The sequence below is a fragment of the Heterodontus francisci genome, chromosome 22, assembly GCF_036365525.1.
Source record: "Heterodontus francisci isolate sHetFra1 chromosome 22, sHetFra1.hap1, whole genome shotgun sequence".
Classification (NCBI taxonomy): Eukaryota; Metazoa; Chordata; class Chondrichthyes; order Heterodontiformes; family Heterodontidae; genus Heterodontus; species Heterodontus francisci.
The window spans coordinates 33833983-33906071 of NC_090392.1; the positions used below are offsets into that span (position 1 = coordinate 33833983).

Here is a 72089-nt window from a genome sequence, read left to right on the forward strand (position 1 = left end):
CATAACTATTCACCGTCACGCAGAGCCATGAAGAGTATTTTGTGTCTCTTAAGGCCGGACACAGGCAATACTGTAACTGAAACTAAGGAAATGGCAGACATACAAAATAATCACTTTGTATGGGATTCTATAGCAGAGGAACAGGAAAAACTAACAACGGGACAATGAAACTGAGATGCAGTGCGGGTCTCGTCGATGTCAAATCGCACCTTTCATATTGAGTAGAGGAAGAAGAGACATGAACGGGATTTAAGCGCCAATAGGCTTCATATCCAGAACAAAGACATACACAAATACCATTAACACCTGCTTTCCAAATCGTTTCACTAAAATTATTTCATTTAAAAGCTGACTGCTGTCCAACTGAAAATGAGCACCATAGGATTTCTTTTTTTAGTTTTTAAGATACAGCACTGAAACAGGCCCTTCGGCCCACTGAGACTGTGCCAACCATCAACCACCCATTTTTACTAATCCTACACTAATTCCATATTCCTACCACATCCCCACATTTCCCTACCACATACCTACACTAGGAGCAATTTACAATGGCCAATTAACCTATCAACCTGCAAGTCTTTGGCATGTGGGAGGAAACCAGAGCACCTGGAGGAATCCCACACAGACACAAGGAGAACTTGCAAACTCCACACAGGCAGTACCCAGAATTGAACCCAGGTCGCTGGGACTGTGAGGCAGTGCTGCTAACCACTGCGCCACTGTGCCACCCCATACATACTGCCTTCTTGATCTTTGTTTAACCATCAGGTTTATCCACATAAACAACAAAGTGACTCCTGACAACGCAGCTGACGTCACCATAAACAATGGCGGTCCACCCATGCGAACCGCACGTCGCGGAGCTGCCGCGATATTAAATGTGGCGGCTCATTTAAATGGCCAGGGCAGACCACCCACCCCCGATGATGTGGAGGGGGCAGGTGGTCCGTCCCCGGCAAAGACATCAGGCGTTGACACCATTTTTAAAGGGCCTTGAGCCCTTCCATTTAATTGTAATATTTAAAGATATAGTGATTTTAAATTGTTTTGCAAAAATTAAATAAATGTTTCTAGCCCCTCTCCCAACCCACCAACAATCACAGAATTCATTCCTTTCTCTCTCCCCCCCAAAATACTTACCTTGTACACCTTCCCCCCACACCCCTGCAAAGTTCATAATCTGTGTACTTTACCCCTTCCCACCATCCCCCACACCAATCGGATGAGTTTGACCCCGCTATCCACCCCCACCCCCACACTGAAAAATTTACTTGCTCCCCCTTCCCCAACAGTGTTCTGCCTCGGATCCCTGAATGGGGATCTGAAGGTGCTGGAGTGCCGGCCACCGGCACCAATATCGCTATGGGACGGAAGGTGGAGGTGAGCAGGTAATTAATCCCTTCATTTAAATTTATGTAAATATATAAATTTTGCTCCCCCCCCCACCATGACCCCTGACTTCAGAGGAGGTGGGGGCGGGGGGGGGGGGGGGCTGTAAAATTCAGCCCTTGGTGTCATTGGGTCAGGGAATCTTTGTCAATGATTGTACACTGTGCATCGACACTGCAGCAGCTCCTGCACCTCTTTCAGTATTACTTTACTTAACTCAGTTTTCAAAAAGGGAATTGGATAATGACTTGAAAGGGGAAAGATGTTGAGCTATGGATAAAGAGCAGGGAAGTGGGCCAATTGGCAGGTCTTTGAAAAAGCTGGCATCGGCACAATGGGCTGAATGGCCTCATTATGTCCTGTGCCCTTCTTAGGTTCCATTGCTGGATCAATATCACTACAGCCTTGTGAAATCTCGCAATAGAATTGTATTTCCACTAAACAAATGCCTGAGATGGGGCACAGTTTAACAATTTGGGTAGATTCCTTTGCAGGACATCGGCATGGTATTTCTGTAGTGTCATAATGATCATGTTTGCCTAACATGTGAAAGATCCCCAGTTAGAAACTGGGTAGAAACATTTTTAAAACTTCCTGGTGTAATTATGAAGAAATATGGAATAATTCACATTGGTCGTTAAACCTTAACACAACACAATCTCTCAAAGATAAAAGCAAAATACTGCGGATGCTGGAAATCTGAAATAAAAACAAGAAATGCTGGAACCACTCAGCAGGTCTAACAGCATCTGTGAAAAGAGAAGCAGAGTTAACGTTTCGGGTCAGTGACCCTTCTTCAGAACTGACAAATATTAGAAAAGTCACAGGTTATAAACAAGTGAGGTGGAGGTGGGGCAAGAGATAACAAAGGAGGTCTAGATTGGACCAGGCCACATAGCTGACCAAAAGGTCACGGAGCAAAGGCAAACAATATGTTAATGGTGTGTTTCTCTCAAAGCCCTGTTACATTGACACATTCTGTGCACAGTCAGATTCTACACAATACCTTTCACTCACTCCTATTTCCAGCCCTGATGATGCAGAAAGCTCCTCAAAATCTGGATATTCCAGTTAATTCCTGTTGATTTGTGTGAGATTATAAAAGAAAACTGCAGCAATACCTTGGTAACTACAGCAGATCTAAATCTAATTTCAGACAGGAAAAAGAAACATCGAGGAACACTGAGGATGTATCAGACAGGACAAGGAATGCTCGGGATGTATCAAAGTAGGTAAGGAACAATCAGGGATATCAGAGATGGTAATGGATGTTGAGGAAGTATCAGAGAAGGTAAGGGACACTCTGGATGTATTAGATAGGATAAGGAATGCTGAGAATGAATCCGAGGGGGTAAGGAATGCTCAGGATATGTCAGACAGAGGACATTACGCTCAGAATATATCAGAGAATATAAAGGACACTTACGCACCCAAACTGCTGAGCTCAGTCTATTTGGTATAGAAGCTTCAAGTGTTATATCATTGAGGCATTTAAGATTTAATGGATTGTTTGGATTGATAGAGTGAAACTATCTGATTGTGGAGTTCTGAACAAGGAGGGATAATAAACTAGAAATAATAAAGTACTCGACACACACTGGAACAATACAGGAAAAATCAGGATAGGGATAAGGACACTCAGGTATGCACAGGATAAACTCACAGATAATGGCAGCGAAATGACCATAATATTGAACAATTAATTTACCTCCATATTTACCAAGGACACTAACAGGGTGGACATGACGTTAGAAGACAAGATCAGCAAAGAAATGAAGGCATTGAAGATAAAAAGGGAGAGTTGGTTGATAATCCAATAAACTAGAGAAGATAAAACCTCCGTGGTCAATGGTGCAAGGGAGGAGATGGTAGAGGCACGATATATATATATATATAGAGAGAGGGAGAGAGAGAGAGAGAGAGACTTGCATTTATATAGCACCCTCCATGACATCAGGACATCCTAAGGTGCTTTACAGCCAATTCAGTACTTTTGAATATAGTTACTGTTGTAAATTAAGAAACGTGGCAGCCAATTTGTGCACAGCAAGATCCCACAAACAACATGATAATGACCGGATAATCTGTTTTCTTTTTAAATGATGCTGATTAAGAGATAAATGACAAACTGTCACTTCTCACCATTTCTACTGGAGACAGACAATTAGACCGGTTTTACAAACCGGGCTGGACAGGTAGATCACAGATAGATTGTGAAATATTTCACTCTGATGACTCAGAATCGAGCAACTCCTTTTTCTGTTCAGTAAAGAGAGACCGGCAGGGGGCTCCCAGACACAGCTCAGGCTGGGACCGGCAGCTCTCCCCTGGTAGTGGCTGGATTAGGGAGTAGGGATCCTGAGCTGTGGTTGAGGTGGTTTGGCTGCTGCTGCTTCCACCTCTCACTCCGAGAGCCCCGGCGGTGATCTGTACCGATCCCACTCCCAGGGTTGGGTTTTATCTTCTCAGTGTGGACCTCATGGTGCAGCAGTAACGTGTCTCACTCCGGATAGAAACCACGTGTTAAAGTCACGTTGGAGGCCATAGAGTTTCCACAGGAACTGGTTCCTGGATTCAGTGCCAGACATCAGAAGTTGAGCACCAATCGCACCGATGGGAAAGGAAAGGATTTGGTGCCCAAAAGGATACCTGACTCAAAATATAGCAACAGTAAGATTTAAACCCACATCTCCGCCAAAGGTAGGACTTTAATCCAGTGCCTTAGACTGCTCAGCCATGCTACTGGAGCCTTGGCTGTGATGCTGTTGTTTGCTGATTAAAAGGTGCTTTTCTTCAGAATTCCTGTGAATCGCAGTTTTTGCATTGAAAGAAAGAAGTGAAACACATTTCCAAGAACAATTCATTCAAACAGCAGGCCGAGTGGTTGCATTGTTGAATTGGTCATCCTGGATAACTTAACTTTGACAAACCCATTTAAACATAAAGGTTGGTTAGCTTCATCAGTTACCAAATAGTGTTAATAACACCAAGGTTGTGGGTTCTCTCCCCAAACAGGCCAACTTTTCCCTTGAGGATGATGTGAGTGTTTACTATCAGGTTGAGGGAGATGGTGGTATAGTGGAACCATCTGTGAGGGTTTATGTGCTAAGATAACATGAGACTAGGGGCAAACAATGATGTAGTCTTAACCCAATTATTTATTAGCGAGAGGCAGCATGGTTTTGTGAAGGGGAGGTCGTGTCTCACTAATTTAATTGAGTTTTTTGAGGAAGTGACAAAGATGATTGATGAAGGAAGGGCAGTGGATGTTGTCTATATGGACTTCAGTAAAGTCTTTGACATGGTCCCTCATGGCAGACTGATACAAGAGGTGAAGTCACATGGAATCAGAGGTGAGCTGGCAAGATGGATACAGAACTGGCTCTGTCATAGAAGACAGAGGGTAGCAGTGGAAGGGTGCTTTTCTGAATGGAGGGATGTGACTAGTGGTGTTCCGCAGGAATCAGTGCTGGGACCTTTGCTGTTTGTAGTACATATAAATGATTTGGAGGAAAATGTAGCTGGTCTGATTAGTAAGTTTGCGGAGGACACAAAGGTTGGTGGAGTTGCGGATAGTGATGAGGATTGTCAGAGGATACAGCAGGATATAGATCGGTTGGAGACTTGGGCGGAGAAATGGCAGATGGAGTTTAATCCGGACAAATGTGAGGTAATGCATTTTGGAAGGTCCAATGCAGGTGGGAAGTATACAGTAAATGGCAGAAAAGAAGGCATACGGCATGCTTGCCTTCATCGGTTGGGGCTGCCAAATCTAGAGCCCCCTGGTTATCTAGAAGCTTACAGGGCAAGATAAAGCATAAAAAGTCAGCTTATGATGATCACAAAAGTTTTAATACTTTAGAAAGCCTAGAGGAGTATAGAAAGTGCAGAGGTGAATTAAAAAAGGAAATTAGAAAAGCCAAGAGAGGACATGAAAAATTATTTGAGGTAAAATCAAGGAAAACCCAAAGATGTTTTATCAGTTAAAAGTGGCAGAACCCTTAGGAGTATTGACAGGCAGAGAGATCTGGGCGTACAGGTCCATAGATCGCTGAACGTGGAAAAGAAGGTGGATAAGGTAGTCAAGAAGGCATACGGCATGCTTGCCTTCATTGGTCAGGGCATAGAGTATAAAAATTGGCAAGTCATGCTGCAGCTGTACAGAACTTTAGTTAGGCCACACTTCGAATATTGCGTGCAATTCTGGTCGCCACACTACCAGAAGGACGTGGGGGCTTTGGAGAGGGTACAGAAGAGGTTTACCAGGATGTTGCCTGGTCTGGAGGGCATTAGCTATGAGGAGAGGTTGGATAAACTCGGATTGTTTTCACTGGAACGACGGAGGTGGAGGGGCGGCCTGATAGAGGTTGACAAAGTTATGAGCAGCATGGACAGAGTGGATAGTTAGAAGCTTTTGCCTAGGGTGGAAGTCAGTTACTAGGGGACACAGGTTTAAGGTGAGAGGGGCAAAGTTTAGAGGGGATGTGCGAGGCAAGTTCTTTACACAGAGGGTGGTGAGTGCCTGGAACTTGCTGCCGGGGGAGGTGGTGGAAGCAGGTACGATAGCGACGTTTAAGAGACATCTTGACAAATACATGAATAGGATGGGAATAGAAGGATACGGACCCCGGAAGTGCAGAAGGTGTTAGTTTAGGCAGGCATCAAGATCGGCGCAGGCTTGGAGGGCCAAATGGCCTGTTCCTGTGCTGTACTGTTCTTTGTTTGTTTCATCATGTTAGCTGAATTAGATCATGGCCTAATATATCAAGACAGAGACCCCCTAAGAGGGATAAAAAGAGGAGAGTTTGGGACATCGTTAGCACCCTTAGAAGAAGATTGACTATGGTCAACAGAACACAGCAAGTGAAGAGGGAGAGAAGACCGTGCTCAGAAGCGGACTCAGAAGCAAGAACCACCAGTGCTGAGTTGCAGCTGTATACCTATCGCTGCCGTTAAGTATTAACTTTTTAATTCTTAGTTAACTTAATAAACTCTCTGACTTGATTAAAGGACATAAATCTGTACCTTGTAGGTCTATCTTGGTCAAGAATCCCAAGGCAAGACAGCTTGGTTATCTTCTGTCTCACCTCTATTCAGGTAACATTCACCACCTGAAATGTACATGATAATGCCACTGAACTAGTAATCCAGAGACCCAGGCTATCACCCTAGGGATGTGAGTTCAAATGACAGCTGGGGGAGTTCAAATTTATTTAATGAATGCAAATATGGAATTGAAAGTTTGTCTCAGTAATGGTGCCATGAAACTACTTGGTTCACTAATGTCCTTTTGGGAAGGAAATCTGCTGTCCTGCACTCAGCAGGATTGAGATTCTGTGATGTTCCCTTTTGTATTCGTTTATGAGATGTGGGCAACACTGGCCCATCAATAATCGCTCTTGAGAAAGTGGTGGTGAGCCACCTTCTTGAACTGCTGCAGTCGATGTGGTGTCGGTACACCCACACTGCTGTACGGGTGGGAGTTCCAGGCTTGTGACCCAGTGACAGTGAAAGAACGGTGATATAGTTCCAAATCAGGTTGGAGGGGAACTTGTAGGTGGTGGTGTTCCCAGGTGTCTGTTGCTGTTGTCCTTCAAGGCGGTAGAAGTCCCGATTTAGAAGGTGCTGTTGAAGGAGGCTTGGCCTTGTGGTTGATAATGAAAAGGAAAGCTGTAGACTGCAGGAAGGTATCAATGGACTAGTCAGATGAGCAGAACAGTGGTAAATGGAGTGCAATCTGAAGAGTGGTGAGGTAATGCATTGGGGGAAAGCTAACAAGGCAAGCAAATACACAAAAATGGGAGAAGAAGTTGGGAACAGAGGGACTTTGGAGTGCATGTCCACAGATCCCTGAAGATGGCTGGTATTCCAGTATGTCTTTAAGTAGCTATGTCCATAATCTGTATACATCATCAGATAGGATATGATGTCGTCTGTCATGAGACACACTAGTTGGAATGTGTTAGTTGACCAAGCAAGACACAATAGGAAGAGCTCTCCAGCAATATTTATATACTAAAGCAATCTTTGAATAAAAAACTCACAATATAGTTTACCAGTCCTACCTGAGTGATTGGTGAATTTATGTTTGAAACATAGAAGGAAACACAATATGGTGGTAGTGATTTGGTTTTTGAAGATTTTGAGCTTTTACAACACATCAGTACAGCATCAAATTCAGCTTGGAACTACACCAACATTCTGCAAGGGAAGGAGAAGATGCCAACAGAGCTCCAAGAGGTGAAGCACTATCAGCAGGCAGTACTTCATTGGGAACAGTGAGTAACTGTACTAAAGACCTCTGCATTGGTAGCAAAGGGGTGTGATCAGTTGATTTGGATCAGGCCAGTGCAGGTTGATTCAAAGGCAGTCTGAAGATGAAAATCTGATAAATGCCATTGCAGCCATTACAGCTATTTGGGGCATCATGGTGCTGTTTGCGCCAAAACACCGCTGTGTGGGTGGGCCTGAAAAAGCTTGCACATGACAGTAACAGCGCCACAGACCTGCAGTGTCATAGAGTTCAGAAACAGGTGGTGGCAAGTAAAAGTACTGCAGGCAGCCAGATGTACAGCACGTTGAAACCTTCCTGTGGAAGAAAACAGGAAAGCTTCTTCGTACTTAGGAAATCACGGAAAATCACAGGAATGTCAGCAAGATGTCAGTTAAATTCCCGTGTATGAACTGGAAAGCAGTGCATCTTCTTTCAAAATTCAAACTTTTCAACAAAGAGTAGAGCTGTGGTTCCTTCATTTGGTTGTATCAGATCCAAATAAATAAGCAATCAAAATTAAGAGCTATTGGAATCGAAGGGCTTCAAAGAAATCATAGAAAGCTTAGAAAGTTTAAGGCATGGAAATAGGCCACTTGGCCCATCGTGACTGTGCTGGCCGAAAAATGATCGACCTGTTCTAATCCCACCTTCCAGCATTTAGCCCGTAACCCTGCAGATTACGGCACTTGAGATGCATATCCAGACTTCTTTTGAATGAGCTGAGGGTCTCTGCCTCAACTACCCTTTCAGGCAGTGAGTTCCAGACCATCACCACCCACTGGGTGAAAAAGGTTTTCCTCATCTCCCCTCTAATTTTTCTACCAATCACTTTAAATCTATGTCCCCTCATCACTGACCCCTCGGCTAAGGTGAATAGATCCTTCACCTGCACTCTATCCAGGCCCCTCAAAATTTTGTACATTTCAATCACATCTCCTCTCAGCCTTCTCTGTTCCAAGGAGAACAACCCGAACCTATCCAATCTTTCCTCATAGCTGCATTTTTCCAGTCCCAGCAATATCCTCATAAATCTCCTCTGTACCCTCTCTAGTGCAATTATATCTTTTCTGTAATGAGGTGACCAGAACTGCACACAGTACTCAAGTTGTGGCTGAACCAATGAGTTATACAGTTCCAGCATAACCTCCCTGCTCTTATATTCTATGCCTCAGCTAATAAAGGAAAGGATTCCATATGCCTTCTTAACCACCTTATTGACCTGTCCTGCTACCTTCAGGGATCTGTGGACATTCACTCCAAGGTCCCTCACTTCCTCTACACTTCTCAGTATTTTCCCATTAATCGTGTATTCCTTTGCCTTTTTTGACCTCCCCAAATGCAGCACCTTCACACTTCTGCAAGTTGAATTCCATTTGCCACTTTTCTGCCCATCTGACCAGACCATCAATATCTTCCTGCAGCCTACAGCTATCGTCCTTGCTATCTACCACACAGCCAATCTTTGTGTCATCCGCAAACTTCTTGATCATGCCCCCTACATTTACATCCAAATCATTAATATACACCACAAAAAGCAGGGGACCCAGTACTGAGCCCTGCAGAACACCACTGGAAATAGCCCTCCACTTGCTAAAACAGCCATCAACAATTACCCTTTGATTCCTGTCACAGAGCCAATTTTGTATCCACCTTGTTGCATTTCCCTGGAGCCCAGGAAATTTTATTTTTTTAACCAGTCTGCCATGTGGGACCTTGCCAAAAACCTTGCTAAAATCCATGCAGACCACATCAACTGCACTACCCCCATCTATCTTCTTTGTTACTTCTTCAAAAAATTCGATCAAGTTGGTCAAGCAAGAACTTCCATTAACAAATTCATGTTGACCATCATTGATTAACCTGTGCCTTTCGAAGTGACGGTTTATCCTGTTTCTCAGAATAGATTCCAGTAATTTGTCCCACTACTGAGGTTAGATTGACTGGCCTGTAATTATTATTGGAGAAGTGTGAGGTGATGCATTTGGGGAGGTCAAACTATCCTTCACTCCCTTTTTAAACAGAGGTACAATGTTAGTAATTCTCCAATCTTTCAGCACCACGCCTGTATCCAGTGAGGACCGGAAAATGATGGTCAAACCGTCTGCTATTTCCTCTCTTGCCTCTTTTAACAGCCTAAGATACATTTCATCTTGCCCTGGTTATTTATCAACTTTCAAGGATGCTAATTCCATTGATACTTCCTCTCTTCCTTTGTTTATCAGATCCAATACTTCACACTCTTCCTCCTTAACTACAATATCTGCATCGTCCCTCTCTTTTGTGAAGACAGACGCAAAGTATTCATTAAGAACCATACCAACATCTTCCGCCCCTACTCATAAGTTACCTTTTTGGTCTTTTATGGGCCCTGCTCTTTCCTTAGTTATCCTCTTACTCTTAATGTATTGCACAAAGAACAAAGAAGAAAGAACAGTACAGCACAGGAACAGGCCATTCGGCCCTCCAAGCCTGCGCCGATCTTGATGCCTGCCTAAACTAACACCTTCTGCACTTCCGGGGCCCATATCCCTCCATTCCCTTCCTATTCATGTATTTGTCAAGATGCCTCTTAAACGTCGCTATCGTATCTGCTTCCACCACCTCCCTGGCAGCAAGTTCCAGGCACTCACCACCCTCTGTATAAAAAACTTGCCTCGCACATCCCCTCTTAACTTTGCCCCTCGCACCTTAAACCTATGTCCCCTAGTAACTGACTCTTCCACCCTGGGAAAAAGCTTCTGACTATCCACTCTGTCCATGCCGCTCATATCTTTGTAAACCTCTATCATATCGCCCCTCCACCTCCGTCGTTCCAGTGAAAACAATCTGAGTTTTTCCAACCTCTCCTCATAGCTAATGCCCTCCAGACCAGGCAACATCCTGGTAAACCTCCTCTGTACCCTCTCCAAAGCCTCCACGTCCTTCTGGTAGTGTGGCGATCAGAATTGCACGCAATATTCTAAGTGTGGCCTAACTAAGGTTCTGTACAGCTGCAGCATGACTTGTCAATTTTTATACTCTATGCCCCGACCGATGAAGGCAAGCATGCCGTATGCCTTCTTGACTACCTTATCCACCTGCGTTGCCACTTTCAGTGACCTGTGGACCTGTACGCCCAGATCTCTCTGCCTGTCAATACTCCTAAGGGTTCTGCCATTTACTGTATATCTCCCACCTGCATTAGACCTTCCAAAATGCATTACCTCACATTTGTCCGGATAAAACATCATTGGATTCACCTTGATTTTGCTTGCCAAGATTCTTTCATGCCCTCTCTTTGTTTTCCTAATTTCCTTTTTGATTTCACCCCTCCACTTTCTATACTCCTCTCGGCTTTCTGTAGTATTGCGTTCTCGCTGTCGGACATAAGCTTTCCTTTTCTGCCTTATCATACCCTGTAGCCTCCTTGACATCCATGGGGCTGTAGATTTGGCCGCCTCACCCTTTTTCTTTGTGGGAACATGTTTACCCTGAACCCCTTGAATCTCCCCTTTGAATGCCTCCCACTGTTCTGACACTGATTTACCTTCAAGTAACTGTTTCCAGTTCACTTTCACTGAACGACTCCTCAGTTTAGTAAAATTGCCCTTGCCCCAATTGAGAACTAATTCCTGTTCTATCTCGGTCCTTTTCCATAATTATGTTAAAACTGACTGAATTATGATCACTACCACCAAAATGCTCTCCCACTGCCACTCCTTCCACCTGCCCATCTTCATTTCCTAAAACTCAGTCTAAAGCTGTGCCCTCTCTTGTTGGACTTGCTACGTACTGGGCAAAAAAGTTCTCTTCAATGCACCTCAAGAATTCTGCTCACTCAATTCCTTTCACACTAAAACTACCCCAGTTAATATTGGAGTAATTAAAATCCCCTACTATTCTTGCCCTATTGTCCTTGCAGTTCTCAGAGATTTGCCTACATATCTGATCTTCTATCTCCCTCTGACTGTTTGGGGTCTATAGTACACTCCCAGCAGTGTGATTGCCCCTTTTTTTTTCCTTAGCTCAATCCATATGGCCTCATTTGATGAACCTTCCAACATATCATCCCTCCTCACAGCTGTAATAGTTTCATTGACCAAAATTGCCACTCCCCCTCCTTTCTTATTCCCCCTCCCTATCGTGTCTGAAAACTGTGTAACCAGGAACATTGAGCTGCCATTCCTGGCCCTCCTTAAGCCATGTTTCTGTAATAGCTGTGATGTCATACTGCCACATGTCTGTCTGTGCCCTCAGCTTATCTGCTTTATTTGCTATACTTGTATTGAAATAGATACCCTTGAGCACTGCCAAACTCTTTTTTTAATTGTCTAACCTTTGTTTCCCCTGTCTTCCAGATTCACCCATCAATTTTCTGCCTTCCATTTTCATTTCTGATTTTGTCCCAACTGAATTTACCCTCAAGTCCCCATCCTCCTGCCAAACTAGTTCAAACCCTCCCCAACGGCATTAGCAAAACCTCCCGCAAGGAACTCAGTCCGGCTCTGTTCAGGTGCAACCCGTGCAGCCTGTACAGGTCCCATCTCCCCCAGAGCCGGTCCCAATGTCCCTGGAATCTGAAGCCCTCCCTCCTCCAGCATCTTTCCAGCCACGCATTCATCTGTCTTTCCTTCTATTTCTATACTCACTTGTGCGTGGCACTGGGAGTAATCCGGAGATTACTACTTTTGAGGTCCTGCTTGCTCATTTCTTACCTAGCTCCCTAAATTCTGACTGCAAGACCACATCCCTCTTTCTACCTATGTCATTGGTTCTGATGTGGACCACGACTGCTGGCTGTTCACCCTCCCCCTTTAGTATGCTCTGCAGCACTCAGTGACATCCTTGACCCTGGCACCAAGGAGGCAACACACCATCCTGGATTCACGTCTGCAGCCACAGAAACACCTGTCTGTTCCCTTGACTATTGAATCACCTATCCAGTCTTCCCTGTACCCACCCTGTGCAGCTGAGCCACCTGTGGTGCCATGGACTTGGCTCTGGCTGCACTCCCCAGGTGAAGCATCACTATCCTCAGTATGCAGAATTGGATATCTATTGGAAAGTGAGATGCACTACCTGCCTGATTCTTTTTGACTACCTGGTGGTCACCCATTCCCTCTCTCCCTGCATACTCTTACGCTGTGACCACATCTATAACCGTGCTATCCACGTAGCTCTCATCCTCATGAATGTACCGCAGTGTCGCCAGCTGCCGCTCAAGTTCCAAACCCGGAGCTCAAGCTGCTGCAATTGACCACACTTCCTGCACAAATGATTCTCCAGGATAAGGGAAGTATCCTGGAGCTCCCACATAGCACAGGAGGTGCACCGTCGAGGTTGAAGCACCCCTGCCATTCCTTTATTTATTAATTGACCCTTTGTTACTGCTAAAAAAACATACCAATACTACAACACCTTGTAATTATTAATAAAACCTTCTTATTACTGATAAATCCTACTAAAAATCAATACAGTTCACTAGTTAAAATAAACCTTACTCAAAAAAATACTCACCAGCTACTCACTTGTTCCTTATTATTCTACTTAATTTTTTACTCTTTTTTAGTCTGCCTGTTGTTGAGACATTATAACCTTCATAGGCTGGATACCTCAGGCTTGTCGGAAAATGATCAGAAAGTCCCGAAGAAAATATGGACCACACTGGAAGACGAACTCCCTGTAAAACTCAGTTTCAGGATAGATCGATTGGAATTTATGTCATATCGGCAGCAACCAAAAGAGTCAATTGACCTATTTGTCAGTCACTGTCGGGACAAAGGCAGGGACTGTGACTTGACTGAAGCTGAGTTATCTGAAAGAATTGCAGAGCTGGTAATAGCATCAACACCCATTGAAGCTTTTCAAAATGAAGTCCGAGAAAAGCCAAAGGTCCTGACATTGAAACTTTATTAGAAGACAAGCATAAGTACGAAGCTATCCTTGCAGGCTGACAGAGTTCGCAAGCACTGGCGTATCTCCAAATATTGTCACAGCAGCAAAGACGGTGAAATCAAACAAGCCGTGTGGAAGATGTGGACGACTTCATCCACCAAGAAGCTGTCCAGCATACCAGCATCACTGTAAGGCGTGTGGTATCAAAGGGCATTGGGCACGCCAATGTAAGAAACCCAGTTCAGAAGCTGTGGCAAGAAGTCACCTCAAGCCACAACCAAATAGGAAACATATGCAGCACACTGGCAGCAACACAGAGCATGCTAGGCATTGAAGCGAGAGCATATACGAAGTCGCCAAGACAGCAGACAGCATGGAAAACGACGATGGCCAAGGTCTGACAAAGGACAGTGAGCAAGTGTTCCACAATGTAAACATTACAAGGGGTTGTTCTCCTTGGAACAGAGAAGGCTGAGGGGAAATCTGATTGAAATGTACAAAGTTTTGAGCGGCCTGGATAGAGTGGAGGTGAAGGGTCTAATCACCTTAGCAGAGAGGTCAGTGACGAGGGGGCATAGATTTAAAGTGATTGGTCGAAAAATTAGAGGGCAGATGAGGAAAAGCGTTTTCACCCAGAGGGTGTTGGGTGTCTGGAACTCACTGCCTGAAAGGGTAGTTGAGGCAGAAACCCTCAACTCATTCAAAAGGAGTCTGGATATGCAACTTAAGTGCCGTAATCTGCGGGGCTACGGATCAAATGCTGGAAGGTGGGATTAGAATGGATGTATTGTTTTTCGGCTGGCACAGACACGATAGGCCAAGTGGCCTCTTTCTGTGCCTTAAATTTTCTATGATTCCATGAAATGGGGCCTTTAATAACTGATGCTTCTCATCATAGTATAGAAGTCTTCCAGAAATATTTCTCTGTCTTGTTAAGAGGATTCCATAGCAGGCAGCTAGGACAGCATAGGCCTATTACCTCTGCCAAGGACATGACTCTTACACAGGCTCTGAAACAAGGCATTCCTAAAGCTAATAAGACAGAGCCTCGTACCCTCTCTAAACAAGTGTCTGACAGAAGTTTACAAACAATACTAAGCACGAGATAAGGTGAAAGTTGACTTTCATGGGCAGAATGATGGACAAGGAGGAGGTAACAATGCATGACACCTTGGGTACTTGTCCTGTACACATTGGTTAGCAGGATTCGAACTTGTGATTGACATAGGGTGAACAGCAGCTTCCAGAAACAAGGTATATCAATGGATGCTGGGAGGAGCAGAGACAACCGTTCCTTACCGCACAAGATAAAGAGCTTCCTAACACCTCAGCTAACTGGAGAAGGTGAAAATTCAAAGGGGGAGGGAGAGAGAGACAGAGACAGAAACAGAGAGAAGATTGCCTTTCCAGCTGCAGAGATCGGCTGCAAAATCATCTGTCATGGGTCATATACTTCTGTCTTTTTAGATTATGCATCATCATATTTAAACTGTTGCTTCTTCGTAAACTTAATAAACTACTTTAAAATTACTTGTGAGCTTTCGATCCTCTTCTTTAGCTATCTGTGACGCCCGAACCTAAGTCTTACATTACCAGGCCCATGGATACAATCACACCAGTGGAAGCAGTTTCAACCATTAATATTATGTGTTCCAGGAAGAATAGAAAGCACACATTGAGGGCCAAAATTAACACCAGGGTGAGCGCCAATATCCTTCCTCTAAGATCACTGAAGGATATGTACCTTCAACATTGGAAGGCAACGGTACAACCAAATACAGCTAAGTTAACTGTATACAATGGATTGTCGATTCATTACATCGGTATGATAACACTGAAATGCAGCTACAATCAATCAATGATTGTCACAGGTCTTTTATCTTATTGATATACCAGCTGTAACAGGTCTATCAGCATGCATATATCGTAAGATCATTGCTATTCATAGAATCAACAAGGTACCACTAGAGATACCAGATATCAAGAACAACCCCATTGAGTCAGTCCTCGAATTGAAATCTAAATACCCAGACCGGTTCAATACAATCAGCAGTTTTAAAGGGAATGCAGTCTTACACCTACGAGAGGATGCAATTCCCTCAATAGACCCTCCGAGAAAATTCAACATTCATATCCAAGGCAAATTAAAAATCGAACTGGACAAAATGGAGCAAGATGGTATTATCTATAAAGTACAACAGTATACAGCAGGATACGCTAGCTCTCTCTTTGGCCTCCTTGTCTCGAGAGACAATGGGTAAGCACCTAGAGGTGGTCAGTGGTTTGTGAAGTCTTTTCAGGACAGGACAAGAGACAACATCAGTCTGGCCTGACCTTTGTTTGTACGCTAGCTCTAGTATTTGGCATAATACACATCTGTTCGGAAAGAGATTCATTGTAGAAACAGACCAAAAACCCATTGAAATGATGTGGTGAAAACCATTGGCAAGTGCACCGCCTAGGGTGAAATGATTGTTCATTAAAATTCAAGGATACAATTACAATGTTCACTACAAGCCAGGCAACTTGATGGTTACTTCAGACACCTTGAGCAGGTTGCAGAATCCAACAAAAATGAGGATGTTTCATTGGATCTGCAAGTTGATTCACTAGCTACAGAAGTCAAAGATGTATTATAAGTCAATCTGATGAATTTTGGGCAACACAAATGTCAACAATTACAGGAAGAGAAATCCAAAACCCAGTATTCCAGGCACTATGGAAAACCATAATCGAAGGTTGGCCTGATGTACTACAAGAAGTCCTGGAAACCTTAAGACCATTTTGGGCCTACCGAGATCACAGAATCACAGAATAATACAGTGCAGAAGAGGTCCTTCGGCCCATCAAGTCTGTACCGATGAATTAGGAATATCCAGAGACGTTATATTCAAGGGTAGGCTGGTTCTAAAACCTGAGCCATTCCAACCAGACATTCTGATACAATTACACCAGGCTCACATGGGCATTGAGTGCACTAGATGTCTGGCGAAGGAAACCATATACTGACTGGTCAGAAATCAGCAGTGATATAGAGAAGATTGTGAGAATGTAAGAAGCATGTCAGGCACACCAGCCAAGCCAGCACAAGGAGCCATTGATACCTCACAAGATTCCATCACACCCGGGGACTAGAATTGCAACAGAACTATTTAGTGTTTATAGTGATGATTTTCTAATACTGACAAACTATTTTTTCCAAGATTCTGATATTTTGACAACTACACATTATGTCAAGTGCATCTGTTGCCAGTACACTGAGTGCTATTTTCAATTTGTTTGGGATGCCACAAGGTAAGTACCTACTGAGCTGTGACAGCTGAGTGATTAAGATGTTAGATTTGAAATCCAGTGGGGTTTCCCAGTGCAAGTTCAAACTCTGCTCACAGTGAGTTTAATTCTGCTTTCTTTAGTTGGCTGCCTGGGGAGACTCCTGACCTGCAAACTGATCAGAATAACTTTATATTTTATTCATTCATGGGATGTGGGCATCACTGGCTGGACCAGCAGTTATTTCCCATCCCTAATTGCCCTTGAGAAGGTGGTGGTGAGCTGCTTTCTTGAACCGCTGCAGTCCATGTGGGGTAGGTACACCTACTGTGCTGTTGGAAGGGAGTTCCAGGATTTTGACCCAGCAACAGTGAAAGAGCGGCGATATAGTTCCAAGTCAGGACGGTGTGTGACTTGGAGGGGAACTTGCAGTTGGTGGTGTTCCCATGCATTTGCTGCCCTTGTCCTTCTAGTTGGTAGAGGTCGCGGGTTTGGAAGGAGCCTTGGTGCGTTGCTGCTATGCATCTTGTAGATGGTACACACGGCTGCCACTGTGCATCGGCGGTGGAGGGAGTGAATGTTGAAGGTGGATGGTGTGCCAATCAAGTGGGCTTCTTTGTCCTGGATGGTGTTGAGCTTCTTGAGTGCTGTTGGAGCTGCACCAATCCAGACAAGTGGAGCATGTTCCATCACACTACTAACTTGTGCCTTGTAGATGGTGGCCAGGCTTTGAGGAGTCAGGAGGTGAGTTACTCGCCGCAGGATTCCTGGCCTCTGATCTGCTCTTGCAGCCACAGTTTTTATATGGCTACTCCAGTTCAGTTTCTGGTCTATGTTGATAGTGGGGGATTCAGCGATCGTAATGTCATTGAACGCCAAGGAGAGTTGGAGATGGTCATTGCCTGGCACTTGTGTGGCGCGAGTGTTAGTTGCCACTTATCAACCCAAGCAAACTGATCAGAATAACACCTGCTGTATTCTATTAAGACAATTCTAATTGGAAACATTAAAATTTATCAGCATCAATTCGACATTATGGACTTTCTAGAAACTAAACAAAATGTTAAAATTAGCGAGAAATAAACACTGAATAAGGACATTAAAATTGGAGCAACAGTCAGCCATGCACCACCATTCAAAAAAATTATGGATGATCTTTGACCTCAATGTCACCTTTCTGCAACTGTCCACACATCACTCGATTCCCTCAGAGTCCAAAAATCTATCCATCTCAACTTTTATTATATAATTCACCAGCCCCAGAGGGAGGATTTTTATTCCAGACAGCATTCGAGGAGAGGGTTACAAAGAGCAAAAGAGACAGAGACAACAATCAGATGGAGAGCATGGGAGACAGATAGAGAGAGGACACTGAAAGGAACAAATACACTTGGAACATAAACATTTCACACTTCCATATCTTACTTTCTGTCTGTCATTGTCAATGAAGAAAGAAAAGAAAGTAAGAAAGAAAGAATTATATTTAAACAATACTTTTCAAGACCTCAGGACCTCGCAAAGTGTTTTACAGCCAATGAAGATCTTTTGAAGTTTGATCACTGCTAATGACAGAGAGAGATAAAGAGTTCAACAAAAATGCAGATTCAGCAGATGCCAAAATACAATCTTAGGAATTATATCTCAATTTGGAATCTTTCTTTCCATATCTATAAAATTCTCATTATTTGTTTGACGCAGGTTCAGCAGATGGAAACTTGAAGTTGAGTGAATAAATTTTGCCTCAAATCATTCATAAAACAGGAACAAAACATCTCAAATTCTATCAGGTCACCTCCCAGCCTTCTCTTTGCTGGAGAAAAGAGCCTTGGCCTGTTTCGGTTTTCCTGGCTATTATAACCTCTCCATTCTGCTTGGTCTTTTTATTTATTAATTCATTCTCTCGATGTACTCATTCCCTTAACTACTCGACCACGACTTTTCAGTCTCCGTTTGTTTTAAATATTGCTCAGTTAAAATTTCAATCATCCTCTACTTGGTAACACCACGGTCACTTAGTCACTAAACAGTCTCCACTGAAGAAAATACAGAAAGAGACAATCTCCTCTTGTATCTTTTTACCCTGCTATATTCCTCTGTAACATTTAAATATGAATCTACACAATTAAAATAAATAAAGTTTGTGAATGTAAAAACCCAGTTGCCTCCTCGGGGAATTAAAGCACATTGAACCACAAAGACACTCGATCCCTCCATATCCCTTACTACAGTGACACAAGTATTGATATCTACCCACTGCCTCAGCTTGTTCTGAAGGTCAATGTGGAGAAGGATATTGACCAACAATAGCCCAAGGATGCAATGCATTCCTCTCCATTATCAATAACATCATTCCCATCTTCCACTTCTTAGATGCACCTCCTTCCAAATGTTGCAATCCTTTTTACTCAGGATTTGTTCCGGGATTTCATATTTACCTGCCTTGTACCCTCATCCTGAAATGCGATTTTCTTCAATGTCCAACACAAATTGAATTGCAAACCTGATGGACAAAGAAAGGGTAATTTGTCAGTGCCAGCAGAATGCTGAATGGTGAATTTGATTTAGCATTCTGAAATGTAGTTACGCATATTTACCAGTCAGTAAAATTCATCGAATTATAGAATCATAAAATACGACAGCACAGAAGGAGACCATTCAGCCCATCGAGTCTGTACCAGTGCTTTGAAAAGCAATCCAGTTAGTCCCACTCCCCTGCTCTTTCCCCACATCACTGCAGTTCTTTTCATCCTTCAAGAAATTATCTAATTCCCTTTTCAAGGTGACTATTTAATGTGCATTCAACACCCCATCAATCAGTGCCTTCCAAATCCCAACCTCCCATTGTGTAAAAAAATCTAAAAATTTGATACAAATGCAATATACTGTGGATGTTGGAAATCTGAAAATCAAAACAAAAAATGCTGGAAATATTCAGCAGGTCAGGCAGCACATGTGGAGAGAAACAGAGTTAACGTTTCAGGTCAAAGAGTTATCATCAGAAATTGGTGTCACCTTTTCTTCTGCCAATCATCTTCAATCTGTGCCCTCTGGTTATCGATCCACTGGAAACAGTTCCTCTTTAATTCCTCTATCTACAATTTCATGATTTTATGCACCTCCATTAAATCACCTCTCAGCCTACTCTGTACGAAGGAGAACAACCCCAGCTTCTCCAGTCAATCCACATTCTTGAATTCTTTTGAACATTCCAATGAAGATGCTAAAAGCCAAGACATTTGTTGTTTTCAGTATGGTTGATGTAATTGCTGTAATGCCATGAGCTAGGAGTTGTTTGCCAGTGATGCCCACAACCCACAAAACAAATTAAAAAATTAAAAATAACTTCTAAAAATCACCTTGTGCTAATTTAAAATAATGACTGTGATTTATTTCAGTGCAAAAGAGGTAGATTGAAAATGACAATAAAAAATACCAGTCCGTGCTGGCAGTGAGTCAAGTTTGAGCTTCTGATGAAGTTGATGCTACGACGTAACCACTGAGCTGAAGCTGACGCTGATCAAAGGAGGAAAAACCACTAAATATAAAGGATAAGATCAGAAATATCAGGCGCGGTGCAGGTTTGGTCAGTGTCAAATCCCTCCTTATTCAATAGAGGAAGAAGAGACATTCCGATGCCAGAAAGTTCCATAAATAGAATAAAGTCACAAGTACAGGTAACGTCGTCTTTCAAATCCCATCAATGCTAATTTGTTTCTATGTTTCTTTAAGAACTGACTGTTATGAATCTGAAAATGAGCATTATGGGATTGTGTTACCCACTGACTTACTTTCCATTGTTTGTCTGTCAGGTTTACAATTTAATTTGTTTTGGATATTGAAGAGAATCTCATTTCAAGATGACAGCACAATGCACCATGTTTAAAGCAAGCAACGTGTAAAATGGGGGATAGAGATTACTCATTACCTGTGCGCCGAAAGGCCTGTTTCTGTGCTGTAAAACTCTATAACATGTAGATCATTGAGAGAATGTGTATAATGAGAGAACAGGAATGCTCACACGCCATTTAAAGCTATCGACCATTGTTCTAAGTAAGTGTCCTGTCCATAATGATCAAGTGAAAAAGAACTTTATCTCTATTTATCCTACAAATTCATTTCCTAATGTGAGAAGAACCTCAATCAAAGCACACACTAACCTACTATATTCCAAGGAATACAAGCCTACTTTATTTAATCTTGCCTCACAATTTAACCACTAGAGCCTTGGTTACATTCTGGTGGATTTTCACTGTCCTGTTTCCAAGGCCAATGTGTATCATTTATATGGTGCCATGCCCAGAACTATACACAGTACTCCACATGTGGTCTAACCAGGGCATTGTGTAGCTGTAGCAAAACCTCCCCTTTATGTAACAGAATAGAATAGAAACATAGAATGGTTGCAGCACAGAAGGAGGTCATTCAGCCCTTTGTGTTTGTGTCAACTCTCTGCGAGAACAGCTAGTCCCACACACCCACCTTTTCCCCATAGCCCTGCAAATGTTTTCTCTTCAGGTAATTACCCATTTTTCGAATTCGTCCCTGGCCAGGCCAGCATTTGTTGCCCATCTTAATTGCTCTTGAGAACGTGGTGATGAGCTGCTTTCTTGAATTTCTGCAGTCCATGTGGTGTGGATACATCCACAGTGCTGTTAGAGGGGGAGATCCAGGATGATGACCCAGGGACAGTGAAGAAATGACAATATATGTGCAAGTCAGAATGTTGAGTGACTTGGAGGAAGACATGCAGGTGGTGATGTTCTCATGCATCTACTGCTCTTGTAATTCTAGGTGGAGGAGGTTGCGGGTTTGGAAGGTCCTGTCGAAGGAGGCGTGGTGAGTTGCTTGTCTATGGTAATTACTACTGTCACTGTGCACCAGTGGTGGAGGGAGTGAATGTTGAATGTGGTGAATGGGGTGCCAATCAAGCGGGCAGCTTTGTCCCGGATGTGTCGAACTTCCTGAGTGTTGTTGGTTCCGCACTCATCCAAGCAAGTGGACTTGTGCCTTGTCGATAGTGGACATGCTTTGGGGAGTCAGAGGGTGAGTTACTCGCTGCAGAATTCCCTGTCTCTGACCTGCTCTTGTAGCCACGGTGGCTAGTCCAGTTCAGTTTCTGGTCAATGGTAACCCCCAGGATGTTGATAGTGGGGGAATCAGTGATGGTAATGCCGATGAAAGTCAAGGGGAGATGGTTAGATTCTCCCTTGTTGAAGATGATTATTGCCTGGCACTTGAGTGGCGCGAATGTTACTTGCCACTTATAACGCAAGCCTGAATGTTGTCCAGGTCTTGCTGCATATGGACATGGGCTGCTTCGCTATCTGAGGCAGTACGAATGGTGCTGAACACTGTACAATCATCAGCGAACATCCCCACTTCTGACCTTACAATGGAGGGAAGGTCATTGATGAAACAGCTGAAGATTGTTAGGCCTAGGAAACTGCCCTGAGGAACTCCTGCAGCGATGCCCTGGGACTGAGATGTTTGGCCTCCAACAACCACCTTCCTTTGTGTTAGGTATGACTCCAGTCAGTGTAGAGTTTACCCCCTCCCCCTGATTCCCAGTGACTTCAATTTTGCTAGGACTCCTTGATGCCACATTCAATCAAATGCTGGCTAGCTTTTAAGGGTAGTCACACTCACCTCACCTCTAGAATTCAGCTCTATTTTCCATGTTTGGGCCAAGGCTGTAATCAGGTCAGGAGCTGAGTGGCCCTGGAAGAGCCCAAACTGAGCATCGATGAGCAGGCTGTTGCTCTGTAAGTGCCACTTTATAGAACTGTCAACAACACCTCCCATCACTTTGCTGATGATCAAGAGTCGACTGTTGGGGCAATAATCAGCCGGATTGGATTTCAAGATGGATACTGAACTGGCTCGGTCAAAGAAGACAGAGGGTAGCAGTGGAAGGGTGCTTTTCTGAATGGAGGGCTGTGACTAGTGGTGTTCCACAGGATCAGTGCTGGGACCTTTGCTGTTTGTAGTATATATAAATGATTTGGAGGAAAATGTAGCTGGTCTGATTAGTAAGTTTGCGGACGACACAAAGATTGGTGGAGTTGCGGATAGTGAGGAGAATTGTCAGAGGATACAGCAGGATATAGATCGGTTGGAGACTTGAGCGGAGAAATGGCAGATAGAGTTTAATCCGGACAAATGAGGTAATGGATTTTGGAAGGTCTATTGCAGGTGGGAGGTATACAGTAAATGGCAGAACCCTTAGGAGTATTGACAGGCAGAGAGATCTGGGCGTACAGGTCCACAGATCACTGAAAATGGCAACGCAGGTGGATAAGGTAGTCAAGATGGCATATGGCATGCTTGCCTTCATCGGTTGGGGCATAGAGTATAAAAATTGGCAAGTCATGCTGCAGCTGTACAGAACCTTAGTTAGGCCACACTTGGAATATTGCGTACAATTCTGGTCGCCATGCTACCAGAAGGATGTGGAGGCTTTGGAGAGGGTACAGAAGAGGTTTACCAGGATGTTGCCTGGTCTGGAGGGCATTAGCTATGAGGAGAGGTTGGAAAAACTCGGATTGTTTTCACTGGAATGACGGAGGTGGAGGGGCGACATGATAGAGGTTTACAAAGTTATGATTGGCATGGACAGAGTGGATAGTCAGAAGCTTTTTCCCAGGGTGGAAGAATCGGGGACATAGGTTTAAGGTGCAAGGGGCAAAGTTTAGAGGGGATGTGCGAGGCACGATTTTTACACAGAGGGTGGTGAGTGCCTGGAACTTGGTGCCGGGGGAGGTGGTGGAAGCAGGTACGATAGTGACGTTGGTGAGGCATCTTGACAAATACATGAATAGGATGGGAATAGAGGGATACGGACCCCGGAAGTGCAGAAGGTTTTAGTTTAGACAGGCATCAAGATCGGCACAGGCTTGGAGGGCCGAATGGCCTGTTCCTGTGCTGTACTGTTCTTTGTTCTTCTGCTTTTTGTGACTAGGACATACCAGGGCAATTTCCCACATTGCCGGGTAGATGCAGCTTGGCTCGGGGCATGGCTAGTTTTGGAACACAGGTCTTCAGTACGACAGCCAGGATTTTGTCAGGGCTCAAAGCCTTTTCAGTATCTGGTGCATTCAGCCATTTCCTGATATCACGTGGAGTGATTTAAATTGTCTGAGACTGACATTTGATGTTGGGGACCCATTCTCTCTTGAAACCACGACTGAATCTGCCCCAAGAAAGGTAGCCAAAGTTGTAATCTGTTGTACATCGATTTTCAGGTTTATTGAAGGTAAGTTAATTTTATCCTAGGAATGGTTTGGTTTTTGATAGTGGGATAGCCTCTTAAACAGGTGCACATTTTTTACCCGTCCAATCTGTTATCATCATTGGCATGGTGCCACATTCACACTGCCAGAAACACGTGGGCGACAATGACAGGCTCTTACACTTCACCTTGAATGATCCTCCTGCTTATCATCAGCAATAAAGTTTTCCCACTCCCTCCGCACAATGGGACCTGGTATCTATCTTTAATCAGAGTCCAACAACTTGAATCAACTTTCAAAGATCCCTGCATGAAGCTGGATCAATCTATGATAGGTCATTGTATCAGCCTACAGTAGGGCCCTGAATAAAATTATAACAGGTCACTGGATAAACATTCAATAGGTCACTGGAAAGATCTATCGGGATGCAGATGTTCTAGTTTTTTGTGAATATGGATGCGAGGCAGCCAAAGAAAGTCACAGAAATCTGTATATTAGTCAAAGTTACCTTTATAATGATATAACATTGCACACAGCATTAAAACTTGTTTACATAAGCAATATGTATGACCGTTAAACCAAAGGATCTCAGCATCAAGACAGCAGAGTAATCATCTCCCTCGTTGCTCTTGAAGTTTTTTTCCCTCTTGATCATGGACATCTTTCCCCTTGGTGAGGTTTCTTCAGACTCCTCCGACATCAGTAGCAGACCTGCCACATTGTCTTATTTAAAGTTCTTGCTGCATAACAAAACTTAGTGAAATGAATCTGTGTGATTATTGTTTCTGGTGTCGGTTTTTAAAAGCAGATACTGCTTTAAGTTCATTAGTTGTTGTCTCTATGTATGTACACGTACGTCTATTATTTCAGAATACTGAATATTTCAGCTGTGCTGAAGGAAGGCACTATGGAGGACTCGAGCAGTGAGGCAATATGGGCAGAACTCAGAAATAGGAAGGGTGCGGTAACAATGTTGGGGCTGTACTACAGGCCTCCCAACAGCGAGCGTGAGATAGAGGTACAAATATGTAAACAGATTATGGAAAGATGTAGGAGCAACAGGGTGGTGGTGATAGGAGATTTTAATTTTCCCAACATTGACTGGGATTCACTTAGTGTTAGAGGTCTAGATGGAGCAGAATTTGTAAGGAGCATCCAGGAGGGTTTTCCAGAGCAGTATGTAAATAGCCCAACTCAGGAAGGGGCCATACTGGACCTGGTGTTGGGGAATGAGCCCGGCCAGGTGGTTGAAGTTTCAGTAGGGGACTACTTTGGGAATAGTGATCACAATTCCGTAAGTTTTAGAATACTCATGGACAAAGACGAGAGTGGCCCTAAAGGGAGACTGCTAAATTGGGGGAAGGCCAACTATACCAAAATTCGGCAGGAGCTGGGGAATGTAGATTGGGAGCAGCTGTTTCAAGGTAAATCCACATTTGATATGTGGGAGGCTTTTGAAGAGAGGTTGATTAGTGTGCAGGAGAGACATGTTCCTGTGAAAATGAGGGATAGAAATAGCAAGATTAGAGAACCATGGACGACAGGTGAAATTGTGAGACTAGCTAAGAGGAAAAAGGAAGCATACATAAGGTCTAGGAGGCTGAAGAAAGATGAAGCTTTGAAATAATATTGGGAATGTAGGACCAATCTGAAATGAGGAATTAAGAGGGCTAAAAGGGGTAATTATAGACCGGTGAGCCTGACGTCAGTGGTAGGGAAGCTGCTGGAGAAGATACTGAGGGATAGGATCTATTCCCATTTGGAAGAAAATGGGCTTATCAGTGATAGGCAACATGGTTTTGTGCAGGGAAGGTCATGTCTTACCAACTTAATAGAATTCTTTGAGGAAGTGACAAAGTTGATTAATGAGGGAAGGGCTTTAGATGTCATATACATGGACTTCAGTAAGGCGTTTGATAAGGTTCCCCATGGTAGGCTAATGGAGAAAGTGAAGTCGCATGGGGTCCAGGGTGTACTAGCTAGATGGATAAAGAACTGGCTGGGCAACAGGAGACAGAGAGTAGCAGTGGAAGGGAGTTTCTCAAAATGGAGACGTGTGACCAGTGGTGTTCCACAGGGATCCGTGCTGGGACCACTGTTGTTTGTGATATACATAAATGATTTGGAGGAAAGTATAGGTGGTCTGATTAGCAAGTTTGCAGACGACACTAAGATTGGTGGAGTAGCAGATAGTGAAGGGGACTGTCAGAGAATACAGCAGAATATAGATAGATTGGAGAGTTGGGCAGAGAAATGGCAGATGGAGTTCAATCAGGGCAAATGCGAGGTGATGCATTTTGGAAGATCCAATTCAAGAGTGAACTATACAGTAAATGGAAAAGTCCTGGGGAAAATTGATGTACAGAGAGATTTGGGTGTTCAGGTCCATTGTTCCCTGAAGGTGGCAACGCAGGTCAATAGAGTGGTCAAGAAGGCATACGGCATGCTTTCCTTCATCGGACGGGGTATTGAGTACAAGGGTCGGCAGGTCATGTTACAGTTGTATAAGACTTTGGTTCGGCCACATTTGGAATACTGCGTGCAGTTCTGGTCGCCACATTACCAAAAGGATGTAGATGCTTTGGAGAGGGTGCAGAGGAGGTTCACCAGGATGTTGCCTGGTATGGAAGGCGCTAGCTATGAAGAGAGGTTGAGTAGATTAGGATTATTTTCATTAGAAAGACGGAGGTTGAGGGGGGACCTGATTGAGGTGTACAAAATCATGAGAGGTATAGACAGGGTGGATAGCAAGAAGCTTTTTCCCAGAGTGGGGGATTCAATTACTAGGGGTCACGAGTTCAAAGTGAGGGGGGAAAAGTTTAGGGGGGATATGCGTGGAAAGTTCTTTACGCAGAGGGTGGTGGGTGCCTGGAACTCGTTGCCAGCGGAGGTAGTAGACGTGGGCACGATAGCGTCTTTTAAGATGTATCTAGACAGATACATGAATGGGCAGGAAGCAAAGAGATACAGACCCTTAGAAAATAGGCAACATGTTTAGATAGAGGATCTGGATCGGCGCAGGCTTGGAGGGCCGAAGGGCCTGTTCCTGTGCTGTAATTTTCTTTGTTCTTTGTTCTACTTTTGAGCCCTCTTTTGGTGTTGAACTGATTTAAACTATGTGAATATCCCTTGGGCTCGGGACCCAGAAATATCACGCAAAACTTTGCACTTTTTGAGTTCACATATATTTAGGAAATCTTTCAGTTTGCATACCCACTTATCAGAAAAGTTTGGATCATTTTGTCTAATTACTCACCATTGCTAGGCATTAATGATGGACAGTTGTCTATTTGGTGTGTATCAGTCAATTTCCTTAGAGTTGAAAACAGGTGCAACGCTTCACCCAAAACCTGTCCTTCTAGCTCAGTGATTGGGGGTGCGGGCTGCCCCAGCTATTTAAGTGAGCCTCCGCACTTAATATCATGGCAGCTCTTTGGTGTGTGGCTTTGAGCTCACTGCCAAGATTGGCGGCGGGCTCTTAAAATTCGGTCCTAGACCTTGGGAAGATGGCACAACTTAGGTAAGATGAAGCATACTGTTTCAGCAAAATACAAACACCTTTTCTTGGAAGATTGACTGCACATGTTTAAGGGTATTGGAGAAAGTGAAAGAAAGATAGAGACCAGTTCGCCGCACAGTACAACAGGTCATCTGGTCAAGTTTTTTGCCGTGAATTCATTTGGAAAAGACTTTTTTGTCCCACACTCCATAGAGCGGCTTCACGTGCCTGTGGTCCGCTCCATATAGAGTGTGTTCCCCGCCCGAGTCCGACACACCCACATACAGTGGGTTCCCAGCCACAGGACCCCTTCCCAATAGAGCAAGCTCCTGCTGCCAGGGTCTTGCTCCCATAGAGTGGTTTATCCAGTGTCCCATCATGGGTTTAGCCAATGAACTATCATAGATTGATCCAGTGAGGTGTTGTCAGTTTCTTCATTGGATTATTGTAGGCTGATCTGGTGATCTATTGTAGGTTAATCCATTGACTCGTTGCAGATTTGTCCATTGATCAGTTGCATAAAGCAAGACTTTGAGACAGATTGGGCTCCGATTCAGTGATCCATTGCAGGTTTACCGCATATCTATTGATAAGAGCAACCCATGCTTTCAATAGTCTGGAACAGTGAGCTCAAAGGACAGGTTTTGGGTGAAGCGTTGCACATGGGTGGAGAATGTCAGTCTTTCTAAAATAAACATGCTGAACTGGGAAAGTAAAACCAATGCTATGAGGTAAAAACAACAGAAATAGTGCAGGCAAGCGAGAGCAAGTGGTATTTGAGTTTATGAAGACTAGGGGCAGGTTTTAACAAGCCCTCAACGTTGTGATCCATGGCTTGGGGGGGCCTGAAGATGGCCCCGAATGAGGCCCACCATGGACCTCGGCGCCAGCAGAGCCCGGCCAATCATGAATGTGACGCGCACCCCCCCCCCCCCCGCCTCAATCACTGCTGGGCGACGGGACCACAATTCAAATATGCAAATCAATAAAATTCATAAATTTAAATACACTTACCTGAGATCTTGAGGGCCCACTGCAATCCTCGGCGTGGAGTCTGGCAGTCCACGTGTTTAGATCCCCGTCCGGGGATACAAGGCACCACACTGGTGAGGAGGGAGAAGGAGGTATGTTTGTCAGTGCGGGAGTGGGGGGGGATGGGTTAAATAGACATAATGGGTGTAGGGAATGGTGGGAAGGGTTGAACCTTAAACTTTGTGCAGTTTGGGGGTAAAGGTCAGATGTAAGAGGTAAGTGTTTTGGTGGGAGAAGGACAAATAGCTACTGTAATTGCTATTGGGGGGGTGAGAAAAGGGGATAAGAAATTTATTTATTTAGTTTTGGGGGAATCTTTCTTTAAAAATTTAAATTATGCTGGCAAGGGGTCTGGCTGCCCTTTAAAAATGGCGCCAGCGCCTGAGCACAGGCAGCTGATGCCATTGACGGACAACCCGCCCCCTCCGCATGATTGGGGTGGGGGGGGTGCAGGCCGCCCCAGCTATTTAAATGAGCCGCCGTGCTTAATATCGCTGCGGCTCTTTGGCGTACACCTTTTTTGAGCTTACTGCCAAGATTGGCAGCGGGCTCTGAAAACACAACCCTAGGCCTTGGGAAGATGGTACTACTTTGGTGAGATGAAGCATAGTGTTCCAGCAAAATACAAATATCTTTTTTTGGAAGATTGACTATAAGGGGCTTCACATGATGTAAGGGTACTGGAGAAAGTGAAAGAAAGATGGACAGTTTTCTGGGCGGGTTCAACCCATACGGATTAAACAAAGGGAGCAGACTATAATTGAGTATTATGCTTTTAAAAGAAGCTTCATAGGATTGTGTGGCCTGTCAATATAGTAACACAGGCTCACCCCCTGAAAAGAGGTTGAACACATTAGGGATCTTTACTGCAGTCATGAGAGACAAGCACTGGAGTCGAGAGAAAGCGAAACCCAACTGAGTGTCGAAAGCCCGACTAAGTGCAGTCAATTGAAGCCAGCCACTTTGGGTGATTGTATGACTAGTTCTTTACATGTTTGAGCATTCTAATACTATATACTAGGAACATAGGACATAGGAAAATAGGAGCAGGAGTAGGCCATTCAGCCCTTCGAGCCTGCTCCACCATTATAGATTATGGCTGATGGTCTGCCTCAACGCCATATTCCCGCACTATCCCCATATCCCTTGATGTCATTTAGTAACTAGAAATCTATTGATCTTTGTCTTGAACTTACTCAGTGACTGAGCTTCCCCCACCTTCTGGGGCAGAGAATTCCAAAGATTCACCACCCTCTGAGTGAAGAAGTTCCTTCTCATCTCAGTCCTAAATGGCTTTCCTTTTATTCTGAGATTGTGTCCCCTGATTCTAGACCCCACAGCCAGGGGAAACATCCTTTCTGCATCTACCCTGTCTATCCCTGTAAGAATTATGTAAGTTTCTATGAGATCGCCTCTCATTCTTCTAAACTCCAGAGAATACAGGCCCAGTCTCCTCAATCTCTCCTCACAGGACAATCCCACCATCCCAGGAATCAGTCTGGTGAACCTCCACTGCACTGCCTCTATGGCAAGTATATCCTTCTTCAGGCAAGGGGACCAGAACTGCAAACAATATTCCAGGTGCGATCTCACCAATGCTCTATACAATAGAAGCAAGACTTCACTACTCCTGTACTCAAATCCTCTTGTGATAAAGGCTAACATACCATTTGCCTTCCTAATTGCTTGCTGCACCCGCATGCTAGCTTTCACTGACTTATTGACAAGGACACCTAGGTCCATTTGGACATCAACACTTTCCAATCTCTCACCATTTTAAAAATACACTGCACCTCCATTTCTCCTACCAAAGTGGATAACCTCACACTTATCCGCATTATATTACATCTGCCATGTTCTTGCCCACTTACTCAGCCTGTCCAAATCCCCTTGAAGCTGAAATTGACAGATTTCTAAATACCAATGACATAAAGGGATATGGGGATAATGTGGGGAAAAGGCATTGACGTGGATGATCAACCATGGTCGTATTGAATGGTGGAGTAGGCTCGATGGGCTGAATGGCCTACTCCTGCTCCTATGTGCAGCACAGTGGCGCAGTGGTTAGCACTGCAGCCTCACAGCTCCAACGACCCAGGTTCGGTTCTGGGTACTGCCTGTGCGGAGTTTGCAAGTTCTCCCTGTGACCACATGGGTTTCCGCCATGTGCTCCAGTTTCCTCCCACAGCCAAAGACTTGCAGGTTGATAGGTAAATTGGCCATTGTAAATTGCCCCTACTGTCGGTAGGTGGTAGGAGAATTGAGGGAAGGTGGGGATGTGATAGGGAATATGGGATTAATGTAGAATTAGTATAAATGGGTGGTTGATGGTCGGCACAGACTTGGTGGGCCAAAGAGCCTGTTTCGGTGCTGTATCTCTCTATGACTCTATAAACCAACTCTATGTTCCCCAATCCCATGCGCTTTAATTTTGCTTAGTAGCCTCCTATGTGGTACTTTATCAAAAGCCTTCTGAAAGTTCAAATACGCCATATCCACTGGCTCCCCCTTATCCACTCTGCTAATATCATCCTCAAAAAACTCTATCAAGTTTGTCAAACATGATTTCCCCTTCATAAATCCATGTTGACTCTGCCCAATCAGACCATTATGTCCAGTAATCACATCCTCTATAATAGATTCTAGTATTTTCCTTACCACCAACGTCAGGCTAACAGGTCTGTAGTTCCCCATTTTCTCTCTCTCATCCTACTTAAGCAGTGGGGTTACATTTGCAACCTTCCAATCTGCAGGCACCATTGCAGAATTTATAGAATTTTAAAAGAGCACCAATGCATCCACTATCCTGTAGCTATCTCTTAACACTCGAGGGTGAAGATCTTCGGGTCCTGGGGATTTGTCAACTTTCAGTCCCATTAATTTCTCCCATACCACTTTTTTACTAATCTAATTTCTTTCAGTTCCTCATTCTTACTGGACCCTTGGATCTCAATTATTTCAGGGAGATTTCTAGTATCTTCCTCCGTGAAGACAGACACAAAGCAATAATTTAGCTTCTCTGTTTTCCATCATAAATTCTCCTGTCTCTCCCTGTAACTGACGCACATTTGTCTTTGCCAATTTTTTCCTTTTTACATACCTGTAGAAGCTTTTATATTTCTTGCTAGTTCACATTCCTATTCTATTCTCTCTTTCTTTATCAACTTTAATTTCTTGGTCCTCTTTTGCTGGATTCTAAAATCCTCCCAATCCTCCGGCTTACGACTTTTTTTTGGTAGCTTTACAAGCCTCTCCCTTTGATCTTAAACTTCTTTTGTTAGCCACGGCTGACTCGCTTTCCCTATTGGGTTCTTTTGCCTTAAAGGAATGTATGTTTTTTTGAAAACCGTGCATTAATTCTTAAATACTAGCCATTGCCTGTCTACTGTGAAATCTTTCAACGTATTTTTCCAATCCACCACGGCCAACTTACTCCTTTATACCTTCATAACTGCCCTTGTTTAAATTTATGACCCTAGTTTCGGATTGAACTACATCTTTTTCAAACTTATGGAAAATTCTATCATACTATAGTCACTTTTCCCTAAAGGTTCTTTTACCACCAGATTATTAATTCGTCCTTTCACATTGCATAATACTAGATCCAAAATAGCCTGTTCCCTACTTACTTCATCAACATATTGCTCCAGAAAACCATCTCAGACACATTCCAGGAATTCTTCTTCCACAGTATTGGTGTTCATTAGATTTACCCAGTCTATACATGGTTACAACCAAGGTGGGAGGAGTGCACTGTTAATTCAGTCCCACTTCTCTGCAGGTCACAACCTATTCTTTAAATTTTTCTACTTGTTGAAACAGTCAGTCAATCAGATACACTATTTTCCCCAGAATAGAACCAGGTTTCTTTACTGAACAACAAAATTAAAAGTTTATTATAGAACAAGTAATTAACTAGTAACGAAGCAAAACAATATCACTTGGATCAAATTTTCAAAAATCCATCATTAGTTTTTAAAACGTCCCCTTTACCTTAGTCCTTTCACACTCACACACACATACATATTCCAGCTAACCAAAAAAAGTAAAAAAGGATGTTTAGATCAGAGCTCTATTACAGACAAAAAAAAACACACTCGGGCAGATCACTTGCCCACCCCTGAAAAAACAGCAGATAAGACACGCTGCATCAAACTGGCACACAGTCCAAACTCCGAGCACACGTAGACAGGATCTTTAGAAATCTTCCAGAATTAGCTCTCTTCAGTCGGCGTTGAAAAATAATTTAGCAGGCCTTCTTGAAATACAAGAAAAAAGATGAATTGGCATACTGAACTTCACAGAGTTTTTTAGGAATGACGAGAAAGCAAGCAGAGTTGTAGTCTTCTGTTCTTCCTTGGAAAGCACTCCTTTTTCTGTCTTTTTTGACACTTCAGCAGCACTTGACTTTTTAAAAACATTCAGCAAGAATCTGGTCTCTTCCTCCAGAAGGTTATATTGACTGGGACTGCCTTAGTGCTAAGGGATCAGATAGGGAAGAATTTGTTAAGTTCTAGGATAGTTTTCTGAAGCAGTATGTGGATGGCCCTACTAGAGAAGGGGCTACACTCGCCCTCCTCTGAGGAAATGAGGCTGGGCAGGTGGTTGATGTGTCACTGGGGGAGCACTTTGGGACCAATGACCATAACTCTATTAGCTTCAAGATACTTATGGAAAAGGATAGGACTGGTCCTCAAGTTGAAGTCCTAAATTGGGGGAAGGCTAATTTCGATGGCATCAGACAGGAACTCTCAAAAGTTGAATGGGAGAGGCTGTTTACAGGTAAAGGGACGTCTGGCAAGTGGGAGGCTTTTAAAAGTGAGATAGGAAGAGTTCAGGGCCGGCATGTTCCTGTTAGGTTGAAGGGCAAGGCTGGCAAGTTTAGGGAACCTTGGTTGACGAGGGATATTGAGAATCTGGTCAGGGCAAAAAGGAGGCATATGTCAGGTATAGGCAGCCGGGATCACGCGAGTCCCTCGAGGAGTATAAGGGATGTAGGAGTACACTTCAGAAGGAAATTAGGAGGGCAAAAAGGGGCCATGAGATTTCCCGGGCAGATAAGATAAAGGAGAATCCTAAAAGATTCTATAAGTATATTAAGAGTAAAAGGGTAGCTAGGGAGAGAGTAGGTCCCCTTAAGGATCAGTGTGGCAATCTATGTGTGGAGCCACAGGAAATGGGCGAGATCTTAAATGAATATTTCTTGTCCGTATTTACTGTGGAGGTGGTCATGGAAGCTAGTGAGTTCAAGGGAGGGAACAGGGATCTCCTGGAGCATATCAACATTACAAAGGAGGTGGTGTTGGAGGTTTTAAAGCGCATTAAGGTGGATAAATCCCCAGGGCCTGACCAGGTGTATTCTAGGATGCTATGGGAAGCAAGGGAGGAGATTGCTGGGGCCCTGGCAGAGATTTTTGTATCATCGTTAGCCACGGGTGAGGTACCGGTAGACTGGAGGATAGCTAATGTTGTGTCGTTTTTAAGAAGAGCAGCAGGGATAAGCCAGGGAACTACAGGCCGGTGAGCCTTACATCAGTGGTGGGAAAGTTATTGGAAGGGATTCTGAGAGACAGGATTTAAATGCATTTGGAAGGGCAAAGTCCGATTAGGGATAGTCAGCATGGCTTTGTGCGTAGGAAATCATGTATCACAAATTTGATTGAGTTTTTTGAGGAGGTGACCAAGAAGATTGACGAGGGCAGCGCGGTGGACGTTGTCTACATGGACTTTAGCAAGGCCTTTGACAAGTTCTCGCATGGTAGGCTGGTCCGGAAGGTTCGAACACATGGGATCCAAGGTGAGCTAGCCAATTGGATACAAAATTGGCTTGGTGATAGTAGGCAGAGGGTGGTAGTGGAGGGTTGTTTTTCAGATTGGAGGCCGGTGACCAGTGGTGTGCCGCAGGGATCGGATATGGGCCCTCTGTTGTTTGTCATATATATTAATGACTTGAATGTGAATGTAGGGGGTATGATTAGTAAGTTTGCAGATGACACCAAAATTGGTGGTATAGTGGACAGTGAAGAAGGTTGTCTAAGGTTACAACAGGATACAGATCAACTGGGAAAGTGGGCAAGGGATTGGCAAATGGAATTTAATGCAGACAAGTGTGAAGTGATGCATTTTGGGAAGGTAAACCAGGGCAGGATATATACAGTGAATGGCAGGGCCCTGGGGAGTGTTGTTGAGCAGAGAGACCTTGGGGTGCAAGTACATAGCTCCCTGAACGTGGCAACACAGGTAGACAGGGTGGTGAAGAAGGCGTATGGCATGCTTGCCTTCATCGGCCGAGGCATTGAGTACAAGAGTTGGGACGTCATGTTACAGTTGTACATAACGTTGGTTAGGCCACATTTGGAGTACTGTGTGCAGTTCTGGTAGCCACACTGCAGGAAAGATGTGATTAAGCTAGAGAGGGTGCAGAAAAGATTCACAGGATGTTGCCTGGTTTGGAGGGCTTGAGTTATAAAGAGACATGGATAGGCTGGGTCTGTTTTCCCTGGAGCGAAGGAGGCTGAGAGGGGACATGATAGAGGCATATAAAATTATGAGAGGTATAGATAGCCAGAGTCTGTTTCCCATGGTAGGGGTGACTAAAACTAGAGGGCATAGATTTAAGGTGAGAGGGAGGAGGTTTAAAGGGGATCAAAGGGGTAAATTTTTCACACAAAGGATAGTGGGTATCTGGAATGAGATGCCAGAGGAGGTGGTGGAGGCAGGAACAGTAGGGACATTTAAGAGGCATCTGGGCAGGTACTTGAATGAACAAGGCATAGAGGGATATGGAATTAATGCAGGCAGGTGGGATTAGTATAGATAGGCATTCTGGTTGGCATGGACGCGGTGGGCCGAAGGGCCTGTTTCTCTGCTGTACGACTCCATGACTCTATGGTATAACACACACGCACTGACTAACAACCAGAAAACTTGTCAGTTTTCTGCCCATCCAGATGTTCTGTTGCTACTGGGCTTGTCCAATCAAAAGAGTGCTGGTGGATTTCTGCCCCTGTTGCCAGGGCTTCTGCTCTAAGCCATGTGACAACCAGCACCACTGCTGTCAATCCGGCCTTCACTATCCTCTTGATTAAAACACATTTATTTAGTTTAATTATAAATTCCTTTAAAAAAATTATTTTTAACAAAACAGAGTCACTTTCATAACAACGTAGATTGAAGTCACCCATGATTATTTCATTGGCCTTGCTACATGCACTTCTCATTTCCTGATTTATACCATGCCCTACATTACCACTACTGTTTGGTGGCATATAAACCACTCCTACCAATAATTGTTGACCCTTGCTGTTTCTTAGCTCCACCCAAACAGATTCTACATCCTGTTCTTCCGATCAAAGATCCTCTCTCACTAATGCACTGATCCCATCCCTTATCATCGGCACTACTCCACTTCCTTTTCCATTTTGTCTGTCCTTCCTAAATGTCAAATATCCTTTAATATTCAGTTCCCAGTCTTGGTCACCCTGTATGCCAATTAAATCATACCCATTTACTTCTACTTGCACCATCAACTCATCTACCTTGTTGTGAATGCTGCCTGCATTCAAATAGAGTGCCTCTAATTCTGACTTTTTAACACTTTTCTGCATTTTGACCCGGGTTGGTTCTAGAAATTGTTTCTGCTGCTTTCCACTTTCATTCACAGCTTTTCTATTTCCCGTAACCAGTTTTGTTTTTCTCCTATCTGAATTCCCTTGCAGGTTCCCAACCCCCTGATAAGTTAATTTAAACCCTCCCCAACAGCTCTAGCAAATCTCACCACGAGGATATTGGTCCATCTTGTACAGGTCCCATCTGCCCCAGAACCAGTCCCAATGCCCCAGGAATCTAAAGCCCTCCCTCCCACACCATTTTTCCAGCCACGTGTTCATTTGCTCAATCTTCCTATTTCTATACTCACTAGCATGTGGTACTGGGAGTAATACTGAGATTACTGGTTTAGATGTCTTGCTTTTCAATCCCCTTCCTAGCTTCCTAAATGCTGCTTTCAGGACCTTATCCCTCTTTCTACCTATGTCATTGGTGCTAATGTCGACCACGACTTCTGGCTATTCACCCTCCCCCAAAAGAATGTCCTGCAGCCGCTCCAAGACATCCTTGACCCTGGCACCAGGGAGGCAACATACCATCCTGGAATCACAGAAACGCCGGTCTGTTCCCCTAACTATCGAATTGCCTTCCACTATTTCCCTTCCACTGTTCTTCTCCCCACCTGTGCAGCTGAGCAACTTGTGGTGCCACAAACTTGGCTCTTGCTACATTCCTCTGATGAACCATCGCCCTCACCAGTATCCAAAACGGAAAACTGGTCAGTGAGTGAGATAGACTCAGAGGACTTCTACACCACCTGCCTGGTCTTTCTAATCTGCGGAGGGACCACTTTGTTAAACATGCTATCCATGTAGTTTTCAGCTTTGCGGATGCACCACAGTGACTCCAACTTCTGCTCAAGTTCCAAAATGTGAAGCTCAAGTTTTTTCAGTTGGAGGCTTTTAGTAAATACAAGGAGAGCAAATCAACGGAAGCATTAGTGGAGTACAGAAAGTGTAGGATGGAGCTTAAGAAAGCAATTAGGAGAGCAAAGAGGGGATATGAGAAAGCTCTGGCTGGTAAAAGTAGGGAAAATCCCAAGATATTCTATAAGTATATCAATGGGAAGAGGATAACCAGGGAAAGAGTAGGACCCATTAGGGACCAAGGGGGAAATCTGTGGGTGGAGCCAGAGGACATTGGTAGGGTGTTGAACGAATACTTCACATCTGTCGTCACCCAAGAGAAAGAGGATGTGGATATGGAACTCAAAGAGAGAGACTGTGAGGTTCTTGAGCAAATTGTCATAGGGAGTGACAAGGTATTGGAGGTTTTGGAAGGCTTAAAAGTGGACAAATCTCGAGGTCCGGACAATTTGTGTCCCAGGATGCTGTGGGAGGTGAAGGTGGAGATTGCAGGGGCTCTGACCCAAATTTTTCATTCCACTCTGACCACAGAGGACTGGAGAACAGCTAATGTGGTCCCACTATTTAAGAAAGGTTGTAGAGATAAGCCATGGAACTACAGACCAGTGAGTCTCACGTCAGTGGTAGGGAAACTATTGGAGAAAATTCTGAAGGAGAGAATCTATCTCCACTTGGAGAAGAAAAATTTGATTAGGAATAGTCAGCATGGCTTTGTCAGAAGGAGGTCATGCCTAACAAATTTGATTGAATTTTTTGAGCATATGACCAGGTGTGTAGATGAGGGAAGTGCAGTTGATGTAGTTTACATGAATTTCAGCATAGCCTTTGACAAGGTCTCACATGGGAGACTGAGGGGTGACCCGATGGAGGTGTACAAGATTATGAGGGGCATGGACAGGGTGGATAGGGAGCAGCTGTTCCCCTTAGTTGAAGGGTCAGTTATGAGGGGACACAAGTTTAAGGTGAGGGGCAGGAGGTTTAAGGGGGATTTGAGGAAGAACATTTTTACCCAGAGGGTGGTGATGGTCTGGAATGCACTGCCTGGGGGGGTGGTAGAGGCGGGTTGCCTCACATCCTTTAAAAAGTACCTGAATGAGCACTTGGCATGTCATAACATTCAAGGCTATGGGCCAAGTGCTGGCAAATGGGATTAGGTAGACAGGTCAGGTGTCTTTAATGCATCGGTGCAGACTCGATGGGCCAAAGGGCCTCTTCTGCACTGTATTATTCTGTGATTCTGTGAGACACTTCCTGCACGTGATTGTCTAGACCATGTGAAGCATCCACGACTCCCTACAAGATGGGCATTCCACACAGCTGAGCTCTCCGGCCATGCCAGCAGCTTGCTTTCAGATTATTTACATTAAACTGGAGACTAGAAAGTAGAAAGTAAAATTACTCACCAATCAGCTCCTTTTGTGTGTATAGGGTAGGTACTTAAGAGTTCAAAAAGAAATACAAACTTTTACCTTTCTTCTACCTTTTTCTATAATCCAATTATTAACCCACCTTTCCTAAAAGTATTGAAGGTGTCAAGCTCTTTACAAACAGACACTTACACCAGATACTCACCAACCAATCAGTTTGCAACTTTGCTGTGACGTCACAGACTTTTTCAAACTCAGTGCGCACTGATTCCAAGGAGCTCCCATTCTGTCCCTCTCCGACTCCCAGGTAAGTGTGGGCCTCGAACCTCAGCTCCAATTTATAGTCTCCCACTCCGGGCTGTTTCCTCACAGGTCCGATGCCTCTCCGACTCCCAGTTAAAGCATTCATTTGCTGGGCACAAAGAAAGCAGTTTTGTTTTTTTATTATTTTCTTTTCTTTCTCAATCTGTTAAATCTATAATCATCTTCTGTAACCATTTTGATTTTCCAGTAATCATTTTAAATATGTGCCAGTTTTAAATCTCGAATTGTGCGTGGAAATAAACTAACCCCATTAAGCAGAACAAGCTTTTGATTGAGTCATCAATTTGTTCTCCTGAAATTCACGGGTCAAAACGCCCTGAGTGAGTGTTTAAAAAAATGAAAAGGCTGACAGGAGTTTATCTCGACAGTATGTCAGTGACCTCACTGATCAGTTCCCTGCACAGAGGCCAGTCTGATTGATAGGCCTGGCCTCCAGCAGACAGACAGCTGCTCCATGAAGATAAATCTACGCCAGGGAGTTGGGGTTGATTGGTGGGGTGGGGGGGAGGGGGGTCGAACAAAGGGGTGAATCGATCAGGCTATGGTCGAATGTGAGCTGGAGGAGGGGTATTGATTGGGAGATCGAACAGGGATGCATCTATCAGGGGAAAATGGGGGGGGGCAGTCAATCAGTAGGGGGTTGACTGGGAGGAGAAGAAGGGTGGGCTGCTTGGAGGAGGGGGTCCATCAGAGTTGTCGATCATGGGGGGAGACAGGGGCTTGATTGGGTAGGCTGTTGATCCCAGTGATGAGGTCGAGGGCCTAAGGTAAAGGAGGCCAGATTCGTCGTGGTGGGCGGGATTGCAGCCATGAAGGTGGGAAATCAGATGTCTCGGGGAGGGGGAATGTAGGCCTGGGGGAAATTGGAGGCCTGGGTTGGAGATTGGAGGCCTCGGGGTGGAGGAATGCAGGCCTGGGGGAAATTGGAGGCCTCGAGGCGGAGGGGAAGGGTGTGCAGGTACCTCAGGTTGTGGGAGATCAGACTTCGGACCCCAAAAATAGGGGGATCAAAAACCTCGTGGTAGGATTAGAGGCCTCATGGGCAAGGTCGTTGGGGGTAGCCCGATCTCTGAGGTTCCTCAGGCAGGTACCTGGAGGTGGCGATAAAGGCACTCACTCCTGAATTCACCTATGTCCTCATTGTGATGACGCTGCTGGGTTTCCTGACACTCGGGAAACATGGACGACAACAGTTAACATTGAAAACCTGAATGGCAATGAGGTTCACAGCCTCATTATCATGTTTAAAGTTACAACCCACATCCATACAATTTTGTTGCTGCTGATAACCCACACTGCCTCATGGATGCCTAGTTTGAGCTGCTAAGTCTGTTCTGATTCTATCCTGCCTAGCAGGGTAACAGTGCCATACAACACGCTAGAGAGTGTCTTCAATGCAAGGCCAGCACTTTGTCACCACAAGGACTGTGGAGTAGTCACTCCTACCAATTCTGACATGGCTATATGCATCAACGACAGGTAGATTGGTGAGGATGAGGTCCATTAGGTTTTCCCCATGCTTTGATTTTCCCACCACCCTGTCGCAGGCCCAGTCTGGCAGTTATGTACTTCAGTACTCGGCCTGCATGGTAATTCAATAATGGTACCATAGAGCAATTCTTTGCGATGGCTATGAAATCCCCCACTCAGAGTACAATTTGTGTCCTTACTACTCTCACTGCTTTTGTCCACATGTCGGAGTACTGATTCAGCTGAGGAGGGCAATAGGTACCTGATCATGTCCATGCCAGCCGAAAAACGATCCACCTATTCTAAACCCACCTTCCAGCATTTGGTCCGTAGCCCTGCAGATTACGGCACTTGAGGTGCATATCCAGACTACTTTTGAGTGAGCTGAGGGTCTCTGCCTCAACTACCCTTTCAGGCAGTAAGTTCCAGACCATCACCACCCTCTGGGTGTAAAAGGTTTTCCTCCTCTCCCCTCTAATTTTTCTACCAATCACTTTAAATCTATGCCCCCTCGTCACTGACCTCTCTGCTAAGGCGAATAGACCCTTCACCTCCACGCTATCCAGGCCCCTCAAAATTTTGTAATTTCAATCAGATCTCCCCTCAGCCTTCCCTGTTCCAAGGAAAACAATTCCAACCTATCCAATCTTTCCTCATAGCTGTATTTTCCAGTCCTGGCAACATCCTCATAAATCTCCTCTGTAGCCTCTCTAGTGCAATTATATCTTTTCTGTAATGAGGTGACCAGAACTGCACACAGTACTCAAGTTGTGGCCTAACCAATGAGTTATACAGTTCCAGCATAACCTCCCCGATGTTGTATTCTATACCTCGGCTAATAAAGGAAAGGATTCCATATGCCTTCTTAACCACCTTATTGACCAGTCCTGCTACCTTCAGGGATCTGTGGACATTCACCCCAAGGTCCCTTACTTCCTTTACACTTGTCAGTAATTTCCCATTAATCGTGTATTCCTTTGCTTTTATTGACCTCCCCAAATGCATCACTTCTCCAGGTTTTTTTTTAGAATATTACAGCGCAGTACAGGCCCTTCGGCCCTCGATGTTGCGCCGATCATCTGACCTACACTATTCCATTTACATCCATATGTCTATCCAATGACCACTTAAATGCCCTTAAAGTTGGCGAGTCTACTACTGTTGCAGGCAGGGCGTTCCACGCCCCTACTACTCTCTGCGTAAAGAAACTACCTCTGACATCTGTCCTATATCTTTCACCCCTCAACTTAAAGCTATGTCCCCTCGTGTTTGCCATCCTCATCCGAGGAAAAAGACTCTCACTATCCACCCTATCTAACCCTCTGATTATCTTGTATGTCTCTATTAAGTCACCTCTCCTCCTCCTTCTCTCTAACGAAAACAACCCCAAGTCCCTCAGCCTTTCCTCGTAAGACCTTCCTTCCATACCAGGCAACATCCTAGTAAATCTCCTCTGCACCCTTTCCAAAGCTTCGACATCCTTCCTATAATGCGGTGACCAGAACTGCACGCAATACTCCAGGTGCGGCCTCACCAGAGTTTTGTACAGCTGCATCATGACCCCGTGGCTCTGAAACTCGAATCCCCTACTAATAAAGGCTAACACACCATATGCCTTCTTAACAGCCCTATTAACCTGGGTAGCAACTTTCAGGGATTTATGTACCTGGATACCAAGATCTCTCTGCTCATCTACACTACCAAGAATCTTCCCATTAGCCCAGTACTCTGCATTGCTGTTACTCCTTCCAAAGTGAATCACCTCACACTTCTCCGCATTAAACTCCATTTGCCATCTCTCAGCCCAGCTCTGCAGCCTATCTATGTCCCTCTGTACCCTACAACACCCTTCGACACTATCCACAACTCCACCGACCTTCGTGTCATCCGCAAATTTACTAACCCACCCTTCTACACCCTCATCCAGGTCGTTTATAAAAATGACAAACAGCAGTGGCCCCAAAACAGAACCTTGCGGTACACCACTAGTAACTAAACTCCAGGATGAACATTTGCCATCAACCACCACCCTCTGTCTTCTTTCAGCTAGCCAATTTCTGATCCAAAGCTCTAAATCACCTTCAACCCCATACTTCCGTATTTTCTGCAATAGCCTACCGTGGGGAACCTTATCAAACGCCTTACTGAAATCCATATACACCACATCCACGGCTTTACCCTCATCCACCTGTTTGGTCACCTTCTCGAAAAACTCAATAAGGTTTGTGAGGCACGACCTACCTTTCACAAAACCGTGCTGACTATCGCAAATCAACTTATTCTTTTCAAGATGATTATAAATCCTGTCTCTTATAACCTTTTCCAACATTTTACCCACAACCGAAGTAAGGCTCACAGGTCTATAATTACCAGGGCTGTCTCTACTCCCCTTCTTGAACAAGGGGACAACATTTGCTATCCTCCAGTCCTCCGGCATTACTCCTGTCGACAATGACGACTTAAAGATCAACAACAACGGCTCTGCAATCTCCTCCCTAGCTTCCCAGAGAATCCTAGGATAAATCCCATCTGGCCCAGGGGACTTATCTATTTTCACTCTTTCCAAAATTGCTAACACCTCCTCCTTGTGAATCTCAATCCCATCTAGCCTAGTAGGCTGTATCTCAGTAATCTCCTCGGCAACATTTTCTTTCTCTACTGTAAATACTGACGAAAAATATTCATTTAACGCTTCCCCTATCTCCTCTGATTCCGCACACAACTTCCCACTACTATCCTTGATTGGCCCTGTTCTAACTCTTATCATTCGTTTATTCCTGATATACCTATAGAAAGCCTTAGGGTTTTCTTTGATCCTATCCGCCAATGACTTCTCGTGTCCTCTCCTTGCTCTTCTTAGCCCTCCCTTTAGATCCTTCCTGGCTAGCTTGTAACTCTCAAGCGCCCTAACTGAGCCTTCACGTCTCATCCTAACATAAGCCGCCCTCTTCCTCTTGACAAGCGCTTCAACTTCTTGAGTAAACCACGGCTCCCTTGCTCGACAACTTCCTCCCTGCCTGACAGGTACATACTTATCAAGGACACGCATTAGCTGCTCCTTGAATAAGCTCCACATTTCGTTTGTGCCCATCCCCTGCAGTTTCCTTCCCCATCCTACACATCCTAAATCTTGCCTAATCGCGTCATAATTTCCTTTCCCCCAGCTATAATTCTTGCCCTGCGGTATATACCTGTCCCTGCCCATCGCTAAGGTAAACCTAACCGAATTGTGATCACTATCGCCAAAGTGCTCACCTACATCTAAATCGAACACCTGGTCGGGTTCATTACCCAGTACCAAATCCAATGTGGCATCGCCCCTGGTTGGCCTGTCCACATACTGTGTCAGAAAACCCTCCTGCACACACTGGACAAAAACAGACCCATCTAAAGTACTCGAACTATTCGAGTTGAATTCCATTTGCCACTTTTCTGGCCATCTGACCAGACCATCAATATCTTCCTGCAGCCTACAGCTATCCTCCTCACTATCTAACACACGGTCAATTTTTATGTCGTCCGCAAACTTCTTGATCATGCCCCCTACATTTGCGTCCAAATCATTAATATACACCACAAAAAGCAGGGGACCCAGTACTGAGCCCTGCAGAACGCCACTGGAAACAGCCCTCCAGTCATTAAAACAGCCGTCAACAATTACCCTTTGTTTCCTGCCACTGAGCCAATTTTGTATCCACCTTGCTGCATTTCCCTGGATCCCATGGGATTTTATTTTTTTTAAACCAGCCTGCCATGTGGGACCTTGTCAAAAGCCTTGATATAATCCATGTAGACAACATCAACTGCACTACCCTCATCTATCTTCCTGGTTACTTCTTCAAAAAATTCGATCAAGTTGGTCAAACAAGATCTTCCCTTAACAAATCCATGCTAACTATCCTTGATTAACCTGTGCCTTTCTAAATGACAGTTTATCCTGTCTCTCAGAATAGATTCCAATAATTTGCCCACTACTGAGGTTAGATTGACTGGCCTGTAATTATTCAGTCTATCCTTCGCTCCCTTTTTAAACAGAGGTGCAACGTTAGCAATTCTCCAATCCACCGGCAGCACACCTGTATCCAGTAAGGACTGGAAAATGATGGTCAGACCCTCTGCTATTTCCTCTCTTCCTTCTTTTAACAGCCTTGGATACATTTCATCTGGCCTTGGTGATTTATCAACTTTCAAGGATGCTAATCCCATTAATACCTCCTCTCTCCCTATGTTTATCACATCCAATACTTCACACTCCTCCTCCTTAACTACAATATTTGCACTGTTCCCCTCTTTTGTGAAGAGAGACACAAAGTATTCATTAAGAACCATACCAACATCTTCTGCCCCCACCTTTTTGGTCTTTTATGGGCCCTACTCTCTCCTTAGTTATCCTCTTACTCTTAATATTTGATAAAAACATCTTTGGGGTCACCTTGATTTGGCTTGGCAATATTCTTTCATGCCCTATCTTTGCTTTCCGAATTTCCTTTTTGACGTCACCCCTCAACTTTCTATATTCATCTCGGCTTTCTGTAGTATTTTATTTTTTTTATTTAGAGATACAGCACTGAAACAGGCCCTTCGGCCCACCGAGTCTGTGCCGACCATCAACCACCCATTTATACTAATCCTACACTAATTCCATTTTCCTACCACATCCCCACCTGTCCCTATATTTCCCTACCACCTACCTATACGAGGGGCAATTTATAATGGCCAATTTACCTATCAACCTGCAAGTCTTTGGCATGTGGGAGGAAACCGGAGCACCCGGAGGAAACCCACGCTACACAGGGAGAACTTGCAAACTCCACACAGGCAGTACCCAGAATTGAACCCGAGTAGCTGGAGCTGTGAGGCTGCGGTGCTAATCACTGAGCCACTGTGCCACTGAGTTCTCGGTGTAAAAGCTGAAATAAAACAGCAAGTGCTGGAATTACGCAGCAGATCAGGCAGCATCTGTGGAGAGAGAAACAGAGTTAACATTTCAGGTCTGTGATCTTTCATCAGAACTGGAAAAGGTTAGAAAAGGATTAGGCTTTAAGCAAGTTAAGGGGAGGGGGACATGGGGAAGAGAACAAAGGGAAAGGTGTCCTGAGGTACTGCTCCCTTGTCCCAGCACAGGCATAGCAGTTCATGTAGTGCTGAGAGTATAGCAGGCTTGGCACTCTTGATTATTTCAGGGGGAATGCTGTCCTTCCCAGGGGCTTTTCCGCTGGCTAGAGAATCAATGGCATCACTGAGTTCCGATTTTGTTGGCTGTATATCCAGCTCATCCATGACTGGTAGAGGCTGGGCTGCATTGAGGGCAGTCTCAGTGACAACATTCTCCCTGGAGTACAGTTCTAGGTAGTGCTCAACCCAGTGGTCCATTTGTTTGCATTGGTCAGTGATTATGTACCCTGATTTAGATTTGTGGGGGGCGATCTTCTTGATGGTTGGCCCAAAAGCTCTCTTAATGCCATCATACATTCCTCTGATGTTTCCGGTGTCTGAGGCCAGCTGAATATGACTGCATAGGTGTTGCCAGTAGTCGTTTGCGCAGCGCCTGGCTGTTCTTTGTGCTGTGCTTCTGGCTGCTTTAAGTGCTACGGATGTTAACTCGCTGGGGGCTTTCTTGTAGCTCAACAGTGCAATGCGCTTAGCGGCTATGACAGGTTCCAGCTCTTCATTATGAGATTGAAACCAGTCTGCATTTCTCTCCGCACGTTTGCTGTAGGTGGTCAAAGCTGACTCATCGATGGCGTCCCTGATGTGGGCCCACTTAGTCTCAGCATCCCTGTGGCAGTGTTTTGAAGAGCTGTTACAAGTGAATTTAGAAATTTTTGCAACAGCTGTGGATGAGAAATTCTGCTCGTGTTGATGCGCGGGTGGCCCTTCTGCTTGGAATGATGCAACTTCTTTGGTCTGAGTCTAACCTTGCTGCACACCAGGGAGTGGTCGGTGTCGCAGTCCGCACTGTGGAAGCTGCGTGTGATTTGAACACTGTTTAAGGAGGCTCGCCTTGTGACGATGAGGTCTAGCTGGTGCCAACGATGCGATCTTGGGTGCCTTCATGAAACCTGGTGACAGGGTTGAGTGTGAAAGAACAAGTTGGTGACGCAGAGGTTATGATAGGTACACAACTCAAGCAGTCTCTGCCCGTTCTCATTCATCCATCCAACGCCATAGCGCCCAAGGCAGGAGGGCCATGAGTCATGGCCCCAACCCTGGCGTTAAAGTCCCCCAGCAGGAACAGGTGTTCGGTGTTGGGGATGCTGCTAATGATGTTATGGAGTTGCTCGTAGAACTGGTCTCTAGCTTCAAGTGGGGAGCGGAGTGTTGGAGCACAGATGCTGAGTAGGTGTACTGGACCAGAGGCGGTGAGCAGTCGGATGGACAGTATGCGTTCCGAGCCATTTGAAGGAGGCTCTATCATACTGAGCAAGGAGTTTCTGATGGCGAAGCCCACTCCATGCTGTGTTGGTTCTTCAGGATCCCTGCTCTGCCAGCAGAAGGTGTAGTCTTGCTCTGCTAGAGATCCACTCGCGGGGAGGCGCGTCTCCTGAAGTGCTGCAATGTCTACATTGAGTCTACTGAGCTCGTTGTTAATGATGGCAGTCTTCCGAGAATCGTTGATTTGTGTAAGGTCTTCTGACAGACCAGGACACAGAGTTCTGACGTTCCAGCTTGCAAAGTGAAGGGCTGGTACCTTCTTTCCTTTTTTCGTGTTGTTTGGTGCGGTGTATCAGTCCACCTTTCGGGCAATGACCCTGAGCTCCAAGCACCCATTGAAGCAGGTGGACTGTGGCAGGACAGAACCTTATTGACCGGGGGCTGCCCGGTTTGAGGCGGGCGGTAGCTGTCCAGTGAGGTGCGATGACCTCTCCCACCGACAAAGGCAACCCGTGGCGCCCAATCTCTACGCCAATTTAGCTGGACATATAACTCGTAACTGCTGCCTTCCGTGTTGTTTCAGTCGCTGTGAGGCAACTATGGAGTGATCTCTCCATGGTGCATGCCTGGGCGAATGTATGGAGGTTGAGAGTTGCGCAATCGTCAAAACCCCCCTCTCGGCCTTTCTGGTGGGGTCCAAAGGAGTGCAGAGCACGACGTATGGCACCGGTATGGCTGCAGGAACTGCCGGAAACATGCCAAAGGTGACACATGACCCCCTACGGGGTTCCGCTCCAGATTTTCTGTGCGGGTTTACTCCCTTAGCCTTGGTCTCTCCCGAGACGCCTACAAGGCAGTGGGGTTGTTAGGGCCCCTACACAGGTGTAGGATGATGCCGGTGGGAGGAGGGGGTGCGAGGGGGAGGGAAGGGGGTGCGAGGGGGAGCTGGGAAGGGAGCTGTAAGGCGGAAGGAGGGGTGCAGGGGGAAGATGGTGCGAGGAGGGGCTGGGAAAGGGTTGTGAGGGGGGAGGGGGGTGCGAGGGGGGAATGAGCTGAGAGAGTGGAGCTGGGAAGGGGGTTGGAAGGGGGGGGGGAAGGGGAAGTGGGGGGAAAGGGGGTGCAGGTAATAAGCCATTTCCTCAGTTCCCACCATCGACGCCTGGAAATCTCGTCCGCGTCCTTCGGGAGGTGAGCGACATCCTCGGGCGCCGGTACCAGCATTGCCGACAGTGCGCTGCAGATGCTCTCCAAGCCATCTCCCGCGGGCGCTTTGAAGTTGCGGCCGAGGAGCCGTTTGTGGCTTTTTGGGTGTTCAGGGCACCTTTTCGCAAGGCTTCCCTCGGGTCCTGCTGCTCCTTCTTCTCTTCAACGGACTTACCGCACGCTGTGGCCGCGGACACTCTGGATGGTGAAGACGGCAGGATCGGAGATCAAAGTATCACCAGCTGTACTTTGCAGTTTCCTCCGGACTGCGATCAATTTCATTGAGAAAACAAAGAGCAGGTGTGGCTGGGGGAGGGCAGTGGGCCCATGTAACATAAAATAGCTGTTAGCTTGTAGTTAGGGCTAAAATGAACTGATTAAAGAGCCAGGGGAGTTTAAACAGTTTAAGAGGGTAGATTGGAGGAGAAAACACTAAGAATGGGAGCAGATGGCCATGGATAGAGTTGAACAGCTCGGGAGCTTGCAGTCCAGGAGCCATCTTGCATGTTAATTAATTGTTTAATACCACTAGGGCAGTTAAAAGTCAATCATATTTCTGTGGGTTTGGAGTCACATATAGGCAAGATCAGTTAAGGACAGCAGACTTCCTTCCCGAAAGGAAATTAATGAACCATGTGGGGTTTTAGTACACTCCAGTAGTTTCATGGTCACCATTATATATATTAGCTTTTTCCGGATTTATTTAATTAATTGAGTTTAAATCCCCAAACTGCCGTTGTGGGATTTGAATTCACATCGCTGCATCATTAGTCCTGGCCTCTTGATTATTAGTTCAATAACATAACCACTATGCTACAGCACCCCACTATGATCCATCTCCTCCTATGAGGAGAGAGTGAATCGACTAGACCTATATTCCCTGGAGTTTAGAAGAATGAGAGGTGATCTAACTAAAACATAATAATGTCTTAAGGGACTTGGCAGGGTAGATTTATTTATTTATTTTTATTTAGAGATACAGCACTGAAACAGGTCCTTCGGCCCACCGAGTCTGCGCCGACCAACAACCACCCATTTATACTAACCCTACAGTAATCCCATATTCCCTACCACCTACCTACCTACACTCGGGGCAATTTACAATGGCCAATTTACCTATCACCTGCAAGTCTTTGGCTGTAGGAGGAAACCGGAGCACTCGGCGAAAACCCACGCGGTCACGGGGCGAACTTGCAAACTCCGCACACAGGCAGTACCCAGAATCGAACCCGGGTCCCTGGAGCTGTGAGGCTGCGGTGCTAACCACTGCACCGCCCCACCAATGCTGAGAAAATGTTTCCCCTGGCTGAGGAATCTAGAACACCAGGTCACAATCACAGGATAAGGGACCGGTCATTTAGGACTGAGATGAGGAGAAATTTCTTCACTCAAAGGGTCGTGAATCTTTGGACTTGCTTAACCCCGGGAGCTGTGGATGCTCAGCCATGGAGTATATTTAAGACAGAGATTGATACATTTTTGGGTACTAAGGCAATTAAAGGATATGGGGATAGTGCGGGAAGGTGGAGTTGAGGTACAAAATCAGCCATGATCTTGGTGAATGGCAGAGCAAGCTCGAAGGGCCAAATGGCCTCCTCCAGCTCCTATTTCTTATGTTCATTAAACCTCAGTCTGATCCCTCTCAAGCTGCTGAGTGAGTGAATTAAATCTTTCTTGACAAATTACCAAGATACCAGACTACAAGTCATGCCCTAAACATCATTTATTGATTACAAATCACAACTTAGTTAAATATGGGCACACAGACACTTTATAGACATGTATAAACACACATAAATGTAATCAGTTATCCAACAGTTGAGCACGAATAGGAAGAGTATTTCATAAAACAAGTAACAAAGGTTAAACAGGTTATTCAGTGATTCACTGTAACTCAGCACTAATGGATACTGAGTATTAATTACAGCAGGGACTGGAGTCTGAGGTTATAAATTGGAGAATTTACTTTAAGAGTAATTCCTTAAATATCTGACATATTAACTTTGAACAGCCTATCAAACAACTGAAGTCTGCTGGTGCTTACAAACATTCAGAGCTTAAATGACCACATTCTCGAGCTAAAGAACGGATTTTCGCCTATCACTATAGAGCTGCAATATTGGACTGTGATCTGTTTCCTGTTCATCTTTAGTTCAATACATTTACTGAGTGGATTTAAATATAAAGCAAGGTTTGCAGACATGATGGTCTATTCACACATGAATGCGAGATGCTGTGGGGCACATGCTCAGTCCAAGAAGGGAAACTGACATCAATAATAAACCCCACTGCCAGAATGAATATGGTTCAGTCCTGGATGTGATTAACAGCAGCAATAACAGCAGAATCCAATCCCTGTAATCACCTGGAAACTTGGTGTCTCAGCATGTTGGATGACTGAGCGAATCCCTTCCCACACTCGGAACAGGTGAACGGCTTCTCCCCAGTATGATTGCGCTGGTACGGAAACAGATCATTTCTGCTTTTAAAGCTCTTCTCAGTCAGAATGTTGTGGTATACCTTTAAGGAATGTGTTTAAAACTGATGTATATACTCAAATAATCATCAAGCAGAAGCTAGGAGCAGTCAGAGATCAAACGTGTTGCTTAACCTTCCAAATATTGTTAAACATAGTTTCATATCTTCAAATAAAGAAGCCACTTATTTTAGTTACCAATCCTCCTCGTGTGGTTGGTGTGTTTGTGTTAAAAGAAAAACACAACAGAACACTTAAAAGGGCTCTCATCTGTGTGAACAAATTGGTGCATAGTGAGATGGGATAAACAAATAAATCCTTTAACACACTTGAAGAAGGTGAATGGCCTCTCCCCAGTGTGAGTACGCTGGTGTACAGTGAGGTCTGATAATTGTCTGAACCCGGTCCTGCAGTGAACACGTTGATGGGACATCAGTTCCTGGGAACTTTTATAGCGGCACAGTGGTATACAGTTGGGAGGGAATTGCCCTGGGAGTCCTCAACATCGGCTCTGGACCCCATGAAGTCTCATGGCATCAGGTCAAACATGGGCAAGGAAACCTCCTGCTGATCACCACCTTCCCTCAGCTGATGAATCAGTAGTCCTCCATGTTGAACACCACTTGCAGGAAGCAGTGAGGGTGGCAAGGGCACAGAATGTACTCTGGGTTGGGGACTTCAATGTCCATCACCAAGAATGGCTCTGTAGCACGACTACTGACCGAGCTGGCCGAATCCTAAAGGACACAGCTGCTAGACTGGGTCTGCGGCAGGTGGTGAGGGAACCAACGGAGGGAAAAACATACTTGACCTCGTCCTCACCTATCTGCCTGCCGCAGATGCATCTGTCCATGACAGTATTGGTAGGAGTGACCACTGTACACTCCCTGTGGAGACAAAGTCCTGCCATCATATTGAGGATACCCTCCATCGCGTTGTGTGGCACTATCACCGTGCTAAATGGGATAGATTTTGAACAGATCTAGCAATGCAAAACTGGGCATCCATGAGGCGCTGTGGGCCATCAGCAGCAGAATTGTACTCAACCACAATCTGTAACCTCATGGCACGGCATATCTCCCACTCTACCATTATCACGCTGGGGGACAATGAAGAGTGCAGGAGGGTATGCCAGGGGCTACAGCAGGCATACTTCAAAATGAGGTATCAACCTGGTGAAGCTAAAACACAGGACTACTTGCGTGCCAAACTGCGTAAGCAGCATGCGACAGACAGAGCTAAGTGATCCCATAACCAACGGATCAGATCTAAGCTCTGCAGTCCTGCCACATCCAGCCAAGAATGGTGGTGGATAATTAAACAACTAACTGCAGGAGGTGACTCCTCAGATATCCCCATCATCAATGATGGGGGAGCCCAGCACATCAGTACGAAAGATAAGGCTGAGGCATTTGCAACAATTTTCAGCCAGAAGTGCCGAGTTGATGATCCATCTTGGCCTCCTCCTGAAGTCCCCAGCATCACAGATGCCAGACTTCAGCCAATTCGATTCACTCCGCGTGGTATCAAGAAACGACTGAAGGCACTGGATACTGCAAAGTCTATGGGCCCTGACTATATTCCGGCAACAGTACTGAAGACCTGTGCTCCAAAACCTGCCGCGTCCCTAGCCAAGCTGTTCCACTATAGCTACAACACTGACATCTACCCAACAATGTGGAAAATTGCCCAGGTATGTCCTGTACACAAAAAGCAGGACAAGTCTAACCCGGCCAATTACCGTCCCATCAGTCTACTCTCGATCATCAGTAAGGTGATGGAAGGTGTCATCGACAGTGCTATCAAGCGGCACTTGCTTACCAATAACCTGCTTAGTGACACTCAGTTTGGGTTCCCCCAGGGCCACTCAGCTCCTGACCTCATCACAGCCTTGGTTCAAACATGGACAAAAGAGCTGAACTCAAGAGGTGAGGCGAGAGTGACTGCCCTTGACATCAAGGCAGCATTTGACCAAGTATGGCATCAAGGAGCCCTAGCAAAACTGAAGTCAATGAGTATCAGGGAGAAAAATCTCTGCTGGTTGGAGTCATACCTAGCACAAAAGAAGATGGTTGAGGTTGTTGGAAGTCAATCATCTTCAGCTGCTTCATCAATGACCTTCCCTCAATCATAAGGTCAGAAGTGGGGATGTTCGCTGATGATTGCACAATGTTCAGCACCATTCGCGACTCCTCAGATACTGAAGAAGTCTGTTTAGAAATGCAGCAAGGTCTGGACAATATCCAGGCTTGGGCTGATAAGTGGCAAGTAACTTTCATGCCACACAAGTGCCAGGCAATGACCATCTCCAACAAGAGAGAATCTAACCATCTCCCCTTGACATTCGATGGCATTACAATCGCTGAATCCCCCACTATCAACATCCTAGGGGTTACCATCAACCAGAAACTGCAGTAGCCATATAAATACCATGGCTACAAGAGCAGGTCAGAGGCTAGGAATCCTGTGGTGAGTAACTTATCACCTGACTCCCCAAAGCCTATCCACCATCTATAAGGCACAAGTCAGGAGTGTGGTGTAATATTCTCCACTTGCCTGGATGGGTGCAGATCCAACAACACTCAAGAAGCTCGACACCATCCAGGACAAAGCAGCCCGCTTGATTGACACACCATCCACAAACATTCACTGCCTCCACCATGAACAGTGGCAGCAGTGTGTACCATCTGCAAGATGCACTGCAGCAATGCACCAAGGCCCCCTAAACAGCACCTTCCAAACCGGGGACCTCTACCAACTAGGACAAGGGCAGCAAATGCATGGTAACACCACCACCTGCAAGTTCCTCTCCAAGTCATACACCATCCTGACTTGGAACTATACTGCCATTCCTTCACCGTCGCTGAGTCAAAATCCTGGAACTCCCTTTCGAACAGCACAGTGGGTGTACCTACCCCACATGGACTGTAGAGGTTCAAGAAGGCAGCTCACCACCACCTTCTCAAGGGCAGTTAGGGATGGGCAATAAATGCTGGCCTAGCCAGCGACGCCCACATCCCATGAATGAATAAAAAAAAATACACACACAGGTTTTAAACAAAACCTTTAAAAAGGTTTCTCGTCAGTGTGCACCCGCCGGTGTCTCAGCAAGGTGGATGACTGAGTGAATCCTTTCCCACATACAGAGCAGGTGAATGGCCTCTCCCCAGTGTGAACTCGCCGATGTGTGAGCAAGTTGGATGACTGAGTGAATCCCTTCCCACACTCAAAGCAGGTGAACGGCCTCTTCCCATTGTGAGTACGCTGGTGTACAGTGAGGTCAGATAATCGTTTGAACCCAGTCTCGCAGTGAGAGCACCTGAACGGTCTCTCATCAGTGTGAACACGTTGATGGGACTTCAGTCCTTGGGAACTTTTATAGCAATTCCCACAGTCCTGGCATTTAAAAGGTCTTTCATCAGTGTGAACCTGCTGGTGTGACAGTAGGTGTGATGAACAAGTAAATCCCTTCCCACACTCAGAGCAGGTGAACATCCACTCCCCAGTGTGAACTCGCTGGTGTTTCCTCAGGGCGGATGAATCAACAAATCTCTTCTCACACATGGAGCAGGTGAACGGCCTCTCCCCAGTGTGGATGCGCTGGTGTACAGTGAGGTTGCCCGAGTGCCTGAATCCAGTCCCGCAGTGAGGGCACCTGAATGGCCTCTCGTCAGTGTGAACACGTTGATGGGACATCAGTTCAGCGGAACTTTTATAGCAATTTCCACAGTCTGGACATTTAAATGGTCTCTCATCAGTGTGAACTCGCTGGTGTCTCAGCAGGGCGGATGAATCAGTGAATCCCTTCCCACACATGGAGCAGGTAAACGGTCTCTCCCCAGTGTGTACTCGCTGGTGTTTCAGCAGGGCGGATGAATCATCAAATTTCTTCTCGCACATGGAGCAGGTGAATGGCCTCTCCCCGGTATGAATTCGTCGATGTCTCAGCAGCTTGGATGAACAAGTGAATCCCTTACCACACACGGAGCAAGTGAATGGCCTCTCCCCAGTGTGAACTCGCTGATGTTTCAGCAGGTTGGATGATCCTCTAAACCTCTTCCCACAGTGACAGCAGCTGAACGGTGTGGAACCGGTGTGAATGCGCTGGTGCTCCCTCAATGCACGTGGGCTTTTAAAGCTCTTTTCACAGTCAGAACATTTAAACTTTCTCTCATCAGTGTGAACTCGCTGGTGTCTCCGCAGGGAAGAGAAATGAGAGCATCCCTGACCACACATGGAGCAGGTGAATGGCCTCTCCCCAATGTGAATGCGCTGATGTGCCAGCAGAGCTGATGACTGAGTGAATCCCTTCCCACACACGCTGCAGGTGAACGGCCTCTCCCCAGTGTGAATGCGCCGATGAATTTCCAGCTCAGACGGGTAATTGAATTCCTTCTCACAGTCCCCACATTTCCATGCTTTCTCCCCAGTGTGACTGTGCTTGTGTCTCGACAGGCCAGATGACTGGTTGAAGCCTCGTCCACACAAAGAACACATGAACAGTTTCGCCCCTCTGTTAATATGGCTTTTTCCTTCCATGATTAAAGGCTGATGATATTCAGATCCTGATAGATCAGTTGACTTCATCAGATCTTGACATGATGTTTAGTATGACTGTTCCATCTGGAAATCCTCCCCTTCTAATGCCCTGTAAAATGAATTTGAAACAGGAAATAGGGAGTGCGATAGAAACCACAAGAACACAAATGCAGGTTGTGAAATGGAGATGAATGAATCTGGTAATCTTTGGGACTGGCACTCGGAAAAAGTAACTATGAAAACTGCTGGATTGACATAAAAACCCAACTGGTTCACTAATGTCCTTCAGAGAAGGGGACCTGTCACTCAGTCTGGACTTACACAAGACTCTGCCTCTAAGGAAGGCTGAGGGGGGGCAAAGTGGATGGACTTCATACTGTAACTCAACTAGAATTTTGACAGAATCTCCCAGACTGTCAACCTCCACCACCTAGAAGGACAAGGGCAGCGGATGCATGTTAAAACCATTAGCTCCAAGACACACATCACCTGACTTGGACACCGCCTGCCATTCCTTCATTGTCAGCGAGTCAATATCCTATAACCCCTTACATTGCGGGAATGCATTCACCACACAGTCTGCAGCAGGTCAAGGCAGTGGCTGCCATCACCATCTCGAGGAGAAACTGGTGATTGACAATATGTGCTGCGTCTTGCCTGCAATGTCCACATTCCAAGAATCCTCTTTTTTTTTAAACCTGCAATAAAACAAAAACAAAATCCTGCGGATGGTGGAAATCTGAACTAAAAAAAGAAAATGCTGGAAATGCTCAGATTAACAGAAACAGAGTTAACCTTCTGCTGAAGGTTTAGGAACATAGGAAATATGAGCAGGAATAGGCCATTCGGCCCTTCGAGCCTGCTCCGCCATTCAACTAGATCATGCCTGATCTTCTGCCTCAATGCCATTTTCCCGCACTATTCCCCATATCCATTGAGATCTTTAATACCTAGAAATCAACTGATCTCTGTCTTGAACATACTCAATGACTGAGCCTCCACAGCCCTCTGGGGTAGAGAATTCCAAAGATTCACCAAGCTCTGAGTGAAGAAAGGTGTGGAACCTGATTCTATCAGTAATTTTAAAAGGGAGTTGACAGGTATTTGAGAATGAGGAACTTACAGAATTACAAACAAGTGGGGTGTGGGACTAAGCGTGACAGCTCTTTCAAAGGGTTGAATGACCTCCTCCTGTATTGTAAGTTTCTATGATTCTAGGAATTGGCCATTTAGCCCCTCGAGCCTGTTCCACCGTGCAATGAGATCATGGCTGATCTGTGACCTAACGCTATATACCCGCCTTTACCTCATATCCCTTAATACATTTGGTTAACAAAGATCTATCAATGTCAGATTTAAAATTAATATTGATCTCACATCAACTGCTGTTTGTGGAAGAGAGTTTCAAACTTCTACCACACTTTGTATGTAGAAATGTTTCCTAACTTCACTCCTGAAAGGTCTGGCTCTAGGTTTTGCAATATGACCCCTTGTCCTAGACTCCGCAACCAGTGGAAATAGTTTCTCTCTATCTACCCTTTCAGTTCCAATTAATATCTTGAAAATTTTGATCAAATCAACCTTTAATCTTCTAAATTCAAGTGAATGCAACCCTCATGGTGAGGTGATGTATTTTGGCAGAAGAGATAGGAAGAGGCAATATATCCTTAATGGCACAGTTCTAAAGAGTGTGCAGGAACAGGGGGACCTGGGGATTCACGTGCATAGATCTTTGAAGGTGACAGGACATATTAAGAGTGTAGTTAGCAAAGCATATGGGATCTTGGGCTTCAAAGATAACGGTATATAGTACAAAAGCAGGGAAGTTACACTGAACTTTTATAAATTGCTCATTCGGCCACAACTAGTATATTGTGTCCAGTTCTGGTCATTACACTTTAGGAAGAATGTGAGGGTCTTTGTGATGGTAGAGGAGATTTACCAGAATGGCCCCTGGTATGAGAGTATTTAGCTCCAAGTTAGATTGGAGAAGCTGGGGTTGTTCCCCTTGGAGGAAAGGAAGTTGCAGGGAGAACTGATAGAGATGCATAAGATTATGACAGATTTAGATAAGGTAGACAAAGAAAAGCTGTTCCCATGATAGTACAAGGACAAGGGGACACAGATTTAAGGTTTTGGGTAAGACATACGGGGGGGAGAATGTGAGGAAGAACTTTTTTTATGACAGGTACTGGAACTCGCTGCCAAGGGTGATGGAAGCGGAGACAATGAATGATAAGCACTTGAGGGAAAGAAACGAGCAGGGCTAAGAGGACAGAGTGTGGGAATGGGACAGACTGGATTGCAATAGAGAACTGGCATGGACTCGAGGCCAAACGGCCTCCTTCTGTGCCATAATGAATCTAAGACTCTTTTGTGTAATCTCTGCTTGTAATTTAACCCTTGGAGCCCAAGTATCATTCAGGTAAATCTGTGCTGCACTCCCTCCAAAGCCAATATATATCCTTCCCAAGGTGTGGTGCCCTGAATTGAGCAGAGGACTCCAGGTGTGATCTAACCAGGGTTTCTTGTACCTCAGTGCTTTTCCAGTCACACTGACATCTGAAATCTTTTCCCCACAGACAGAGCAGACAAACCTTTTTCCTTCCACATTCAAAGCCCGATATTCAGGATCCGTTGAATTGGATGACTCTGTCAAATCTTGATGTGATGCTAGGTCCCTCTCTGCAAGGCCTCCTCTTCTAAGCCCCTGTAAAAGGAGTTTACAAAAGCCATCACTGTCAGTCCAAGATAAAAATTTGCTCCTCCTGCTTCCTGGCCCAGGATGGCTACTCACGTGCCCTACTGCACATTGCCCCCTAGAAAGATGGCAGCAAGTCAAGGGACCACCTTGTGGGACTGCTCCTGGGCATGGCAAACTGACCATCAAACAGGTCCAGGCAGAGGGCAGTCCAGGGGGGTTTCCAGCCAGTCTGCTATGTCTGTGCCTGGGGGTCCCAGGTCCAGTCGCATGCTTGAGGCCTTTCACGACCACTGGGCACCAGAGGGAGTGCAGTATATATTCACCATGAGGAATGACATCTTAGTTTGATTTAGGTAAGTCTCCTTTATAGTTTCTTTACCACATATAGCCAAATGATATGAATTAGCTGCCTTATTTACTCATTCTGACCCCCCCATGGGAGCCCAACAACCATCCTGTATCTCCACTGGAACCTGGAATGGGACATGGAGGAAGAATGAGGAGAGGCAATATAGTCCAACACTCACAGCAACCTACAATCCACCTACATTACCAGGATAGGGAGACAGAGTTTAGAAACACTCACCAACACAACTCCAGTAAAACATCCCAGGTGGAAAAGGGGGAGCAGTGTTTGTACCTGCCCTGATATCCCCCTCCCCAGGCCTGTCAGTCAAACCCCCCACTCCTCCCACTCCACAGCTCAGCCCAGCAGCTTCCTGCACCTTGAGCCAGCCCTGCCCAGGTGTGGCCCAGTCCAAGGGCAGTCTTTGTGGAAGCAGGGAGTGCAGGAAGGTGGACCTCCTGCCCTGTGCTTAGGCCCAAATGGCTCCCCCCTCCCCCAGGCCTCTTTATAACTATGACAAATTTCCCTCAAAGCTTTGCCCTTTGATGTTACAGTTTATTAACCTTAGTTCCTCCAAATGAGCTGGAAAGCTGGCGGCCATTAACCCGAGCCTGTCACCAGGAGAAGCCACGCGGGACCGGTAGCTTCTTATTGTGGGTATTGAAGCCTACAGCGGGTTTTTCTGAAGTCTCGCCGCCGGCTCCATCGCTCCCGCCGCCGATTACTGGCTGCAGTTTCGGAAAACAAGCTGCTTAACCGCCATCTCTCCTACTGCGCATGCGCCAAACCCTGGTACTGCGACTGCGCACTGGTTTCTGTTAACAGAACATTCTCAACTGTCACATTGACGCATGCTCGAGGAACAGCATCTGGTTGACGGATGAGGCACACTACAGCCTGCTGGACTGAACATTGAGTTCAATAATTTCAGAGCATAACAGCCCCCCATTTTACTTTCATTTTTAGTTATTTTTTCTTTTTTACATTTTTTACAATCTTTTTTTTGCATTTATTTCATTTAGTCTTAGTTTGTTCAGTTTGCTTACTCACTGTTTTTTCTCATGTTTGTACTTGCTGCTGTTCAATCTTCAGTTCTTTAACACCTTATCTGTACTAATGCTTTGTCTTTCAACACACCATTAACATATTGTTTGCCTTTGCTCCATGACCTTTTGGTCAGCTATGTGGCCTGGTCCAATCTACACCTTCTCCTTTGTTATCTCTTGCTCCACCCCCGGCTCACTTGCTTTTCTAATTTCTAATATTTGTCAGTTCCGAAGAAGGGTCACTGACCCGAAACCTTAACTCTGCTTCTCTTTCCACAGATGCTGCCAGACCTGCTGAGTGGTTCCAGCATTTCTTGTTTTTATTAGCGCCATCTTTATTACTGGCAGCTGCTTGTGATGTCACAGATGGTGACGTTTCAGTCGCTGAGGCGGCATTTGCGCATGTGCCGGTACTGCGCCACCTAACGGTGACATTGAGCAAACGCGGCCTGAATTGAAAATGGTTCCAAAAGAAGCTGAAGAATCTTGAGGGGAAATTTGTGCAGACTGAGGATTGTTAAGATCTGGAACGGATTGTCTGAATGGATGGTGCAAACAGACTCCATAGGAACTTTCAGAAGGCCAAGGTCATGGCCTTGAAGAGGACTAATTTCCAGGGTGATGGGGAAAAGCTGGATTGTGGGATTGAACTGACAGTTCTTTCACAGAGCGGCCCAGGCTGGGCGGGTGGACAGGCCTCCTTCTGTGCTGTAAAATTCACTGATTCCATCATGTTCATATAGACATCAACTGGGAGATACAACACAACTCAGGGCTCAAAGACAATGAATCCCCAGAATATGTTCAGGGCAATTCTCTAATGCTCCGTACTGATAATTTAATTAAAGAGAAAAGTATTTACTGAGGTCTGACGACTGAGTGGTTAAAGTGTTGGATTTGAAATCCAGTGGGTGTTTCCCTGTGTAGGTTCTAACTCAGCTCACACTGAATTTGATTCTAGTTTCTTCAGTTGGCTGTACCTTGTCAATTCCATGAGTAGTAATGAGCTTAAGGTTTCTACAAGCTGATAGGCCTGTTATAGCTGGATCTTGTGTATCAATGAGATAAAAGACCTGTGATGACCATGCCAATTGTTTGTAGCTGAATGTCAGTGTTATTGTACCGATGCAGTGAATTGCTGATCCATTATATGCAGTTAACTTAGCTCTACCATTGCCTTCCAATGTTAAAGGTACAAATCCTTCAGAAACCTTAGAGGAAGGATATCAGTGCTCGCCCTGATGTTAATTGTGGCCCTCAATATGTGCTTTGCATTCTTCCTAGGACGCACAATATCAATGGATGAAAATGCTTCCAGTGGTGTGATTGCATCTATGGACCTGGTAATATTTACAATGTGGAATGCTTGCTCGCTCTCCTTTGTAAGAACTTGGCCATCATCATTTTCCATGCTGTCTGCTGTGTTGGTGACTATATACAGTCATTTCCATGCCGAGCATGCTACATTTTCTTTTTTCAGAGTGAGGAGAGCTGAGAGCTTCCAAAGAGCACAGCTGACTGGGAGAAGACTCGGAGGGCGGAGTTCCGGACCGGTAAGTATAAAAAACTTACCTCTGGTAAAAAAACTGAAAGTGACGTCACAGGAAAGCTGTGACCTGATGGCTGGTAGGGAATTTTTTTACTGAATTTGAAAATAAAACATTGATAAAAATTGATTAAAACCCTAACTAACTAATTAATAAGTAGAGTCACTGAACCAAAGGGAGGAGATTACTGTATTTAGTTAGCATTTAATATTTATAGTAGGAATCTAGCACTAGGGACCATATAATTAGTTATAACAATTTAGTAAGGATTCAATAAGTATTTATTTTAAATTAATTTATTAATTAGTGCTAGAAATGTCAGTTAGAGGGGTGAAGTGCTTCACCTGTGAGATGTGGGAGGTCTGTGATGCTTCCAGCGTTCCGGACAACTACATCTGCAGGAAGTGTACCCAGTTGCAGCTCCTCACAGACCGCATGGATCGGTTGGAGCGGCAACTGGATGCACTTAGGAGCATGCAGGTGGCAGAAAACGTCATAGACAGGAGTTTTAGAGAAGTGGTTACACCCAAGGTGTAGGCAGATAGATGGGTAACCGCTAGAAGGGGCAGGCAGTCAGTGCAGGAATCCCCTGTGGCTATCCCCCTCTCTCACAAGTATACCGTTTTGGATACTGTTGGGGGGGGGGTGGCCTATCGGGAAAACAGCAGCAGCCAGAGCAGTGGCACCACGGCTGGCACTGTTGTTCAACAGGGAGGGACAAAGCGCAGAAGAGCAATAGTTATCGGGGACTCTATAGTCAGGGACACAGATAGGCGCTTCTGTGGACGTGAAAGAGACTCCAGGATGGTATGTTGCCTCCCTGGTGCCAGGGTCAAGGATGTCTCTGAACGGACAGGGGGCATTTTGAAGGGGGAAGGTGAACAGCCAGAGGTTGTGGTACACATCGGTACCAACGACATAGGCAGGAAGAGTGATGAGGTCCTGCAGGGGAAGTTTAGGGAGTTAGGTTGAAAGTTAAAAGACAGGACCTCGAGGGTTGTAATCTTGGTATTACTCCCTGTGCCACGTGCCAGTGAGGTTCGAAATAGGAAGATAGTGCAGCTAAACACATGGCTGAACAGCTGGTGTAGAAGGGAGGGTTTCAGATTTTTTTTAATCATTTTATTTTATTTAGAGATACAGCACTGAAACAGGCCCTTCGGCCCACCGAGTCTGTGCCGACCATCAACCACCCATTTATACTAATCCTATATTAATCCCATATTCCTACCACATCCCCACCTTCCCTCAATTCCCCTACCACCTACCTATACTAGGGGCAATTTATAATGGCCAATTTACCTAGCAACCTGCAAGTTTTTGGTTGTGGGAGGAAACAGGAGCACCCGGCGAAAACCCACGCAGTCACAGGGAGAACTTGCAAACTCTGCACAGGCAGTACCCAGAATTGAACCCGGGTCGCTGGAGTTGTGAGGCTGCGGTGCTAACCACTGTGCCACTGTGCTGCTGGACCATTGGGATCTCTTCAGGGACAGATGGGACCTGTATAAGAAGGATGGGTTGCATCTAAACTGGAGGGGCACAAATATCTGGCTGCAAGGTTTGCTAGCGTCACTCGGGAGGGTTTAAACTAGTGTGGCAGGGGGGTGGGAACCAGAGCAGGAGGACAGCAAGTGAAATAAATGAGGGGGAACTAGTAAATAAGGCCAGTAAAACTAAGAGGAAGAGCAGGCAGGGAGATGTTGCGGAGCACAGCGGGACTGGTGGTCTGAAGTGCATTTGTTTCAATGCGAGAAGTATAACAGGTAAGGCAGATGAACTTAGAGCTTGGATTAGTACTCGGAACTATGATGTTGTTGCTATTACAGAGACTTGGTTGAGGGAAGGACAGGATCGGCAGCTAAATGTTCCAGGATTTAGAAACTTCAGGCGGGATAGAGGGGGAAGTAAAAGGGGTGGGGGAGTTGCATTACTGGTTAAGGAGAATATCACAGCTGTACTGCGGGAGGACACCTCGGAGGGGTCGTGCAGTGAGGCAATATGGGTGGAGCTCAGGAATAGGAAGGGTGCAGTCACGATGTTGGGGGTTTTCTACTGGCCTCCCAACAGCCAGCGGGAGGTAGAGGAGCAGATATGCAGACAGATTTTGGAAACATGGAAAGGTAACAGGGTTGTAGTGGTGGGTGATTTTAACTTCCCCTATATTGACTGGAACTCACTTAGTGCTAGGGGCTTGGATGGGGCAGAATTTCTAAGGAGCGTCCAGGAGGGCTTCTTGAAACAATATGTAGAAAGTCCAACTAGGGATGGGGCCGTACTGGACCTGGTATTGGGGAATGAGCCCGGCCAGGTGATCGAAGTTTCAGTGGGGGTGCATTTCGGGAACAGTGACCATAATTCCATAAGTTTTAAGGTACTTGTGGACAAGGATAAGAGTAGTCCTCGGGTGAAGGTGCTAAATTGGGGGAAGGCTAATTATAACAATATTAGGCAGGAACTGAAGAATTTAGATTGGGGGCGGCTCTTTGAAGGTAAATCAACATCTGACATGTGGGAGTCTTTCAAACGTCAGTTGATTAGAATCCAGGACCAGCATGTTCTTGTGAGGAAGAAGAATAAGTTTGGCAAGTTTCGGGAACCTTGGATAATGCGGGATATTGTGAGCCGGGTCAAAAAGAAAAAGGAAGCATTCGTAAGGACTGGAAGGCTAGGAACAGACAAATCCCTTCAGGAATATAAAGACAGTAGGAAGGAACTTAAGCAAGGAGTTAGGAAGGCTAAAAGGGGTCATGAAAAGTCATTGGCAAACAGGATTAAGAAAAATCCCAAGGCTTTTTATACGTATATAAAGAGCAAGAGGGTAACTAGGGAAAGGGTTGGCCCACTCAAGGACAGAGAAGGGAATCTATGTGTGGAGCCAGAGGAAATGGGCGAGGTGCTAAATGAGTACTTTGCATCAATATTCACCAAAGAGAAGGACTTGGTGGATGATGAGCCGAGGGAAGGGAGTGCAGATAGTCTCAGTCATCTCATTATCAAAAAGGAGGAGGTGTTGGGTGTCTTGCAAAGCATTAAGGTAGGTAAGTCCCCAGAGCCTGATGGGATCTACCCCAGAATACTGAGGGAGGCAAGGGAAGAAATTGCTGGGGCCTTGACAGAAGTCTTTGCATCCTCATTGGCTACAGGTGAGGTCCCAGAGGACTGGAGAATAGCCAATGTTGTTCCTTTGTTTAAGAAGGGTAGCAAGGATAATCCAGGAAATTATAGGCCGGTGAGCCTTCCGTCAGTGGTAGGGAAATTATTAGAGAGGATTCTTCGCGACAGGATTTACTCCCATTTGGAAACAAACAAACCTATTAGCGAGAGGCAGCATGGTTTTGTGAAGGGGAGGTCATGTCTCACTAATTTGATTGAGTTTTTTGAGGAAGTGACAAAGATGATTGATGAAGGAAGGGCAGTGGATGTTATCTATTTGGACTTCAATAAAGCCTTTGACAGGGTCCCTCATGGCAGACTGGTACAAAAGGTGAAGTCACACGGGATCAGAGGTGAGCTGGCAAGATGGATACAGAACTGGCTCAGTCATACAAGACAGAGGGTAGCAGTGGAAGGGTGCTTTTCTGAATGGAGGGATGTGACTAGTGGTGTTCCGCAGGGATCAGTGCTGGGACCTTTGCTCTTTGTCGTATATATAAATGATTTGGAGGAAAATATAGCTGGTCTGATTAGTAAGTTTGCAGACGACACAAAGGTTGGTGGAGTTGCGGATAGTGATGAGGATTGTCAGAGGATACAGCAGGATATCGATCGGTTGGAGACTTGGGCGGAGAAATGGCAGATGGAGTTTAATCTGGACAAATGTGAGGTAATGCATTTTGGAAGGTCTAATACAGGTTGGAAATATACAGTAAATGGCAGAACCCTTAGGAGTATTGACAGGCAGAGAGATCTGGGCGTACAGGTCCACAGGTCACTGAAAGTGGCAACGCAGGTGGATAAGGTAGTCAAGAAGGCATACGGCATGCTTGCCTTCATCGGTCAGGGCATAGAGTATAAAAATTGGCAAGTCATGCTGCAGCTGTACAGAACTTTAGTTAGGCCACACTTGGAATATTGCATGCAATTCTGGTCGCCACACTACCAGAAGGACGTGGAGGCTTTGGAGAGGGTACAGAAGAGGTTTACCAGGATGTTGCCTGGTCTGGAGGGCATTAGCTATGAGGAGAGGTTGGATAAACTCGGATTGTTTTCACTGGAACGACGGAGGTGGAGGGGCGACATGATAGAGGTTTACAAAGTTATGAGCGGCATGGACAGAGTGGATAGTCAGAAGCTTTTACCCAGGGTGGAAGAGTCAGTTACTGGGGGACATAGGTTTATGGTGAGGGGCAAAGTTTAGAGGGGATGTGCGAGGCAAGTTCTTTGCACAGAGGGTGGTGAGTGCCTGGAACTTGCTGCCGGGGGAGGTGGTGGAAGCAGGTACGATAGCGACGTTTAAGACGCATCTTGACAAATACATGAATAGGATGGGAATAGAGGGATACGGTCCCCGGAAGTGCAGAATGTTTTAGTTTAGGCAGGCATCAAGATCGGTGCAGGCTTGGAGGGCCGAATAGCCTGTTCCTGTGCTGTACTGTTCTTTGTTCTTTATCCGTTCATGGGATGTGGGCATCGCTGACTAGGACAGCATTTATTGCCCATCTCTAATTGCCCTTGAGAAGGTGGTACTGAGCCGCCTTCTTGAACCTCTGCACACCATGTGGGGTAGGTACACCCGCATTGCTGTTGGGAAGAGAGTTCCAGGATTTTGACCCTGTGACAGTAAAGGAATGGCGATATAGTTCCAAGTCAAGATGGTGTGTGGCTGGGAGAGGAACTTGCAGGTTCTGGTCTTCCCATGCATCTGCTGCCCTTGTCCTTCTAGGCGGTAGAGGTCACGGGTTTGGAAGATGCTGTCTAAGGAGCCTTGGTGCATTGCTGCAGTGCATCTTGTAGATGGTACACATTGCTGCCACTGTGTGTCAGTGGTGGAGGGTGTGAATGTTTGTGGGTGCCAATCAAGCAAGCTGCTTTGTCCTGGATGGTGTCGAGCTTCTTGAGTGTTGTTGGAGCTGCACCCATTCAGGCAAGTGGAGAGTATCCATTCACGCTCCTGACTTGTTGCTTTGTAGATGGTGGACATGCTTTGGGGAGTCAGAAGGTGAGTTATTCGCCACAGGATTCCTAGCCTCTGACCTGCTCTTGTAGCCATGGTATTTATATGGCTGGTCGAATTCAGTTTCTCGTCAATGGTAGCACCCAGGATGTTGATAGTGGGGGTTTCAGCGATCGTAATGCCATTGAATATCAGGGGGAAGTGGTTAGATTTTCTCTCCTGTTGGAGTTAGTCATTGCCTGGCACTTGTGTGGTTTGAATGTTACTTGCCACTGGATATTGTCCAGTTCTTGCTGCATTTCTACACGGACTGCTTCAGTATCTGAGGAGTCACGAATGGTGCTGAACATTGTGCAATCATCAGCAAACATCCCCATTCTGACCTTATGATTGAGGGAAGGTCATTGATGAAGCAACTGAAGATGGTTGGGCCTCGGACACTACCCTGAAGAACTCCTGCAGTGATGTCCTGGAGCTGAGATGATTGACTTATAACAACCAGAACCGTCTTCCTTTGCGCTAGGTATGACTCCAACCAGCAGAGAGTTTTACCCTGATTCCCATTGACTCCAGTTTTGCTAGGGCTCCTTGATGCTATACTCGGTTAAATGCTGCCTTGTTGTCAATGGCAGTCATTCTCACCTCATCTCTTGAGTTCAGCTCTTTTGTCCACGTTTGAGCCAAGGCTGTAAGGTCAGGAGCTGAGCGTCACTGAACAGGTTATTGCTATGCAAGTGCCGCTTAATAGCACTGTTGATGACACCTTCCATCACTTTACCGATGATCCATCTAGACCTGCTGCTGAAGTCCCCAGCATCACAGATACCAGTCTTCAGCCAATTTGATTCCACGTGATATCAAGAAAGAGAGTAGACTGATGAGGCGGTAATTGGCCCAATTGGATTTGTCCTGCTTTTTGTGTACAGGACATAACCTGGGCAATTTTCGACATTTCAGGGTAGATGCCAGTGTTGTAGCTGTACTGGAAGAGCTTGGCTTGGGGCACGGCTAGTTCTGGAGCACAGGTCTTCAGTACTATTGCCAGAACGTTGTCAGGGCCCATAGCCTTTACAGTATCCTTCAGTCGTTTCTTGATATCAAGTGGAGTTAATCAAATTGACTGAAGACTGGCATCTGTGATGCTGGAAACTTCAGGAGCAGGCCGAAATTGATCGTCCACTCAGCAGTTCTGGCTGAAGATCGTTGCAAATTCTTCAGCCTTATCTTTTGCACTGATGTGCTGGGCTCCCCTATCATTGAGGATGGGGATATTTGTGGAGCCTCCTCAACCTGTCAGTTATTTTATTGTCCACCAGCATTCACAACTGGATGTGGCAGGACTGCAGAGCTTAGATCTGATCCGTTGATTGTGGGATCACTTTGTTCTGTCTATCACATGCTGCTTACGCAGTTTGGCACGCAAGTAGTCCTGTGTTCACCAGGTTGACACCTCATTTTGAGGTATGCCTGCTGCTGCTCCTGGTAAGCCCTCCTGCACTCTTCATTGAACCAGGGTTGTTCCACTGGCTTGATGGTACTGGTAGAGTGGGGGATATGCTGGACCATGAGGTTACAGATTGTGGTTGAGTACAAATCTGCTGCTAATGGCCCACCACACGTCATGGATGCCCAGTTTTGCATTGCTAGATCTGTTCGAAATCTATCCCATTTAGCACTGTGGTAGTGCCACACAATACGATGGAGGGTATCCTCAATGTGAAGGCGGGACTTTGTCTCCACAAGGACTGTGCGGTGGTCATTCCTACCAATACTGTCATGGACTAATGCATCTGCAACAGGCAGTTTGGTGAGGACGAGATCAAGTATGTTTTTCCCTACCACCTGCCACAGACCCAGTCTAGCAGCTATGTCCTTTAAGACTTGGCCAGCAATGGTGCTACTGAGCCCTCTTGGTGTTGCACATTGAAGTCCCCCACCTAGAGTACATTCTGCGCCCTTGCCACGCTCAGTGCTTCCTCCAAGTGGTGTTCAACATGGAGGAATACTGATTCATCAGCTGAGGTAGTTGGCAAGATTTCTTTGCATATAGTTTGACCTGATGCATTGAGAGTTCATGGGGTCAATGTTGAGGACTCCCAGGGCAACTCCCTCCTGCCTGTAAACCACTGCGCCACCTCTTCTGGGTCGGTCCTGCTGGTGGAATAGGACATACCCGGGGATAGTGAAGGCAGTGTCTGGGACATTGTCTGCAAGGTATGATTCACTGAGTATGATCTAGTCAGACTGTTGCTTGACTAGTCTGTGGGACAGCTCTCCCAACCTTGGCACAAGCCCCCAGATGTTAGTAAGGAGGACTTTGCAGGGTCCGACAGGGCTGGGTTTGCCATGGTCGTTTCCAGTGCCTAGGTCGATGCCAGGTGGCATTGATTTTGTAGCAACTGAGTGGTCATTTCAGAGTTAACCACCTTGCTGTGGGTCTAGAGCCATATGTAGGCTAGACCAGGTAAGGATGGCAAATTCAGAAAGGTAAGGAAGGACCTTAGTGAATCAGATGGGTTTTTACAACAATTAACAATGTTTTCATGGTCACCGTTGGACTAGCTTTTTAAATTCCAGATTTGTATTAATTGAATTCAAAATCTACCTTCTGCTGTGGTAGGATTCAAACCCATATCCCCAGAATACCCTGGGCCTCTGAGTTATTCATACAGTGACGATACCACTACCGTTTCGAAATTCGTTTCATTTCAATTTTTTCGATGTAAAGACCTCGATGCATAGGATAATTCTGAAGAAAAGCACCTTTTAATCAACAATCAACAGTTCGACAGCCAAGGCTGCAGCATTGTGGCAGTGTGGCTGAGCAGTCTAAAGTGCTGGATTAAGTTTCCAGTCTCTGGGGGGTTGAAATCCCATCGGGTCCCCTTTTGGCACATCACTAAATCCCTTCCTTTCTCAGTGGTGCAGTTAGAGTGCAGGAACCAGTTCCTGTGGAAAATCTGTGACCTCCAACGTGACTTTAACACATGGTTTCTATCCGGAATGAGACACGTTACTGCTGCACCATGAGGTCCACACTGAGAAGATAAAACCCAACCCTGGGAGTGAGATCGGTACAGATCACCGCCGGGGCTCTCGGAGTGAGAGGTGGAAGCAGCAGCAGCCAAACCACCTCAACCACAGCTCAGGATCCCTACTCCCTAATCCAGCCACTACCAGTGGAGAGCTGCCGGTCCCAGCCTGAACTGTGTCTGGGAGCCCCCTGCCGGTCTCTCTTTACTGAACAGAAAAAGGCGTTGCCCGATTCTAAGTCATCAGAGTGAAATATTTTAAAATCTATCTGTGATCTACCTGTCCAGCCCAGTTTCTAAAACCAGTATCATTGTCTGTCTCTTGTAAAAATGGTGAGAAGTGACAGTTTGTCATTTATCTCTTAATCAGCATCACTTAAAAAGAATAAAAGCAAAATACTGCAGATGCTGGAAATCTGAAATAAAAACAAGAAATGCTGGAAATACTCAGCAGGTCTGGCAGCATCTGTGGAGACAGAAGCAGAGTTAACATTTCAGGTCAGTGACCCTTCATCACTTGAAAAGAAAACAGATTATCTGGTCATTATTACATTGCTGTTGGTGGTATCTTGCTGTGCGCAAATTGGTTGCCATGATTCTTAATTTACAATAGTGACAACATTTAAATGCACTTCATTGGCTGTAAAGCACCTTAGGATGTCCTGATATCATGAAAGGCGCTATATAAATGCAATTCTCTCTCTCTCTCTCTATATATATATATATCGTGCCTCTGCCATCTCCTCCCTTGCACCATTGAGCACAGATGTTTTATCTTCTGTAGTTTATTACACTGTCAACAAACTCTCCCTTTTTATCTTCAATACCTTCATTTTGCTGATCTTGTCTTCTAACATCATGTCCACCCTGTTAGTGTCCCTAGTAAATATGGAGGTAAATTAATTATTCAATATTACGGTCATTTCACTGCCATTATCTGTGAGTTTATCCTGTGCATACCTGAGTGTCCTTATCCCAATCCTGATTTTTCCTGGATTGTTCCAGTGTGTGTCGAGTACTTTATTATTTCTAGTTATCCCTCCTTGTTCAAAACTCCACAATCAGATAGTTTCACTCTATCAATCCATTAAATCTTAAATGCCTCAATTATGTTATACTTAAAGCTTCCGTACCAAAGGGACTGAGCTCAGCAGTTCGGGTGCGTAAGTGTCCTTTACATTCTCTGATATATCACGAGCATAATGTACTCTATCTGATATGTTTTGAGTGTCCCTTACCCTCTCTGATTTGTCCTGAGTGTTCCTTATCGTCTCTGATACTACCTCAATGTCCGTAACCATCTCCGATAACTCCTGAGCATTCCTTGCCTACTTTTATATATCCTGAGCATTCCTTAGATGCTTTGATTCTCTGTAAGCTCATGATCTTCTCTACTATGTTCTGCCTCTGTCTCTTTGATATAGTCTTACTGGTACACACGTATAGTCTTCAGATCCCTTGGATAACATATTAATCCTTTATATTCCCTCACAATCACTGTGATCCACGTGCCCTTGCAAATTCACTAAGAAACACATAGACTCCCTGAAACCCATAGACTCCCTGAAACCATGAGAGAAGGTTTTTGAAAGCCCTGGTGTAGGCCAATGTGTGTGGAAACACTGACTTTACAGCATGTGCAGAAAATAAAGAGCAAACATGTGTGAGAAGAGCACAGAAAAGTAGTGCCTGGAGCTGCACCCTTGAGGTAAGTCAAAAAAAACTGCTATCATGAAAGCATAAAATTAAAAACAGACAATGCCGGAAACATTCAGCAGGTCAGGCAGAATCTGTGGAGAGATATTCCTTTCACCAGGACGTAATTATCCACTTTGATACTTCATGCAGCTCAGATATTACACTCTCTGCACCTCCATGCAAGGAACAATTTGGGTGGAAATTATGGCTTTGCAGATTTGAGCAAACAGGGTAAGGCAGTAATGCATAACTCCCCCACTGCGGCTTGGGGAAGGATGGGACTCAGATGCAGGACTCTTGTGTGCCATGAAAAAAGGAAAAACACATTGAGTCTTAAATGCAATAATGTTCAGGAGAGAATTCAAAACCATGCTTTTAGGGCACAATGGATTTGTGATCTGCCGACTTAACCTCTTGACCACATTGTCCTGGGAACATAACTCGGAAAGCTCTCTTATTTCCTTCATTCTCATTACAAAGCCCTGAACTCAGAAGGCACACAGCAAGAAAACTCACTTTCAATTACCAGTCATCAGGATCACAAGTGAAGCTGTGTTAGCATGGTCGTGCGGTTTAAGGCTGGGGATTCTGTGCCTGCTGCTCACCAACCTTATTTAGCAAGCTCTGTACATTCATGTACATGCACAGTAAACCAAATCTAGACCTTATTCCATTGTTGCAGCGTGGTCAAGCGGTCAAAGGTGCTGGATTAAGGCTCCACTCTCCAACTAGGTGGCGGTTCAAATTTGTTATTTATTACTGTCAGCTTGTACTTAAAGCTTTGTATAATTTCAGGTATGTTTTTTTGAGCTGCTTTAGTAGAATATCCAATTAGCATTGGCCAGGAATCCAACCCATGTCTCCACTGTGAGAAGCGAGAATTCTGCCGTGACTCACCAATACTCAAACTTATACTCAGCACAATTCCCGACCTCTACAATTTATTTATCCATTTTGATAATACAAAGGCAGTAATACACTGTGAATAAATAAAAAGCAAACTGCAGCCGGTGCTGGACATGGAATTATTGGGAAAATGCTGGAAACACTCCACAGATCCGGAAACACCTGTGGAGCAAAAAAAAAAGTTCACAATGGGATTGAACCCATAACCTCGACATTGTTAACGCTGTACTTTCACCAACTAAGCTACCCAACCATTTCCCTTTGAACATAGTTGTCAAACATAATCTACCTTTGCCTTCCAGGCTTACAAGTAAGGAATATCCTGAAAACTTATGAAATGTGTTCTTTGATGTAGTAATGAGGAAAGTTGATGAGAGTAGTGGTGGTATGGTTGATATTGTGTATGTGGACTTTCAAAAGGCACTTGGTGAAGTACCACATAATCAACTTGTTAGAAAAATTAAAGTGGATGGAATTAAAGGACCAGTGCAGCGTGGATACATAATTTGCTGAGGGAATGAAACAGAGAGTCGCCTTTGCAGTATCCAGAGCTTTCAGCCACTTCTTGATATATGCAGTGAATATGATTCTCTGAAGTCTGATATCTGAGATGTTGGGGTGCTCAGAAGTAGGACAAGATGGATCATCCACTCGGCACTTCAGGCTGAAGATCGTTGCAAATGCTTCAGCCTGGTCTTCCAGACTGAGCTGCTGGGCTCCACCCATCATTGAGAATGGGGATGTCCTCACCCATTGGTTAGTTATGAGGTGACATTTCACAGCAAATGTGAATTTTTCCTCATACTTAACTGAACAAGTTTTGAAAGTGTTTCAACCTGCTTTCGAAAAGTGGACCTTTCGCAAGTGAGGCAAATGCAACAACCACTATATTACTGAAA

General features: G+C 45.3%; 1 protein-coding gene across 3 annotated transcripts; it reads right to left on the reverse strand.

Moving 5' to 3' along the window:
* Positions 1-24619: 24619 nt before the first annotated feature.
* LOC137381295 (zinc finger protein 271-like) lies at positions 24620-58608 on the reverse strand. 3 transcript variants are annotated; one of them, XR_010977127.1, is made up of 4 exons: positions 58409-58608; positions 57393-57505; positions 38614-38820; positions 24620-24776 (listed from the first exon to the last, which is right to left on the reverse strand). XR_010977127.1 is itself a non-coding variant. In XM_068053642.1 (3 exons), the coding sequence occupies exon 3, from the start codon at positions 54841-54843 to the stop codon at positions 53323-53325; it is 1521 nt and encodes a 506-aa protein (XP_067909743.1). In that variant the 5' UTR covers positions 54844-54904; positions 57393-57505; positions 58409-58608; the 3' UTR covers positions 49497-53322. The 3 variants fall into 3 exon arrangements, 1 of the variants encoding a protein (XP_067909743.1); XR_010977126.1 differs by lacking the exon at positions 24620-24776 and adding an exon at positions 32450-33046; XM_068053642.1 differs by lacking the exons at positions 24620-24776; positions 38614-38820 and adding an exon at positions 49497-54904.
* Between the last annotated feature and the right edge of the window lie 13481 nt (positions 58609-72089).

Bases quoted from the DNA above. Each gene is read 5' to 3' on its own strand.
- LOC137381295 (XM_068053642.1), bottom strand. From the start codon at position 54,843: ATGAAGTCAACTGATCTATCAGGATCTGAATATCATCAGCCTTTAATC.